Consider the following 72,089-nt stretch of genomic DNA (forward strand, 5'->3'; position numbering starts at 1 on the left):
CTCTTTAGAACTTGGGACCCTGAGAGTGGCTGTGTAGGAAGCCATCCCTATTCCCAGCCCCCAACCCAGCCTGGGACACAAGAGTAAGATCATCTTGTGGCGAGCTCAGCAGATAAGTATTCATATTTTCAATCTATGATGATAATAGAATATCAGGGTTTGAAGGGACCTCAGGGGGTCATCTAGTCCAACCCCCTGCTCAAAGCAGGACCAACCCCCAATTTTTGCCCCAGATCCCTAAGTGGCCCCCTCAAGGATTGAACTGACAACCCTAAGTTTAGCAGGCCAATGCTCAAACCACTGAGCTATCCCTCTCCTAGATGATACTGCTGTGGTAACTTCTGCCCCAGATGCCTGAGGGCCACTGTTATTTTGGGTGGATGTGAGCTAGGAACCTTTCCGAGTCGCCAGATCCCACCTCCCTAACCCAGTGTTGTCCCCCTTCCTTCCACCCTCCAGCAATATGTTTTCAAAATGGCAGCTAGGATGGTTAATCAGCTTCTAAGGCCATGTCTAAACTAGCAAGCTTACAGCAGCACAGCTGTACTGATGTAAGATCGCTCGTGTAGCTGCTCTGTGCCGATGGGAGAGAGCACTCCCATTGACATAATAAAGCCACTCAGTGAGCGGTGGTAGCTATGTCACCGGGAGATGCTCTCCTGCCAGCATAGCGCTGCGCATACTACCACTTATGCAGGCGAAACGTATGTCACCCAGTGTTCTTTTCACATCCCTGAGTGACAGAAGTTTGGCTGACAGAAGTGGTAGTGTAATTCATGCTGCTGCATGGACCACTGACTGTTGAGAAGCCTATGTCATCAAGGGCACATACCCACCTAGTACTTTCCTTTTCCCTCCCCCCTCTGTCCTGCCCAGCAGATGCCGATCCCCATCAATAACAAACCCACCTGTGTGCTTAAAATGGCATCTGCATGGCACAGCCACAACCTCCCCCGCCCTCCTCCTTACACGGTGGATTCAAATAATGAGGCCTGCCATTGTGCCAGATTCAAACTTTTACTGAGACAGTCACTACAGAAGAAAATAAGGTTATTTTAGATTTCACAGTTTCCATGAGGTATATATAAGCATAAGGCATTGCATGCAAGTACAGATACTAAGGTTAATGTTCCCAGATGAGGAATATATACCTGTACAGCATGGCAAACAGGGTTTTGTACAGGAATAGAAGATTACCTTAGGGATTGCATAGCCATGCAGCTTTTTAAGTCTCTCCGCTGAGGTATATCAAATACCATTTGCATCATTATTGCAATCAAATAGACAAAGGTGGCATAATGGCTTTTCACAGGCTTACATATTTCATAGAAAATGACTGGGAGCCCTTAAGGTTTTAAACAATCAGCAGACAACCTGATCTATTTTTCAATGTATTTTCTGCATGTCTGCAGAAGAGATAAAGCAGAATCTAAGGCTAAGAAATTGCTCTGTTTCAGTATAGACATTCAGAAGCCTGGCAGCATGATCATTGCCCCTAGCATAGCTAACGACTTCCTACCCACCCTGCAGCACTTCTGGGGGAGGACCATCTTGGTGACCAATATCACAGAATAGCTTGCTAGTCTGTCCTATGCCTTTTTGAATAAATCCCAAAAACACCAATTTTAAACTTAACAGCTATGTCATGGGTTTTTACCAAAGTATAAAAGCTTTCATGCACCATAAAATGCCACTTCTAAATCAACTTCAGTGCACATTTTCAGGTGCCAGCCTTAAAATGAGAACAAAAGGCATTCCTGACAGCACTGAGTCCTGGCAGTTTACGCTTTGCAAGAGAAAACTCTGCCGGCTGCTCATGCCACTAAGCCAGTTTCTGCATCTCAGCCTCCCACCTAGTGTTAAGATATTCTCCTTTAATCTCGCAAATACTGTGTCAAACACAGCAATGCAACCATAATCCTAGGTAAATATCCTTCTGCAGCTTGTAAACTAGCCATAAGATAGCACCACCTTATTTCAAATTGTCAAACACACACTCCACTGTCATTCTGCAACTGCTAAGGTCATAGTTAAAACAGTTCCTTCCTTCTGACCAAGAACCTTGTAAATGGCTTCATTAGTCAGGAACGCGTAAGCTAAACCTTGTGTCCCAGAACAACCAGGGCATTCTCTACATCATCAATGTCCAAAGCCAGTGCCGAAGATACCCTGTGTCGACAGCTCAAATAAGGTCCCGAAAGCAGCTTTGTATTTGAAGTTACCAGTATTGTGACATGGAGCATTGTTGTGGTTTTGAGCAATTTGAAAATGACACTTTCTGTCCTAGTCTGCCCAGAAGAAGAGGAACCATAGGCTGGAGGGAGAGAAGCATGGCATTTCTGAGGTTTGACACCTCTCCCCAGAAGTCCCAGAATTCCACTGTATCCCAAAATGTGCAGCAAGAAAAATCCCAGAATGCACACAACTCTGCAGCAAAGCAAAAGATGGGGGGCGGGGAGGATACCCACCCAGAATGCCATATGTTTACTGTGGACCAAGTCCCTGTCCAGTGTAAGCAATTATGCAAATTGAAACAGGGCACAGCTGTCCTGTGTGTACTCTGTTATTCCAGCATACATACTGCACACCAGGGAGTGTACATCAAATCACTGTGCAGTAAACTTCCTGAGTACACAAGCCCTGAGGGGTACATTCACCCACTGATGTGTAATGACAGATTCTGATATCTTTACTCATTATGAGTAACACAATATTCCACAACAGCCCCATTGAACTTAAAGTGTCTGCTTGTGGAGTAAGGTGCTTCTCAGTATAAGGAAGTGGAACAGCATCAGGTCCATAGAGACTCATACAGTACAGGCCAATTTGATCCTCCCCCTTTTATGTTTTTTGGAAAAAAGGTGGTTTTGCCTTTAGTTCCTCTAAAACTCATTTGCTAACTGTTTATGTATCGCTCTTTTCTTCCATTTCTTTGTTGGAGGATATTATTTTGCTCTTTTGTCCCAAGATCCAGATTATATATGGTCTCTTAGTTGTGCAGATAGTGGATTTTGAAGCTTCAGAGCCAACATGTTCCCTATTATACAAACAGATTCACTTATAGCCTGCCTAAATGTATGCACATTTCTGTCTGCTAAGCTAGGTTGTACTCTTTTCACAAGTACGTGTTGGATATCTGTTCAGTTGTTCATTACTTTGGTACACTGACAGAGTCTGATGAAAAATCCTGACCCAATAACTCTTCATCCATTTTAGAGGATTCCTTATCTCCTAGAAAGGTCTAGCTTCCTTCTCTGACATGCTAAATGCTGTATAGCTAAAAGGTTTACTCCAATATTTACCTTTCCAACATTTTCCTTCAACTGTGAAAGTTATTGCTGCTGATTTTACCCAGGAATTCAATAAACAACTTCTGTATCTCTAATGCTACATCTGCTTTGCCAGCTAGCTATTTGGAATGGTTTCAATTCAGAATAACTAGTTATGGAAAGACAGTACCAAGCCAGTATTCTGGTTCGGCTATAGTCATAAATCATCATACAACCTGGCATTGATTAATTGTCTTGGCCTAGAACATTTAGGAGCTTTATGAGAATCCTGGCTACACCATGCTTATAATATTAAAAGCAGGTGCACTGGGATACATTTTCCACCCACTGGATGTAAGCAATATGGTTTGTGGGAAAATTTCCAGAGAAATCTATTGAAATTTTAAATTTGTCTTCAATCACTTTTACCAGAGTTTTCTTTCAACTGAATTTCTGTATTAGGTCTTCAAATGTGTGTGAGCAAGGTGGGCCTGTGGCATAAATCAGACTCACCTGTCAGCAGTGATATGAGGAAAAATAGCTGACGTCATAATTTAGTATATGATGTGTCCTTATAATAGGATGGCCAGGTCTTCAAAGTTTCTTGCGAATGACGTGGACTTCCAGTGGTGATTTTGACTAGTATCTGAATTTGGTCCTCCTTGAATTCCAAGGCTGAGTTGCTCTCACAGATGGTAAATATCAACAGAAAATATGCTGTTGATTCTGACAATAGGTTGACAGTTAGTCAGCTTTTTATTTCAAGACTGATGTGTCTTGAACACTGTGGCCCCCTTGTCTGAGATTTCCCTTTGTTTTTTCCCGACTCACCTGCTTCTCTTTTCAAATGGCTGCCTCTCTTTGTCTCTCCCTCTCTCTCTCTCTAACAACAAAACCACTGGAGCACATTATAGTATTTCTCTACATTTTATTTGTGGTTTAAATTGCCTGAATTTGGTGTTAAACATATTTTCCAATACCTTAATCTGCTAACGTATGAATAAATGTGGTGGAAAACTACCTAAACATAAAACTTAGTCATTGAACAGAAAGCATCATTTCATTTACAGACTATAATAAAACATTTAAATTACTCTCAATAAAATGCTTGCTTCTTAATTTTACCTTATACTACTTCTACTAGCGTATAACATTCCTGTCTCTCTTTTTTTCATTTTCTGAATCTTTTTCTTTTTACTTTCCCTCAGATTCCCTGTTCCTGTCCCATCTTCCAATCTTTCCCTCCGTTATCTCTATTTTCCTTCTCTTTTTCTCCCCAGTTTATCCTTGTTCTCTCCTCCACTCTCTCCCCCCTACCCCCGCATGCCGTAGGGCCTTCAGCCCCTGACCACTAGGCAACACTCCCCATGAGCAAAGACCATCACAGGGACATAGTACTGATTTTGTCAGTGACATTATGAGTCAAGTTTATGATAACATACAATGCCAAAATGCTTAAGTGAATGCTGTTAAGTATTAGTTCTGCTCCTGATGTATCTCAAGTAGCAATTGCACAGATTTTTTGAGGGATTGCCTATCCCTCAAAAATGGGTAGCAGTTAAAATGTGTGATGTTTGGGACCATAATTCATGCAGACAAAGAAACAGGCAAGTTTTGCACAGAGCAAAGGCAACATCCCGACTACTGAATTTTATGAAGTCAAAATTGGCCTAACACAAATATTCTATCTTGAAATAAATCAAGCTTTAAAAAAATATATATTTAGATAGTTTTCTGATATAGAGGTGGAATCCTGCAAGGTGCCTGTTTAAGTCAATGGAAGTTGAAGGACCCGAGCTTCTAGTATGGGTGACTATGCAAATGAGATGCTGTGACTATTCTAATTCCTTTACCAAACCTTTGAGCATGCCAAGTGTGAGCTAGATAATTGCAGAAGCCTGAGCAGACTCAGACCTATCTGAATGATGATGCAGTTCAGAAGGTTTGCGCCTTCTTTCCAAACAACCAGATTCAAAATGCTTGCTAAACTTTACGCCTTCTCCTGCCATGAGATTTCTTGTGCCCTTCAGCCCCTAACCTACCCTAGCATATCTCCCCGTACTGTTCTCCCCTTGCCCCAAGATTTCTCCCCATTTTTAACCCCCAAAATTTCTCCACTTCCCATCCCCTCCCCAGTTCAGCCTGTCAGCAAGGCTGTGCCCCTGCCAGGACTGTAACTGCTATTCACACATGTAATGTACTCTGCCCTACCACCTCCCAACCTGTCAAGTTGTTGGAGAAACTCCGTACCTTATGAGTTTACCTGACTCTCAAATGGGTCTACCTGCAGGGGTCTCTCATTGGATTGGATACCCTTCCTTATATTCCATCTTCCTGGGGAAGGACAGCCAATCAGAGCTTCTCCCTGTGCTGCAAGACAGTCTGATCCATTAGCACATGCAGCAACTAGTACTCTCTCCCCTCTCCCTGCTAAAAAGTTGAAGCACTGCTGTAGGAGAAGCAGCTTCTGCCAGCTCTGCAACTCCTCACCTTCTCTGTCTCCAGGGGGGAAAAGATCTTCAAAATCCTGTTCCCTTTCCTACAACCCTGGCTTCTCAAAGATAACTGGAGCAGGGATCCTATGAACTGTTGGGGGTCAGGGGTGGAAAAAGAGAATGAAATTTTAGCTTGTAGGGTGAAGAGGGAGAAACATACTGAAATGCTGAAAAAGAAAGCAGCTAGGGAAGGAAAAAAGTAACAAAATGCTGGGCTCTCTCTATTTATCTCATATGCTCAATCCCCCTTTCACTCTCTCCTTCTTCAGTATCTGTCTTTATATACATTCATGTAAACTTCGTAAATTTATGCAAATATGTCACCTACTGGATTTTGTTTTCTGGAGGTTGGCAGATACACATAATTCCTGGTACAAAAGATGCAATAGTAACCTCAGTGCACAGCTTAAATGACACATCCATTTTCCATTTCCTCATGCAAGATTGCTGTTTTTGCATGGGGTGGAAACTACATAATCACACAAACAATCTCTAGAGTGTTTCTGGCACTGGAGCACAAATGGTGGGTCACAAGGAAAACTTTGAGAGTTCTATGAAGGATTCAAGTAATCTGCTAAAGTATATATTTCTATAGAAATATTGTTTTTAAGTTACATGAGTGAAATTTGAGGTTGGATGGGTTTATGGCTTACATCAGATGTTATGCCAATTCTCAAAAAAAAAAATAATCATGGTATGAATTCATTGCAAATTGCTTGGCAGGCATTTTCTTGTTGACATTAAACTAGTTAAATAATTAGGTGAATTATTTTGTACTGTAGATTAGGGATTGGCAGGCCGATATGCTAAACTAGCCTAGCTAGAGAAGTAGTCATCTGATATTCACAGCATCCCTTAGCAATTACAGCACATTAGCCATCAGACTGAAGGGATCAGATTTTTTATAATGTGTAAGATGACATCTGGCATCCATGCTTGCTCAGTTCTGGGCCTCTCCTAGCTGAACACAGTCAATTACACCAAATTATGCTGTTTGGTTTAGAGAAGAGGGATTAAACTGGGCCTCCAAAATTTATTTACATTAAAACCAGAGCATGAACTCACACTGAAATCATGTTTAAAAAACGCTGTGCTTCTCTTATGTTGCTACTATTTCAATAAAATGTCAAGTGTTATTTAGTAAAACAATTTTACTCTGAACCTATAACGCATATAAATACTGAATGTTGTGAATATATGAATATATTCAGTGGGGTGCAAAGATTCACATTCAGAAGGATTAAGTACTGCAATCAACACTGCTACCTGTTCTACTGCTGTGGTTGTCAAGACTGTAACTAATGAAACCATGTTGAAAAGAATCCTCAAAAACTGATTTAGGTTTTGTCCATAGAATGTTCATAAAGGCTGGCGTCATGAACTAATAAAGCAATTCAGTGGATGTGTGAAATACGGCATTACCTACTAAATGAAAAAATAAGTGTCTGAGCTATTTCTGACAGTGTGTTTGGTATCATTGTCTGAAAAATTTGTTATGAAATGTGAAAGGATTAAAAATGATCATTACTTAGGCTAGGATTAGTAATAAATAAGCAAAAGCTTTTTGCTAAAGCCCTAGGTGAACAATGGCACTAGAAAATGAAACACTGGCAAACTGCCCATCTCCTCTGGGAAAAGACCAAAGAGGCTGCAGTTTCTCTTTGTAAGCAATCAGAACACAGAGAGTGTGAGCTTCTTCCTGCTGCATTAAGAACATCTCAACAGGGCACATGGTATTTTGTGAAGTACACCAATTTAAGCAACTAGATTCACAGAGAAACATACAGATATTGTACAAAGGTTTGCCTGGGTTTTGGATGCTGCATGCATACGCCTGAAATTGCTCTCTTTCTCTCTAGCTTTTTTTTTTTTTTTCCTAAATTTCCTTTACAAAACTGCATCTTACAGGAATGAGAGGAGTGAAATGTGACAGCATAGTTTAAAAGTTTATTTTTCTTACATATGTGTGGCTTTGTTTGATTTTGGTGGTGGTGTTTGGTTTGTTTTTGTAGTTTTGTAAATCACTGGAACCAGAAATATTCTAAGATACACCAAGAAATTTTGTTGCTTGTATCTTGGAACAGATGTTTGGACAATTCTGAATAATCATCCATCTGTGGGAATATGTTTGTTAAAGATTTTTTTTTGAAATTGGAGTATTCAGGACACTGTTCACTAGGAACTTTTAACTTAATATCATATTTTATTCTGGTAAAATACAAGGGAACTTGTGATTTATCATGGGTCACTTTTTGGAAAAAATGTTTCCATAAAAATTATTTATTTGATTTTTTTAGAATATGGCCACTGATTTTTTTTCTGTGTGTGGCATGTGCAAAGATGACCAAGAAAGTATATAAAGCACTCTGATACATCAGTACAAACTGCCTAGTTATACTAGAAAGTGTAAATGTTTTAATAGGGAATTCAGCCTTCTAGTCAAGAACATATAAAGTACATACATGAGCACTACTGTCTTGATCTTGTTCTAGTAGAGCAAAACTATATAAGGTCATGGAAGACACGTAACAGAAGGTTCTCATGCTTCTACTTTAGTATCTAATGCTGATGGTCAAATGTTTCCTTACTTACACTGTTCTGTTATTACTCAAGGCAAGTCATTGCATCCATAGTATGAGTCTTTGTCTTCCCAGGCCAAGAAGCTGAAGACCCATTTCAGCCCTCAAAGGCTGAAGTATTGATGCAAAAGCTAATTGTGCATTATTAACTGCTTTATAGCGTCAGAGCCAGGAAGGGAGATCCTGTTAAAAAGCACAGACAGTGGAATGGGATCAGTGGGATACTGTAATCAGGATGAGAGGAAACTAAAGTGTAAATGAATGGACCTCCAGATGGTGATGAAAAAAAAGATGACCAATGGAGCTGTTATATAAGCAACTGGAGGGAAGCCTAGAGCATTTCAGCCTGAGTCTGGTCAAATGCTTGGTGGTTGGAAAGATGTTTTCAGCCATACAGTGAATTAGAAGACAAAAGTTTGAAAACTTTCAAGATAAGTTTTATGAAAACTTTTTCACATAATATAAACCATAACAACCCCTCTCCCTCCCCTACTCCCCCCCAACATGACACATGGTCATAAATATAAAGGGAAGGCTAATCACCTTTAAAACCCTCCTGGCCAGAGGAAAAAACCCTTTCACCTGTAAAGGATTAAGAAGCTAGGATGACCTCGCTGGCCCCTGACCAAAATGACCAATGAGGAGACAAGATACTTTCAAAGCGGGGGGAGAAACAAAGGGTTCTCTCTGTCTGTGTTGCTTTTGCTGGGACCAGAGCAGGAATGCAGGTCAGAACTCCTGTAAAGGGCTAATAAGCAATCTAGTTAGATATGCGTTAGATTCTGTTTTGTTTAAATAGCTGATAAAATAAGTTGTGCTGAATGGAATGTATATTCCGGTTTTTGTGTCTTTTTGTAACTTAAGGTTTTGCCTAGAGGGATTCTCTATGTTTTGAATCGGATCACCCTGTAAGGTATTTACCATCCTGATTTTACAGAAGTGATTCTTTTACTTTTTCTTCAATTAAAATTCTTCTTTTAAGAACCTGGTTGCTTTTTCCTTGTTCTTAAGATCCAAGGGTTTGGGTCTGTGTTCACCTATGCAAACTGGTGAGGATTTTTATCAAGCCTTCCCCAGGAAAGGGGGTGTAGGGTTTGGGAGGATTTTGGGGGGAAAGATGTTTCCAAGTGGGCTCTTTCCCTGTTATATATTTGTTAGACGCTTGGTGGTGGCAGCAATAAAGTCCAGGGGCAAAAGGTAAAATAGTTTGTACCTTGGGGAAGTTTTAACTTAAGCTGGTAAAATAAGCTTAGGGGGTTTTTCATGCAGGTCCCCACATCTGTACCCTAGAGTTCAGAGTGGGGAAGGAACCTTGACACACATGTTAAAACAAAGTTGATACATTGCAAATGATGACATTTAGAGCACATAAGAATCAGACGTATGTGCTACAACCACTAGGAGTCCTAGAGATTCCAGTGGAGTTCAATTTAATCTCAGATGTCCCTCTGATTTTTGACCAAAAATAAATAAATAAATAAATAAAATCATTTACAAACTAATGCCCCCCCCATGTGTTGGCAGTGGACAGGGCCTTCAAGTGGGTTCAGCATACTCTTGAAGGCCATTTACACCACTTAATTCATTTGTGAAGGCAATTAAAAGAAACAAAATTAAGGCCACTTTAGTCTGAATAAGGGTGTTCACATAGGGGTTTAATACAGTTTAATCCACTCATGCCTTTACTCAATTCAGATAAAGGTCCCTGGATGTCCATATACTCAGGGTTTAGCTGATCGCCATATTTGGGGTCGGGAAGGAATTTTCCTCCAGGGCAGATTGGAAGGCCCTGGAGGTTTTTCGCCTTCCTCTGTAGCATGGGGCACGGGTCACTTGCTGGAGGATTCTCTGCTCCTTGAGGTCTTTAAACTACAATTTGAGGACTTCAATAGCACAGATATAGGTGTGAGGTTTTTTTGTAGGAGTGGTGGGTGAAATTCTGTGGCCTGCGTTGTGCAGGAGGTCAGACTAGATGATCATAATGGTCCCTTCTGACCTAAATATCTATGAATCTATGATGTCCCTGTTGACAAGCCCATTCCACACAAAATCCAATTGAAATGAATGGAGTCCTTCCACTGACTTCAGTGATCTTTGGATTAGGTTCCTAAACACTTCAGCAAGTGGCTTTCATTATATGTCCTTGCCTGGCATCAATGTTTTGGTGTGATAGTCTGGTTTCACTCCTTGTGTTCCCCAGCTGGCAATTCTGCAGCCCTGTGTAAAATGAGTTTGTGGGAGTGGATTGGACCTGCCTGGTGGTGGTGGCAAGTTGACTTGACAGTGAGGCTGGCCCATTTCATAGGTGGTGGCAGAAGTGAGTTGACTTTGCAGTGTCCACACCCAGCAGGTCAGGATGAGCGGGTTATCACAGCACTGAGCCAGGTACTTGCACATCACAGCAGAACCTGATGGAATTCTTCTCTCTCCATTTGAGCAGACCAGCAGATGGCAGCCGCCCCTTCACACCTCCTGACTACCACTGAATATAGTTGGACCTGGGAGTGGGGTTTCAGGTAAGTGGTATTTGGGAAGGACTAAGAGTTCTGGACTTCCACTTAAGTTTTTATTACAAACTTGAGGCTGCTCTGAACTAAGGCAGCCACTAGCAGTCTCCAAGTGACTGTCCATGAGCTGAGAATAGCCAGAGTATAAGAGTGCTCTGGTCACACCTGTGCCTGCTCTAGCACTCCCTACTTTAGGCTGTTGGGTTCAGAGCTAGCTACACTGGTTCTGGATAAACTGAGAACTCCCTCATGCAAACTGTAGTTCTCACATAGGAGATCTAACCAGTTTCTGGGCCCTTTGGACTGCTTGAGTGACACAAAGGGGCCAGAATGTAACTAGGTTATGGATTTGCTGTGAATTAGTCTTCCCCAGAAACAACATTTGTATTACAACTGGTGCTTCTATACACTCGGACACACAACAGCTGTAACTCTTTCTGCAACCCATCAAAATGGTGGAGCTGCATTTACTATCAGACATTTGCAATTTTCTGAAGGAAAATTCTGTGGTCACCTTCAGTTATGCTGGAGAAAATTTGTTGAGTTGTTAAATCCCTTTGGTGATTTGAATTAAAAGGAGAACCCTTGGGAAGATAATTAGGTATTGCTTATTGTCCATGTTTGATTCAAACAGAGTTGTGAATTTGTAATGGAGAAGAGTAATGTCTATTTTTGACATTTTATTCTATATTTTGTGTGATGGGTTGGACCCCTTGGGAAGACAGCTGATGTGCTGAGATACCACTGAGCCTACCTGTTCTGCAAGCATGGGCCCCCTTTTACCTGTCTTGCTGAGCCAGACTCTTAAAACCTCCTCTAACACACACACAGGCAGGGCCACATCCAGCTGCAGATCTGCTCTGGGAAGACTCAGACTTGCTCCAGCACTCTGATGTCCACCTCCCTTGGAGTACAGACCCAAAGATATATTATATTCACCTTTTCCCCCAATGTGGAAGAGGGTATGCACAATTTCTCCTCCCCCCCTCCCCCCGCCACTGTCCCAGTTAGAAATATAAACCAGAAATAAATTTATTAATGATAAGAGGTGTATTTTAAGTAGTTAAGGAGCTAGCAGACAGAACAAGCAATTGGTTACATGTGAATTCTCACCCTAAATGTGGTTCTAATAATCTTCTTCACAGGCCAGATGCCCATCCAGCCTGGGCCCAGTTCTTTCCCCTTATTCAGTCTTAGTTGTTTCCAGCAGTCTTCGTGGGTGGGGTAGCAGGGGAGAACTGACGACCAGGATTACCTCACTCCCCACCCTTAAATAGGATTTGCATAAGGCAGGAGTCCTTTGTTTCCTAATTTTACCCCCCCTACCTTCTCATGGAAAAGTACAGAATTCAAGATGGGTTCCAGTGTCAGGTGACATGCTTACATGCCTCTGTAGGGCCCTTGTAGCCATTCTTCACAGGCTGACCCACACGTTCACAGGAAGACTAAGCTCTTTTACAGTCCATTGTCCTTGTTGATTGGCCATCCGGCGTGTCTGCCTTTCCTAGGGAAGGGATAGTTCAGTGGTTTGAGCATTGGCCTGCTAAACCCAGGGTCGTGAGTTCAATCCTTTAGGGGGCCACTTAGGGATCTGGGGCAAAAATTGGGGATTGGTCCTGCTTTGAGCAGGGGGTTGGACTAGATGATCTCCTGAGGTCCCTTCCAACCATGATATTCTATGATTCTATACCTGAAGCGCTAGCCGTGGGCAGACTAACATAGTTGAACTAGAGATGCATAGTCAATATTCCTAATTTCAGACACAGAAATGATACATGCATACAAATGGGATAATTGCGTTCAGTAAATCATATCCTTTCCAATGATATCTCACATGAGCCATCTTGCATAAAGTATATCTCAGTTATGTCATTCATATCATAAGTATATTTTCCTAACGGATATGGAATGACACGTCACATTTTGAATTTAATTCTTTTGGTGGTGTTAAGTAGGCATTGTGTGTGTGATTTTTTACAATGTCTGCCCCTGTGAACACACTACTTATATCTACTACAGATAGAAGTAAAAGTGCTGAATTACTATTGCACAAACTGTCATTTAAGTGATAGATGGTAAACTGGAATTTTGCCATGCTCAAATGAAGTTAATGCTCAAACGAAGAGAGAGTGTTTAACTATTCAGATGAAATCTCACTCTTGATTAGTTGTTTCAGCTTATCTCCAGCAAAGAAACAGCTAGCATTCAACTGGAGCCGACAACTAGAATTCCATGTAACCATCAACTATATTCACTTAGTGCCATCTCAGTCGATCAAATGATGCTTGAATAGCACTGATCTGTAGCTATCAGCTGCAAACAGTCATAGATGCTGATTTCTTTGGGCAAAAGAGTGTGATAGCTGTGCTATTCTAAGTTGATAGAGTCTACTGCAGAAATTAAAAAAAAATAAAAATGCCTTTCCTTTTATGGCAAGCACATGCACATTTAACATACGAAGACAGTATGTTCTATATTACTGAGGGAGTGGGTAGTGACCCCTCTATATTGGCTAACTACCACACCTCATTATTAAAAAAAAAAAAAAAATTTCTGAAAGAGAGAGAGAGAGAGAGGCTCTAACACTTCTATTGTAGGCCTTTAACATTTAGCTGAAAGAAAGTCCTTGGACTAGAGAAGTGCCTTGTCTTTGTCTGATGAAATTCTGTTCAGATTTAGCTGAGATATTAATTGATAAAAATCTTAATTCTTTTCTTCTTGCTTGTGATAGTTTGGAAAATGTTGGCAGCCTGCCACATTACTGAATACAAACAGTCTAAAGAGCCAGGCCCATACTGCCACCAAAGCAGCACCAGCGCTGAGTGTACTGGGAACTCCTGGGAGTTACCAGAGTACCTGTAGGAGGTGGGGATGGAGGGGATCATCTGACTGCAGTTTCCCATACCCACTCTGGGGGCAACACATGGCGTAGAAACCACCTACCTTCTTGAGGTGGGGAAGAAAGAGAGCCATACAACCCTCTGCATTGCCCCAAACCTGTTCCCAGCAACTGGCCTCAGTGACTCACCCCTCCCCAATGGGTTAATAGCCCCCTCCTTTCCTACTACCAGCTAATAGAGTTATAGCCCTCTACAGCTAATCTAGTTAGTATTTTAGCTCAAGTGGTACAGTTGGTGTTGAAAATTCAAGGTACTAACTGTGATGATGATGCTTGGTGGCAGATGTGGGGGGGGATCAGGGTATATGATAATTGTACACAATAGAATTGGTTTTTACTCCTTTTCCATAAAAAAACCTCCAAGAAATTATATGCAAAAGACTATAGTAAAAAAAAAAGATTTAAGTTGCAAAATCAAGCGTTTAATTCTGCCTATTGTGCATAATGATAGTAATTAATTTCATGGCTATATGGGCTTTTTTCCCCATGGACTCCTGCTTCTTTCAGCACCGAGGATGGATGCACCAGGGGCACAAACCATTAATGTTGTTCAAGCAACCATACATGTCCCTAACATTTACACCTAAACATTAATAATACATTAAAATAATGTAAATTTTATTATAGGTGGGGCTGGAAACTCTACCTATCCAACACTTCCCATTATAAGAATCTATTTTCAGTTACTTATAATTAATGGTTTGGGCTCACATGCTGTGTGTGTCTGCCCCAGGCTAAAATGTCTGTAGCAAATTTCAGCCAAAACAATTCAGCCCTTTCCTAGAAGGGAGCTAGGGGAAAATATATGATTTTGCCCATGTTAAAGAATTCTGCTGACCTTTTCTTTGAATAGCGCTAGCATTCTATGCTTTAAGGGAAGAACTTGAAATTTTGCAGAGGGGTGGCCTTTGTCTCAGGGATGCTTCAAATACATTAGAAGGAAGAGGAAGTCCAAGGACCAATGAGGAGGGGAAGACAACATCAGAAAACACAGCAACGACCAGTTTTCACCAAAAAGAACAGCAATGATCGGACAACTAACATAGTCAACATCAATGTAATTACAGTAAGATATGAGTAACTTAGATAAGTTAGATGTCTTCAGGTGGTAAGGGCCTGATAAAAAATACATTTTAGAATACTTGAGGAATTGGCTAAAGAGCTGTCTTAGCCATTACTGATTATCTTTGAGAACGCATGGAGGACAGGAGAGATACCAGAGGACTGGGAACAGGCAAATATGGTACTTATCTATAAAAAGGAGAATAAGGACAAACCAGGGAATTACATACCAGTCACCTTAATTTTAGTACTTGGAAAGATAATGGAACAAATAATCAAACAATTTGTAAGCACCTAAAAGATAATAAGGTGATAAGTAACTGCCAACATGGATTTGTCAAGAACAAATTTTGTCAAACCAATCTGATATCTTTCTTTAACAGAGAAACAAACTTGATGGATGAGGGGAAGCATTAGATGTGATATATCTTGACTTTAGAAGGGCTTTTGATACTGACTCACAAAATCTTCTCAGAAGCAAACTAGGGAAAATATAGCCTAGATGACCCTACTATAAGGTGGGTGCACAACTGATTGGAAAAGCATACTCAAAGTAGTTATCAATGATTCACAGTGAAGCTGGAAACACATATTGTGTGGGGTCCCTCAGGGATCTGACCTGAGTCCGGTTCAATTCAGCAGCTGCCTAACTTATTTGGATAATAGTATAGAGAGTACACTTATAAAGTTTGTGGACAATGCCACGCTAGGAGGGGTTTCAAGCACTCTGGAGGACAGGATTAGAATTCAAAATGATCTTGACGAAATACTGTAGAGAAATGGTCTGAAATGAATAGGATGAAGTTCAGTAAGGACAAATGCAAAGTACTACATTTAGGAAGGAATAGTCAACAGCACAAACATAAAATGGGAAATGACTGTTGAAAAGGATTTGGGGTTATAGACAAACTGAATATGAGTCAGGAATGTAGTACTGTTGCAAAAAAAAAAGAAAAAAAAAAGGCAATCATCCTGGGATGTATTAGCGCTGGGTTTTGTAAACAAGACATGAGAAGTATTTCTTCCACTCTAGTCAGCACTGATAAGACCTCAGTTGGAGTATTGTGTCTAGTTCTGGGCACCACAATTTGGGGAAAAATGTGGACAAATTGGAGAAAGTCCAATGAGGAGCAACAAAAATGATTAAAGTTCTAGAAAACTTGACCTACGAGGAAAGATTGAATAAAAAATGGGTTTGTTTAGTCTGGAGAAGAGAAGACTGGGGGTGGGGGGAATATGATGATAGTCTAAAAGTTCATAAAAAGTTAGAAAGAAGTGGGTGATAAATTGTTCTCCTTATCCACTGAGGAGAGGACAAGTAATGGGCTTAAATTGCAACGAGAGATTTTGGTTTGACTTTAGAAAAAATTCCTAACTGTCAGGGTGGTTAAGCTCTGGAATAAATTGCCAAGGGAGATTGTGAAATCTCTAACTATCCTTAAAAAACTCCAGTTAAAAACACCTGTCAGTGATGGTCTAGATAATACTTAGTCCTGCCTCAGTGTAGGGACAGAGATAGATGACCTATCACAGTTCCTTCCAATACTACATTTTGATGGTTCTGTGATGCGTCTGTTGCTGCCCCTATGAAAATCCAACCACATTTAGCCAAATTATATGAATTTGAAAATTGTCAGTGCTCCGTAGATACTTCCTTAGGTTTTAATAGATAAAATCTATGAAGATTCTATCCTCACTGAGTATGTGCAAGCCTCTCATAGCTCCTAGTGCTAACCAGACTGTCCACGTGCCATCTCTACAGAGTGACTGAGCATGCTGTAGTCCAGGGCTATAAGGGGCAAGCCAGGCTTTCCTTGTAATGGCGGCTCTGGGGTAGCATGGGGCCAGACACTAGAAGTGAGAGTAGGGAGCCTTTTTCTCCTGTGCTGTTAGTGAACCCCCTGCTGGCACCCAGGCAGACTGGAAGAGTAAGCGGTCTGATTTAAATGCAGGGGGACAAAAGCCAGATTAAGTGGGAGGAAAAGGAGTAGGGATGCCACAAGGTAGGCGAAAGGGAAGACAGATCTTACAGGGAGTTGGGAAATGAGGGGAAAACTGAGAGTGACTTGGCAAAGAGAATGGGAGAAGGAGCCAATGGGGTGTGTGGGCGGGGGGAACTGGGGAAAGGAGCAGGAGAGGGGGCACGGGGGAGATGGAGATTGGATGAGGAATATAAGGAAGGAAACTAGAACTGGGAGCCAGTAGTGGGAAGGGAGGGACAGATCAGATGAGGAGCTGGGAGGAGGGAACTGGGGCTGACTGGGCAAGGAGATTGAAACTGGGATGAGAAGCCTTAGGAGTGGAGACTGGGACTGGATAGACCAGGAGAATGGGACTAGGACAATGAGCTAGTGATGGGGAAGAGACAGGACAGGGACAGGCACAAGGGGTTGGGCAAAAGGGGTCAGACTTTATGGTAGCAGGCAGATGTGATCACTGTAGCACACCACCTTCTGCAACCCAGAATGGAACCCATAATCCTTGAGTCTCACCATTCCCCAACTGTCAGCAAAAACCTGTAAAACTCATTGGCAAAGTATGTATTTCATCCCCCTCTATTAGGGGTTCACATATAGCATAACAATCTACTATTGCTATCAATTACTCAATTAGCTCAAGTGACTGAGATCAGTGCAGTGGATCTAACAGTTCCAAACATGCGGATGAACCACACGAATGTCAATATGATGCCACATGGTAGATTTTTTTTCCCCCAACCTTACTCTTCTAAAAGCCAAAGAAATCACATACATACAAAACTGCATTAAAAAGGCATCACCGTGGTTGAAAAATCAAGCACTCAGAAGTTAGAATGTGTTAGAATTAAGGGGTTGGCTGTGCTACCTTAATTTTGGCTCCTTATGCATATGCATTGTGTTAGCATCTTTAATTACTCCATCACATGCTATTTTTTCCACTGGAACCTTGACACACTGGGTACACAGGATGGACTTCCTCTGGCAATGATTCAGAGTTGTGTACTGAAGGAGACTGTTGACTGTAGGACCAATTTGTCTTCGTGGCAGAAGTTGAAAGGTGTTTAGTGAACAAGATAGGGAATTGCAGAAGGGGAAAAGACAGTCTCATGGTTGAGCCAATTGAAAGTTGCTTTGGAGAATCGGATTCTATCCCTACCGCTACCACAGAGTTCAAATGTGATGCAAGAAAGTCACTTAAACCACTCTTCATAGACAGTCTCTAATTATATAGTCCTCATTTGCTGGGAGCCCACCTTAATACACCGGGATCTGATTTGCAGAAATACTAAACAATTACAGTTGCAACTGAAGTCCATGGCAGCTGTGCTTTGAACGTATAAAGTGGTATAAAAGGCTCAGTATTCTGACAAATCAAGGTTTCAGATTGGGCAACCAAAATTAATGGAAACTTTTTACCTTACTCTCTCTGTTCCTTAGTTCCTCATCTGTAAAATGGGAATAATACTACTCCCCCTCACCTCACAGAGGTGGTGTTAAAGTTATTTTATGTTTCTGAAGAACTTCGATACTGTAAAGATAAGCACATTGAATTACTAATTTTCACACAGATTTTTCTGTCGTTTGATCAGAGTTTGAATAGTGTGCAGTAAATGAGACCTGGGGCCACACAATGAACAATGAAGAGAAAACAAAATATGTAATAGCTGCTCATTAAGTGAGCGCCCTCTATTCTGGGTAGTGAATGAGGTAGGGGTCCTCATTCCAGACAAAAAAATAGCATGTGATCATGTAATTAAACACTGTATCATAATGAGTGCACTCAAGGGGGCCAAATCAAGGTTGTACAGACAACATAAACACTGGCATTTTTGATATTTCAGTGCTAGACTTTGTAACCTTAATGTTCTTTTAACATAGTTTTTTGCATGTGATATATGTTACATGTGCAGAGAGTATGTGAAAGGGTTTATGTTCATGTTAGCTAAAATGTGTTCTCATATGATTCAATAGTTATGTGCTCCTTATACAGCATTAACAATATTACATACAGATGCCAGATTTTCAGCTAGTATAAATGGACCACTGTGGTTATATAATGGTGAGCTGCATTCTTATCCTACAGGGTGTTCAGAGAATATCTTTTCTAGAGGACAATACTCAATATGCAGGGTTGGCACCATTTAAATCTTTCTGCAGTACTTTTCTCTTAGAATCTGATTGACAACAGCAAAACATGGCAGGAGCCATCTACATTTTTCTCATTCAAGCCCAACCAGTTGTATCATTTGGGCTGCACTTGACTAGCAAGGACACAGGTTCAAGGTACTACCAATTGTCTTTGTATGTTTCTAATCATGCAGACACTTATTTTTCTTTTATGTCCTCAAGGTTTATAACTCTTAGAGTGGTTATGTCCTATGTGCCACAGATGGTGGTTCCCTTATAAGTATTGTTTTAACACCTGATCTTGCAAGGTTGCATGACCTTCTGGAGGGTCAGACAAACAAAGTACACTTAGCATGTTTTCTCTTAAATTTTCTTTCTGTGAACACAACCCTAAAACCTTCAGTCATGTGAGTAGATCTATTGATTTCAGTGGGATTAACTGCGAGAGTGAGCGTTATTTGCAAGAATCAGAGTTGCAAGACTAGGCCCTATTTCTGCTAAATACTGAGGGCTGGATTGTGAAGTTACTGTAAGATCTGAGTAAGCAGCTGTCTGTGGATGCACTGCCCCTGGAGCAGACCAGGGTGTTGCAATTCTGTCCCTGACTCTCCCTGCTCCAGAGGGTAAATAAACTGCATTATCTCTTTACCTGGGGTACCTGACTTCCCCCTCTACACTGGCTCATCTGTGTTGGCTGGCACATTGGAGAAGTTCTTCTCCATCCTCCTCTGTGACCCATGATGGAGGTAGCCTGTGCAGGGCAATATGGGAACACCTTGCATGGGCACATATTGTATGTTATAGAAACACAGAAATGCAGGGCTGGAAGGGACCATGAGAGGCTACCTAGTCAAGCCTCCTGCACTGAGAAAGGATCAAATACACTTAGACCATCCCAACAGATGTTTGTTTAATCTGTTCTTAAAAACCTCCAGTCATGACAAATCCACAGCCTCCTTTGCAAGCCGATTCCAGAGCTTAACTAGCCTTATGGTTAGAACATTTTTCCTAATATCTAACCTAAATCTCCCTTGCTGCAGATTAAGCCCACTACTTCTTGTCCTACCTTCAGTGGACAGGGAAAATAACTGATCCTCTTCCTCACAGCCTGTAACATATGCAGCCTGCTGTAGAGCTTCAGTGCAGACATTTACTACACCAGTGGGGTGGGCTCTTCTGTCAGTACAGGTAGGTACTGTGATAGACCCATGCCAGTTGGGTACAACAAAGTAGTCGAAGGTAGCTATACCAGCCACTGGATTAGCAGTTTTCTGTTCCCTGACTGACCAGAGCAGGGGCTGCTCCAGGCTAATGAGAACACCTGACTCCAATTAACCTGCAAAGAGTCAGGTGAGGCCATTAAGGTAATGTGACCACCTGACTCTAATTAAGGCCCTTCTGTGACTATAAAAGGGCTCACTCCAGCCAAGCTGAGTAGTGGAAGTGTTGTTGAAGGGTTGGTTAATGAAGACACTCTCAAGCTATTGGTAGGGGAGCCCTAAGGTAAGGGTGAAGAAGAGAGAAGCAGGAGAGCTGTGAGAAAGTGGCCCAGGGAAATGTAGCAACTCTGCAAGTGAAAAGTTGGCTGACAACAGCTGCTACCATTAGGGTCCCTGGGCAAGAACCTGGGGTAGAGGGTGGGCCTGGGTTCCCCCCAACCTGCCACTACAGAAACACCTCCTGGGAGGGGAAGACGGGCCCCTGTCAGGACAGGAGGCTAAACTGTTCTGGAATAAGCCCCTAGGGACAACAGAGACTGTGGGAATTCTCTCACCACCCTCCTTGCTGGCTTATGATGAAAAGAGCTCAGTAGACTGTAACCCTGGCTCTAGAGAGAGAATTGCTATGTGGAGGGTCACAGTGAGCCACTGAGGCTAGCATAAACCGCCTAGAAGAGCGGGACCCACCGGGACAAGGTCAGAGCTCTGCTTCAGTACCTATACTGGTACCTGAAGGATGATACCTAAATCCTCGTCCTTCTGTCTATCCAGTGCATCTACACCAGGGGTTAGATTGGCTTAACTACGTCACTCAAGTTGTGGATTTTTCATATCCCTGAGTGATGTAGCTGTGTTGACCTAACTTTATAGGTTTCATCCAATGAAGTGAACTGTAGCTCACGAAAGCTTATGCTCAAATAACTTTATAGGGTAGATCATCACTAAATATGCCTGATGCTTTTAACCTTTCCTAATAGGTCACTTATCATTTTTGTTGCATTCCTCTGGACTCTCTGCAGTTTGTTCACATCAGTCTTAAAGTGTGGCCTCCTTAACTGGACATAGTACTCCAGCTGAGGCCTCACCACTGCTGAGTAGAATGGGACAATCACCTCCCCGGTCTTGCTGTGACAGAGTGCAGTGAGTTAACAGGTGAGCCTGCACTCTGATCATATTGACACCCATTAGTTCCCCTGGAGAAAGCTGACTGGAGTAAATTAAAGGCAATTAGCTAATGAGGCCAGTGGGCTGGGGGAGCTAATAAGACAATTAGCCAGTTAGCTCACAGATGTTAGAGGCACAAGTAGGAAGGGTGAGGGGGAGAGGAACAGGGCTAGTATCACAGAGGCTTCAGGGGAGGGAGACTTCTGTTCCCCTCAGTCCTGCGTGGAGAGGAGAAAGCACAGACATATTGTAAATAATACTGTTGCAAAGGATTGTGAAAATGTTGGTGGAGGGGACTCAAATGGCAAAGAGTATACACAACCAGTAGAGTCTGAGCTGGTTTTTCTTGGGTCTAGAAGGAAGGAGCAGAGCCTGCTCTGCTATATGTGGAGGTTTGTCTGGGATCATGATTTCCCCATCTGTGGTGACTGAGGACAGATGGGGAGAGATGCTGTGAGGATTTGGCATTAGGGTAATGGATCCAACTCTACAGTGGTTAGTGGAGCAGCAAAAAGAGATGTGGAAAACCATGCCTTTGTTCCAGGAATCCAGATGGAAAGCCAGTCCTTCCTTGTGTGGCAGGCTGAACAGCAGAAGAGCCTGTAAGAGTTGACGAAGGAGCAAGTGCAGGTGAAGCAGCACCTGATCCAGGGTCTGATGAATCCTGTGATGGGGAACAGCAGAAGGACACAGAGGGCCTAATGGGTGACCCGGATGCGTCTTTATTCTCTTTATAGAGAATAGCAATGGGCACTGGATGAGATAAGGATTGTGGGCCCTCCAGGTGGCACCCTACTTGTCATGGAAAGCCCGGGCCTATAGTGCCCTGAGTGAAAAGTAGGCCTGAGACTATGATGGGGTAAAGGCAGCCATTCTGGACAGGGAAGACCTTTTGGTCAATAAATACCAACGTAAATGTTGGGCTGCCAGATGTATTGAAGGGTTATGGCTCAGGGTGTTTGCACAAAAACTTATTAACTGACTCGCTGGCTGAGGCCAAACACCCAAAGTGTGGAGGAAATAATAGATATGATAATAAAAGAGCAATTTCTCCAGACCGTCCCTGAAAGCACACATTTCATTTTGGCGGCACCAGGCAATGACCCCAGAGGAGGTGGTAAAGTTTGCAGATGCATTTGTGGATGCAGACTTTCCCAAGAATGAAGTCCAGACATTTCAGGGCCTGGACTCAGGGAAGAAGTGGTGTGATTTGTCCACACCAAGGACAATTTGGGCGGGGGGGGGGGGGGAGTGTGGGGAGAGAGGGGGAAGGAAAAGACGAAGGGGATTCTTTCAGGGTGTGGTTGCTAACAATGTAGGCATCCAGGGCATATAACGCAGGACTGCCCAGTTATGGAATGTAGATTCACAGAATTTTGTGGGTGGACTGTGACTACCAGAGATGGGTGGAAAAGGAGCATGCCTATCATCCCTGTAAAAGTTGGGGGAAGAGGCTTTAGAGGTGACTAGTGAATGCTGCTTCAGGCAGATCATCAGTCTGAAGGTATTTGGTGAATCCCAATTGGATGCTGCTAGGTAGGAACTTAAAGCATGAGTGCATCCACAGTGAAAGGAGAGTCTGCCTAATGACAGAGACGACTCCTCCTCCCCCCCCGCCCAGAGATTAAGTGGAAGTGGGTAGGAGTGATGGATGAACTGCCTCATACGGTCATTATAAGAACTGACTAGAGTCCCTTCCCTTATAAGAGAGAAATGGAAGTCGGAAGTCCCCTAAGGCAGGAAGCAGGGCTAACAAGAAATCAGGTAAAGAAGTTTGACATAGAAAGATCAGAAAATCCTAGACCTAAGGAGAGAAGCCAAGAGGAAAATAGGACCTCCCTCAGGAAGGAAAAAGGCAACCCATGATAAGATGGAGGGGGGAAAAAGTAGCCCTAGTTTGCTGTTGAAAGTCAGGCAGTCCCAAGGAACCTCTCTGCTGGAACAGCGGGAGAAGGAATCTTGGGACCGGTTTATGGGGGACCCACAGTTCCTAGTAGAGGGAGGAAAAGGAGGGACAGCAACAGGCCCCACCCAAAACTAATTAAGGAGAGTACAGATGCGGGCTGCCCTTGGTGTGAGGATCTATGGACAGGAACGGAGTTATGGAGGTGACCACTACCTATGAAATGTGACTTCTGCGAGTGGAGAATGAGCAACCACCCTGGAGGCAAAGGTGAGCAGAAGGAGTCCAGTGCCTCCCCCACAGAAAGGAGGGCATGGTAGAAGAGAAACCTGGCTGGTTGGCAATGTGGGGGAGGTGTGTGATGTGATCCTGCACTCTGATCACTGTGACACCCATTACATTCCCCAGGAGAAAGCTAATTGAGGTAACTAAAGGTAATTAGCTAATCAGGGCTACAGGCTGGGTGAGTTAACAAGCCAACTGGCCTCTTAGCTCAAGGCTGATAAAAAGGCACAGGAAGGAAGTGCTAGGGAAAAAGGAACAAGGCTAGCCCAGTAGCAGCCAAACAGCCGACCTCCCTCCCTCCCCCTCCCCCTGCTCCTCTAAGGTCCCGAGGAGCGGGTGAAATGCACTGGGGATATTGTAAATAGCATTGTTGCAAGGGATTGTGAAGGTGTCGGTAGAGGAAACTCAAATAAATGGCTCAGCGTATACACAGACAGTGGAGTCTGAGCCTGTTTTTTGAGCCTGGGGCTGGAAGGCAGAACCAGAGCCTGCCCCACTACACTTGCATATCACATTCCTGTTTAATACACCCTAGAATGATTTTAGCCTTTTTCATAACTGAATCACATGGTTGGCTCATTTAATTTATGATCCACTATAACCCCCAGATCCTCTTTAGCTGTACTACTGCCTAACTAGTTATTCCCCATTTTGTTGTGCATTAGGGTTTTTTCATTCCTAAATGAAGCATTTTGCACTTGTCTTTACTGAATTTCATTTTGTTGATTTCAGACCAGTTTTCAAATTTGTTCAGGTTTTTTTAGAATTTGTATCCCATCCTCCAAACTTCTAGCAATCCCTCCCAGTTTGGTATCCTCCACAGATTGTAGAAATATACTCTCCATGCCACTATCCAATCATTAATGAAAATATTGAATAGTACCGGATCCAAGACAGACCCCTGCGTGACTCCACTAGATGCACCCCCTCGTCTGACAGTGAGCCATTGTTAGCTACTGTACGAGTACAGTCGGTCACCCACTTTTGCATCCGTCTGATCTGACCCTGAAGCTTCCTATGGTTCACACAGCAACAGGCCCGCAGTGGAACATTGGATCAGAACGCTTTCAGTTACAAATGTGGATCTGAATCAGGCAGCTTGAGCCCCATCTCTAGATGAAAGACTTCCCCCTAATGTATTTTAGGCTTCTGTTATCTCCCTCAGTGAATTCGTAATGATGCCACATTTCCAGCAGCACAATCATTTTCATAGCAACAGTGCAGTATCACAAAACACAGGATTATAACTGCATTGTACTGTAAGCTCAGCAGAAGAGAGATAATAGACGCTGAGGAACAAAGCTCAAATATGTCATAAAAGTAAAGAAAATACAGAAAAATACTGATCAAATAAACTTTCTATTTATATAAATGATTTACTAAAGGAGGGCACTGAGAAGCTGTGCTAATAGTTCCTCTGTAAATACAATAGATCATAATGGATTATATAGACAGCTAACAGAACCTATTTCATGAAAGGATTTTGTCTTTTCGTGAAAGGATTTGACATGTGCAGCTTCCTGCAGTGCAATCTTGTACTGTGACATTCATATCACACAATGAAAAAAGGGTTCAGTTTAGCTGTGGAAACTTTGTTTCCAACTTTCTTAGGTGTGTGCTAGATTTTCAGAGTTATACCTGAGTTAGGTGCGTCAAAATAGGATTGAAGCAGATCTGTAAGTTAAATTTGATTTTCAACAGAGACCCCTTAACTATAATTTTCCTATGTGTTTGTACAAGGTGTAGCTCACTGGTCCCTGATCTTGACTGGGACCTTTGTATGTTACCACAATACAAGTTGATGATAATTATTGTTTGTTATTTAGGGCCAGATTCTGATACCATTACTCACATTGAATAATACCTTCTACAATGACTTTCTACAAGTCCCATTGAAGTCAATCAATTGTTTTTAATAAATTGTGTACCTACACCTACAGGTATTGTCATAGTTGCTCAACTCATCACCACCCTGGAGCCAGATGGATTTCCTGTTGCATCCTTTCTTTCTGGTGTTGCAGGATAGCTCAAGGGCAGGGAGTGGGGAGTGAATGCTTGTCAAGGAGATTTTGAGGGGTCGGAGAAACCAAGATCTATGTCTACACTAGCACTTTTGTTGGTCAGGGGTGTGAAGAAACACATACCCCTAACCAACATAAGTTTCACTGACAAAAGTGCCGATATGGACGATCTCCCACTGACATAGCTACCATCATTCACTGGGGGTGGTTTAATTACGCCAACGGGAGAGCTCTCTCCCGTTGCCATAGAGCTGCTACACCGGAGACCTTACAGTGGCACAGCTGTGTCACTGTGAGGTCTGTAGTGTAGACATAGGAGTGAGAGCCTAGGGGCTAAGGGAAGATGGCCTTTTGTAGGGCTTTGCATCTCTTCTCAAGGCATGTCAGTGCCTTGCACCACAGACCTGCTTTAAAGCCCGAGGAAGAGAATGGAAAGTCTTCTGTTGACTTTAGAGGCTTTGGATTGGGCCCCCATGTCCCTTGTTTCTGCAGCACAGATGTAGTAGGTAAGGGCTGAGGCCAGCATGAGTAAGCTCAGCACAGCCTGGTGAGCAGTGCTGCTCCAGTAGCCTGATTGTTCACTGGAGTGGTGGTAAGAGACATGCTCCTGAGGAAACCCACGAATCAGCTGTGCATAACCCAGTGCAAGACGAGGGTCCAAATACGGATCTACTTATCACCCTGTGTTGGACCCAGGTTTCTCTCACCTTTTTATTCAGAAATTAGTGCAACACTCTCTGGCTGCATCAAAATGGTTCTTTTTTTAGTTGTAAGGTGTTACAATTTTTACTGCAGGATTTTAAAAAATTTTGTCTGGTTATTTTTGTATCTCTTTGCTCTTTTTTTTAAAGTGATCTAAAAGTTACACATTATCAAATTATGTGGTATGGACACAGTGCCAGCCTGACCATTCTATGATGCATTCGTCATATACCTAATTCCATGGTTTTAAGAAGTGTCAGAATTATCTGGCCCCGGTTTTTCATAGTGACACTTCAGCACAGCAAAGGGCTGAGAAACCCAGCTGATTCAGTCCTCCAAGTCCTGTGTGGAATCAAACCAGCATAAAGGCTCTGCATAACCCTTGTCCCAACATAAGGGCTTTAGAGCAGAGTTGACCCAGGAAAAAGGGATGTGAACGTAGTGTATTGCATCCTGCTATTCCTAGCTGCTGGAATAGCCCTGGAAGAGCCAGCAAAACAGCCCTGAGTGTGGTTTAACAGACATTGTGGACCAGGTTGGCCTGGGCCTGGGCCTGAAATTACCTTTACCATTTCTCTCCAGCTATGTTTCTGTGAGGAGTATAGTTCAGCCAAAATGGAGAATCAGATTCTCAGCATCTCTAACATTCTCCTATCAGCCACACTGGCTGCTGCAGCTCTAGGGATTAGCAGACCTCAGAATTGAATGCTATTTTATTTCCTTGATCTCTGTACACTGTTTCTTTGACTTCCTTTAGTTGCTGCATTCTAAATGGGGCCCTGACAAACTGAAATTCACTGTAACTGAGTACAAGGGCTCTCCCTAGCCTAGACTGTATAGGGTTGATGCAGCAGCAGCCAATTATCCCTGCCTATTAGAGGGAGCAGAGGAAATATTAGAGGAGCTGCCTGGGGGGCGGGGGACTGGGGTGAGTTTGAGTTCTGTACATAAGTCTATGTGGACGCTGTTGGTTGTAGGTGTGGTCTTTGTTTTTCTACTACTCGTTTTGTTCTTTTGGGGCTGTTTATAAGTCCTCATAAAGGTGGGGCTAAGAAGAAGGGACCACAGCTGATTGAAAGCTGACTGTATTTTGCAGATTAAGAAATCAGTGGAACCGCCCACACTTGTATTTAAGGCAATGTCCTTATTTGAGTTCTTAATGACACCTGAGTTTTTTCAAATGAAAAGTGTATTCAAAATTTAATTCACCCTCTTTACTTTTGACACTTTTCTCTCATGTTAGACATACAATAAACTAGTAAGTTTCCCTTGTCTTGAATCTAGTCATTGCTTCCTCAGTTTCCCTTTTGTCATGGCATACACTGGCAAAATGGTGTAGCATTAGGGTTGCAAACAGCATAAGAGAATGTCAATCATATTTGGGCATCTTACTTGTTTAGACAGCCACTATGTTTATACTGGAATTTTTTTATTCATGGAAACATTTCTGGTAGTACTAAATGTTGTCAATGAAACCTTAGCTGGGGGCCAAATCTAACCTGGCATTATCTCCTTAGGTGGTCCAGGCAATTTATTTAAGGCATGTTCTGCTATATTTGCTTTTAGAGCAGTTTCCTCTATTAATAGGCACTGCATTTTTCCATTTTATCTTGTATTTTGTGTGAGGATGTAGAGTTGTGATCTATTGTCATTAGACATTACTTCAAATTTTCTCATTACTGCAAGACATTAAGTTGCCAGGATATGATTTACTTTAGTAAGTGGTTTTTGTGTCATCGACATTTGAGAGTTTCTGTGAGTTATTTAAATTTCCATTTTCCTGGCAGTCTTTCTCTTTTAAAACAAAGAAAGAACTGGATGCTGGAATTGAATACCATACAGAAAGCATTAGGAATATGAAATTGCCCTGTTAGGCAAACACAACAGTAGCACATAACTCCACATGAGACCAAAGCAACCACCTGGAAAAGGAGGAGAGGGGAGCTCAGGTTTATGGGCACAGACTGAAAATATTTTGTCAACGTAACATTTGACTGCAGAGACAAGGACACAGAAGTGACAAATGAAAAGATGCAAATATAATCCTAGTCTAGAATATAAAATGTTTGTTTTACTCTTTCAGGCATTTGACATCTGATCCTGCTTTCATTGAAGTCAATAGCAAAACTTCCACTGACTGAATGGCAGCTGGACCGTGCCGTTAAACAGTTTGAGAAATATAACTATAGAAGAATGCAAGAAAACATGTTCCCAAGGACATATGGAGTGTGTGTGTGTGTGTATATATATATATGTATATATATAATATAGGCAGATACTGGGTAAATCAAGACAGGTATTGTTATCTGCTGTTCAGTGTGTATTGTGTCCCTTTTAGTGGCTGGTCCAAAGATACTCACTACAGCAATCCTTTAAATTGCTTACTCCATTAGGATGGAGGGTCATACTTTTAGCATAAGGTCACAGATTCAATCCCTAGTGAAGACCAGTGAGAGTGATCATTAATGTTACAATGCATTGAAATACTGTGAAGGACAATGCAATGATTTAGATTACCTGGAGGGGATCAGGTAAATTCAGTTTGTTTAACTGAGGTTATGTGGTGTCATGAAACACAGCCAGACAAAACTGATGGAGTTTGGCATTTTATTTCTGCACTGATCAAATATTTTTTGAGGAAAATGAAAAAAATTAAATATTTCAGATCTATTTTTTCCACTTAAACTCAAATCTGAGCATGTCCTAACTGGGTTCTTCCCTCCTCAAGTTCACTGTGGTTCATTTTGGGTGTAGCGGTAGCAGTCCTTCCCCAGCCAGCCAAGGAGAGATTTCTGAACATCTTCCTGGTCACTTCCTGATCACATGCAGGGCTTAGTTGGCTTCACAAAATAGTAGGGCTGGGCACTTTGGAATTTCTCTCTCCAAGCCCCCTGGGGTTTCCATGCCCTTACCACCATACCATCATGGAGAGAAGCTCGGTGACTTCAACCAACAGATCAGGAAGAAAGGAGTCAGTAGCAGTGGTGGCTCAAGTCAGTGGTGAGGTCTGGGTGCTGCTGGAGGAGTGTATTGTTAGTTGGAGGTTACTGAGTAGGCTAGGGCCTCTTCTATCCACAGCTGGGACGAGACTGGTGGAACTTACATTCCACTCACACGTGACTGGCATGAGCTCTCAATGTCCTACTTCAGGGTCCAGTTCAGGAGAATGCTGGAGGGGTGGACACAGACCACAAACAGGCCAGTGGACATTTAACACTCTATGATTACTGAGATGCTGGTAACATTGGCACTACCCTTATCAAAAATATGTCAAAATGGTGAAGTGCTGCTTTTCGGGTCCACTTTCACAGTAGCTTTCTTTGGGACTTTCTGGTTGTGGGATCTTGGATCATGCTGGGTCCCTGTTACTAGTTAGCAATGAACTTTTTTGTTTAGCTATCTTATTTTAAATACTTACTCTTCTGAAGAATTTAACACCAAACTTAAAAATTCAGTAGTCCTCATTATCTGTGCAAGGGGTAATTTATTTGATGACTAGAGGGTTTTTTGGATGTTTTAAAAAAAAAATTCAATATTAAGTAAGCATTGTCAACAACATACAACATGAGTGTCCTAGAGTGCAATGGCCCCCCAACTCTTCTCTGACAATCTTTTTTAGATTAATTTGTTTTCTGATGCCCCAAATGCATCATGAAATTTAACGGCGTCTTCCACTTCTATTTTACATCCTACTTGCACAGTAGTAATTTATTCTAAGGGAAAACTGTTTTCATAGCTAATCCCCACATTTTATGGCACTGTAAAATATGTATGTAATTTCTAATTTAATTACCAATAGGTACTCCATGTTTCTTTTCACACTGCACAATATGAGATGCTGAGAATGCATCTGGAATAATGAATGTCATTATTATTTTTCAGTGAAAAGACTTGTCCAATTGTTTTCTATTCTGTCTCCTCTATGCATAGCATTTTATCAGATGTTGGGATATTTAAAACAGTGGTCATGCATATATAGAATAACAATTTCAATGTCATTAGTATGGCTTTTCACAACTTATATTCTTTTAAAACATTGTGGCATTTTGATTTCTTGGAAACATTTAGTTGGAATTAGCTTTTTCAGAGTACAGAGTAAAAATCAATTTCTAACTTTCTTTTTTTAGCTGGAGGGAACAAAATCCAAGAAAGTTTAGTGCATATTTTTGAAGTTTTCCCTCAAAGGCTTTCTTCACATTGAAGAGAAATATGTATGAAGAGATATATTACCTACAGGCTTATTATAAAGTCCTGACTGTGCAGTAAAGATGCAGCTGCTAGCAGTTCACCACCTAACTTTCCTTAAATTCTATTGGTGGATCATCTTAAAAGCCAAAGTTTTAGCAGCAGTTGTAAAATTGTTTGCATTGACATGCCACAATCTTTTTTTTTTTAAATATTTAATTGCATAAAGCATATAGTTTTATTTATGCAACTATTGTTCCCCTTATTCCCCCCCCCCCCCCCCCGGCTCTAAAATTGCATGAAATTAGTCTGTGGTCTATTAAGCAAGTTGTGCCTTGCTCTTGTGATGCTATCCACTCATGTGGGCCCCTGTACCTGTGTAGAACCCCATTCACTGCAGCAAGACTGCATGTGGGTAAAAAGATCTGCCCACACAGTCCAAATTGCAGGATTAAAATACATAGGTCCTGATTCAGCAAAGGAATTTAAACAGATGCTTAAGACCAACTATATTCACCATTCCCACTGACTTTAATGAGAGTTGAGAACATCCTTAAATTTAATCATGTACTAAAGTGCTTGTTGAATAAGGATGGACTTAGGAAGATCCTTAAAGTTAAGTGAATTTAAGTCCTTTCCTGAATTGGAGCCTAATTTTTTAAAATGATTTTTAATATCTTATAACATCCTTTTTGTTTGCCTGTAGTTTAAATTGACAAAACCTTTAATTTTTAAAGTTTCAATAAATGTTTCTTAATGTCTCTGCCTGTATTCCTCATTTTATTTATTCTTTGGAAAAATTATTTATGATCAGATGTTGTGAAAACTCATGACAGATTTCCCAACCATTTCTCTTTTTATGTGCTGAACTGACAGAAGGACTGTGCTGCTCACCCAGTTGAAAGTAATTTGGAAACATCTCATTCTTTTACTTGCAATGGGTCTGAGTCTCTGACTGCAGTGGCAGCCTCTGCAAACAATGAGCTGCATGCCCATTTTGTGTGAACTGGGGAAATGAATTGCCTAGGGCTCAAAAACTTGGACATATGTTTGTCTAGAGCAATAAGTTTGGTTCCTGTACTAGACCTTGCTCATTTAGTACTGTCACACAGTAAAGCTAAAATGTGCCTGTAGTTATATGGTGAGTTTTCTCTCTCCTTTATGTGTTATATATACTGTGCAGGCAGATGTAAACAGACTGCAGAGAGCTGCTGTGATATAGCCCCTCATCCTAGACCTAAAGAGAATCATTTGATGATGGGGAAAGAGAATATTCTTATTGTATGTGGCCACTCAGTTTTTCATCTCTCTCTTTTTTTTTTTTTTTTTTTTTTAAGAAATAACAGCCTAATTATCTTTGGATTAAACACATTCACTATAGACCACAATTTACTAGAAAATCTACTCCCAACTTAATTCCTGTGATTAATCCTTTATGGGTTTTCTTTTGTTAGTCAATACAACGGACTAATGATTATTAATACCACCTGGGAGAGGGAGATTATATAACACTAGAGTTGCATGATGGCCGTACATTGGATGTTTGTTGGTCTGCCATGCAGCTGGCAAAAAAAATAATGGCATAATACTACTTGTTAGAGCTATTAACTAATTCTTTAAAATAACAATATGAAAGTATTTAATCCTTGTCCAGTTCTATTGACAGAACCAGGTAGGTATAGCATATGACACACTACTTACATTGGCCCTTATACAAATTCAGCTTCTTCAAATGTTATCATGTTTTCTCTTTTTAATATTAATTTGCTAGACTGTGTATACTGAAGAGGAATCACTTCTTTCTTATTTTGGAAATAAGTGATACCTAGACAAGTCTACAGCAGTGCAGTACATTGGGCAACAAACATATTTATTATAGTGGCACAGCAGCATCATTAAAATTAAGGTTGCATCAAGACATCTAGTTAAAGGATTACTTTAAGTCCTCTAAAATCAACATGCTTAGTTGGAGTTCTTTGAAATCTGGTATGCATCAGGGTGGTACATTTAATGACCCAAATTTGGAGTCATTTGACCCAGGGCTTACGGAGTGTGGAAAAATAAATATTTAAAAAATAAGTTTATGGAAAGGTCTGTTTCTGTTTTTGTTTTTCAGTACTAGAGATCAAAGTATTAATAGAATGAAGGTCAAAATGATTTCAATAGGTTGAGTTTTACCCACAGTAGAGTATGGCGGTAACTGAATCTTTTGGGGATCCAGACTGAGAATGGTATTTTAGAAAATGTGTATATTTTTACACTGCACATGCAAATAGAAACTCTCTAGCCTTTTTTTCCTGTATTGGAGCAATAGAATTATCTAAGGAGAAGTTAATCACAAGCTGCCATCTAAGACAAAAAGAGGTTTGGACTGAGAGGCTGCTACAATCTGAGAGTCATAGATGGCAGTTTTATTTTGGAAGGAAGTATTCCAAGCTTTTTGCGGGGGGGGGGGGGGGGGGGAAAGAACTGTGAATGCTCCCTGGGAGGGGAGGGCTTTTAGGGTGCTGAGGAGTGAGAATCAGGGGGTTGGAGCTGCAGTGAGGAGTGAAGGGAATATAGGGAAGGGCATAGATAGTAGGAGAGGTGAGAGATGTTGGGGGCTCAGGCGAGGGAGGCATGGCATCCCCTTCTCTGCCATTGGTTCACAACCCCACAGCTCTGCCATTGGACCCAAGCCTTTCTGCACCCCACAGCTCTGCCTGTGCACCTCAACACTGCATGAAAGCTATTAATAAGTGTAAGAAGAATGTTAATTGGGAAATTGGAGGGTTCATGGCAAATGCATACTGTGTGGCAGAGAAACATTACAAGCTCTGTGTGTTAGAGATGGGGTATGTCTATTAGACAAGGGTCAGAGGAACTTTCTCTCAAACATAAAATTGTCAATATTTTGGAACAGAAACTGTTTGTGATTTCTGTTGCTGGCTCTGCCGTGCTCTCCACCCTCCAACCATTGTGAAACCCAACCAGGTACACACTGTACTGTAACGTAGTTGTCCTGTGCTCCAGACACCATGTGAGAGTTGGTCTATAGAAGATGGCAAGTAATAGCAATAGAAACACTTGTATACCAGTGAGTAAAGACTTCAGGAAGATGTTCCCTGCATGGTAATGGGGGGGGAGGGTAATGGGGGGGCTGGGTACAGTCATGGGAAAGGACCAGGTTGGACAGGTGAATGCATTAAATGGGTCAGGGGCATGGTTGGGGAAGTGTGTGAAAGCAGGGCTGGTGGGGTGCAGAGGGTGTGTGTATAGAAAGGCTGGTGGCTGGCTAAGTATGCTAATTGTGGGACATAACAAGTACAACTGCCTTAATTACTAACTTCTAGGAACAACGTAGCTTTTCCTGTTAAAAAATACCAAGAAATTCAATGGCAAAACACTATGGTAAGAGTTAAGGTGAGAGGTACGTCATCCTCTTGCAAAATGTTGAGTTGAGGAAAACAAACTTCTAAAAACCCGGAAGTGCAGAGTTAAAGTTGCCCATGTAACCATAACTCTGCTCTTTTCAGAAATGCCCCAATACTCCCCTTTAGCACACCTACCTTTACTCTGCCAATTCCACAGTTGCTGAAACATTCAAGCCCTTCAACTCCTTTTACAACCCATTCATTCTCACCCACAGGATTCTACTGCACACTATTACAGGACAAAGGGGAAAAAAGGTTGCCCATGCCACCTTCCGTAAACCCTCTTGGAGCAATGGGCACATATTTATTTCCTGGTTTTCAGAAGTCTGAGTCTTTCTCAACTCAACATTCTACCAGGGCATGGCACACCATCAAACAACTTTAATTCTATATTAACTTATTTTTTGTCCCTTGAATTTTAATAGTGTGAAGAAATTTTGCCACGATATTGTTATGTGAACTATAGTTTTTCCTATGTGGCCCCAGTTTCACAAGATGTGCACAGTGGGGCTTTGCAAAAGGTGCAGGAGCTTGTGTGTGTAGATCTAAATGCAGGATCAGGGATTATCATTGAAAGTGGAAGGTTATACTATATTATATAGGAAAACTCTGATACAGTAGGACATGGAGGAATGCAGTGCAGATGCCACAGTCTAGGGGAGAATGTGTGAATACACAAATTGAACAAAGCTGCTTGATTTGTATTATGAAGAAAGTATGGAGTCATTTGGGCCAGAGAGAAGAGATGCTATGAGAAAAGAACTAGGCAGTAGAGCTGTTTGGGGATTCCCCAGCAAAGAAACCTAATTTTAGCTGACTCTTTCATTCTGGGATTTTTGTCAACAAAGTGAAGATCTTCAATTTAAAACTGAAAAAAAAATTCGTCTTCTGACAGACGAAAACCCAAATAAATCCAGCTTTTTTTCAGTTTTTCCATTTAATCAAAATGCCATTTGTCATATGAAAAGTCTGAATGGGAAATATTTTCCCAGCTCTAATAGGCAGTCATTAAGCTCTTTCAATTTAGCCATATTAGTGTATCTGGCATTACTTATTATTTCCCTTGTGAGACAAGGAAGGGGTCAGGAAGAAATACCTCTGGTATCTGAGGAGTGAAGGGAATGAACTGCTGAATAAGAAGGGGGAAAACAGTACAAGTGAATCACACTGATCAAGATGTGTGCTAATTGCCAATTGCCTGGTCATACCACAATTATCCTTGTCCTCCCTTCCTCCTCTCTGCCTTATCTTTCTTAAATCCACTTGTTATGTCTCCTCTTTAAAATAGATTGTGATCTTTCTGGGTATGGGTCTTAGGTCTTCCCATGCATTTGTCAGAATCTAGCACAATGGGACCTTGATCTTGATTATAACCTCCGGGCACAATTTGTATTTATAGCTTCTTCATTATTATTAATTTATGATACAAAACTCAAACAGGAGGTGCATGTTATGGAACAATCATCCTCAGAAAACTTTGAACGGTTTCAGAGTAGCAGCCGTGTTAGTGTGTATCCACAAAAAGAACAGGAGTATTTGTGCCTAACAATTTATTAGAGCATAAGCTTCCATGGGCTACAGTCCACTTTGTCGGATGCACAGAATGGAACATATAGTAAGAAGATATATACACACACACACACACAAGTTGGAAGTTGCCATACAAACTGTGAGAGGCTAATTAGTTAAGAGGAGCTATTATCAGCAGGAGAAAAAAAACTTTGGTAGTGATAATCAAGATGGCCCATTTAGACAGTTGACAAGAAGGTGTGACAATACTTAACTTAGGGAAATAGATTCAATATGTGTAATGACCCAGCCACTCCCAGTCTCTATTCAAACCCAAGTTAACGGTATCTAGTTTGCATATTAATTCACGCTCAGCAGTTTCTTGTTGGAGTCTGTTTCTGAAGCTTTTTCTGTTGCAAAATCACCACCCTTAAACCTGGTGGCTGACCTTTGTGACTTTGTCCTCACCCATAACTATTTCACATTTAGGGACAATATCTACCTTCAAGTCAGTGGCACTGCTAGGGGTACCCACATGGCCCCACAGTATGCCAACATTTTTATGGCTGATTTAGAACAACGCGTCCTCAGCTCTTGTCCCCTAACGCCCCTACTCTACTTGCGCTATATTGATGACATCTTCGTCATCTGGACCCATGGAAAAGAAGCCCTTGCGGAATTCCAACATGATTTCAACAATTTCCATTCCACCATCAACCTCAATCCACACAAGCAGTCCATTTCCTGGACACTACTGTGCTAATAAGTGATGGTCACATAAACACCACCTTATACCAGAAACCTACTGACCACTATAACCTATATGCCTCCAGCTTCCATCCATGACACGCCACATGATCCATTGTCTACAGCCAAGCTCTAAGATACAACTGCATTTGCTCCAATCCCTCAGACAAACACCTACAAGATCTCTTTCAAGCATTCTTAAAACTACAATACTCACCTGCTGAAGTGAAAAAACAGATTGACAGAGCCAGAAGAGTACCCAGAAGTCACCTACTACAGGACAGGCCCAACAAAGAAAATAACAGAATGCTACTAGCTGTCACCTTCAGCCCTCAACTAAAACCTCTCCAGCGCATCATCAAAGATTTACAACCAATCCTGAAAAATGATCCCTCACTCTCACAGATCTTGGGAGACAGGCCAGTCCTCGCTTATAGACAGCCCCCTAACCTGAAGCAAATACTCTCCAGCAACTGCACACCACACAACAAAAACACTAACCCAGGAACCTATCCTTGCAACAAAGCCTGATGCCAACTTTGTCCACATATTTATTCAAGGACCTAATCATAGGACCTAATCACATAGCCACGCCATCAGGGGCTCGTTCACTTGCACATCTACCAATGTGATATATGCCATCATGTGCCAGCAATGCCCCTCTGCCATGTACATTGGCCAAACCGGACAGTCTCTATACAAAAGAATAAATGGACACAAATCTGACATCAGGAATCACAACATTCAAAAACCGGTAGGAGAACTCTTCAACCTCTCTGGCGACTCAGTAAAAGATTTAAGGATGGCAATTTTGCAACAGAAAAGTTTCAAAAACAGACTCCACGGAGAAACTGCTGAGCTTGAATTAATATGCAAACTAAATACCATTAACCTGGGTTTGAATAGAGACTGGGAGTGGCTGGGTCATTACACATATTGAATCTATTTCCCTAAGTTAAGTAACGTCACATCTTGTCAACTGTCTAAATGGGCCATCTTGATTATCACTACCAAAGTTTTTTTTTCTCCTGCTGATAATAGCTCATCTTAACTAATTAGCCTCTCAGTTTGTATGGCAACTTCCACCTTCTCTGTATGTATGTATGTGTGTATATATATATATATATATAATCTTCTTACTATATGTTCCATTCTATGCATCCGATGAAGTGGGCTGTAGCCCACAAAAGCTTATGCTCTAATAAATTTGTTAGTCTCTAGGGTGCCACATGTACTCCTTTTCTTTTTGAAAACTTTGAAGTAGATTTTTGCCTTAGAGCCTGAAATTGACAAGAACTCAGTGAAGACTTCCAAAGATTGAGTTGATTGATCTGTTTCCTTTCTTTGGATGACCTGTCACACTTTGAAAAATAAGCAGTATGCCTGCTAATTAAGGCCTCAATTCTGCAAAACACTTAGCACATGTTTAACCTGAGCACTTGCTTAAATCCATTGAAGCCAATATGATTTAAGCATATGTGTAAAGTTAAGCATGTACTTAAGTATTTGCTGAACAGGAATAGACTGCTGATTCAGGGCCTAATTACTGTAAAAGGGGGAGCCACAAGTCATGTGATGTATTATTACAAGTATATCTCAGTGTTATAGATGTTATTTCTTATATACCACAATGAAACACTGCCAATCCCATCCTATGTAGTCTTACTCTGTTCTTGTTTGGACATGACACTAGTATATTGAAAGAATTTGTGAATGAGTGCATAAGAATGGAAAGACAGAGTATTTTAATGTTTTTGTGTAGAGTGCGGGGACAATTTCCACATTTCTGGGATATGATTGGCAGAAAGTGATCTCATGATATTTCAGACTTTAAAAACAATATAATTTTGCATGCTTTAATGTGCTGTCAGAATAATTTTATTACTGTCTTGCTGTGTGCAAAACACTTAAAGTTATTACTTTTAGTTATGACTCTTTAAATAGCCATTTTTTAGCCTTAAAGAATCAGCCCAGCAGATGTTCTGCCGAAAACATGAATAAAAATTAGTTTGGGATCTGATCTAGCAGCATGAACCTTAATATTTAGCATACAGTAGTTAATGTGATTGTGTGCTATTAATGGACGTTAGCAGTTCCTGTCTCTGATAGTATTCATAGATATCTAGTCCTTCAAAGAGTCTATGAATAGATTTGATACTCCTTTCTGATATTTCCTAAACACTTCACGTGAATTCATGTTCTTGTGTTTAGGTGATTCACTAACCAAGAAGCCAGAGAGTTAGAGTCTGACTCAACTATACACCCATGCGTAGGAGTACTAAAAAGACAACCTCCTTGCACACCTGTGTAGACTATTCATTTGCTTACTCCCACACTGGATCAGGTGATTGGGGGCAGGCAGTGAATTGATGGAGTCTTGGTTCCACACATTCTGCTCAGAAGAGCTAAACCAGTGCTTGGGGCTGCAGGGAGTATTTGGCAGCAGAAAATGGACACGCATACACACCCTAAAGCAAGGAGAAAATGTTTTTTGAGTAACCATGCCATCCAGGGCTCCTCCTGGGTTTGTGCAGCTTATGTACTCACGTTCGCTCAAGCGGGGCCTTACATCAGAATCTAGTCTGTAGAAAGAAAACCAGAGGGCAGGTTTCTCCCAAAACATTAATAGAGTTCTTCCCTCTCATTCACAAAAGCGATAACAGAAAGTAGAATAATATTTTTGATACTCCTCCCGTGATTGTCACTGTTTCAGTAAGGTCTCAGCTTTTTCCTTTCCATGAGTAGATGGGGAGCAACTTAACTAGCGTAAAACCAGACCAAGTTATTTTCATTCTGACGCTGCAAATGCATGGAACTCTTTCCTTTAAAAAATCAAAACATAACAGTAAAAAAGCCCTTAAAATGCAAATCCTATTGTACTGACACTTTAAGTATTGACCCAAAATATAGCCCAAGTTTACTAAAAGCTTTGCAAATCTTTCAGCTACCCTTGGCCTCATATCAACAGATTCTGGGCTGACTTATGCTTTGGGTTAGTAATCATGTGAAACTTGGTGGTTTTCATGGTTTTGATTTAAAAAATCCAAACAAACGGAACTGATTATTGATTAGTTGATCTTCCCTTTTTAGAAACTGATTTTTCTCATTTGGATTCTCTTGAACCTGAAATGCCGAGTGAAAGTCACAGGGTACAAATCCATATGAACCAAACTCAAGGAGGAAAAATCTTTTGCATAGAAATGCTGACTTTTTCACAGTTGTCCTTAAAGTCCATTTTCCAATTAAAGTTGATATCCGGAGCCTGAGGCGAACACAAAAGAAAAATTGGAAAGCAGTCATAATCAATGTTTGTTCTCTTTCTCACAGTGGTCCATCATTTTAAAAATTGAATATATGCTGTAATTGACAATTGCCTCTCACATGTCTACAAACTTGAAATTGTTATGAAGATGTTTAGGTCTCCTCATACCTTCATTTTGCTCTTTATTCTTACAGTGTAATGATGCATATAATGTGGCGATGTTCAATACAGATGGATTCATCTTTAAAAGGATGGTATAATATTATGATAGCACAAAGTGGTTTTTTTATGACAACCAAGGTGTGAAATCATCATGTTAAAGATGATTTATAATGTTTCTTTTGTAAGAACTGCTCAGCAGACCCCCTTTCATTAAAGGGGGTAGAGAAAGTAAAGGAAAAAGAGGAGGGATAAAAATATATTTTACCCCTTTACATTGCCTGCTAGTTCACCTCTATCTTTTGTTCAGAAGTGACTAAGGTACATGTATAAATCATATATTTGGAGCTCCATTTCCATAATTCTTTTAGGACATTCTCTTTTGTTCCTGTGCTCAGGAGTGGGTTGTTGGTTGGTTGGTTCTGGTTTTTCTTTGGTAGATGATATTCTCTAGGAATATGGGAGGCTTTCTAATCATGTTTAAATCTTAATCCAGTATCCTTTCATGCCATGGGTGAATAGTAAAGATGGTGATTCATAGATACACCGTCACTAATGTTATGTGTTTCACACACATCTTATTTGTATTATCACTTAGAGATGTCAGCTGAGATTGGGACCCCATTGTGCTACATTATGCAAACGCATAGTATAAGTCAGTCCCTGCCCAAAAGAGTTTACCATCTAAATAGACAAGGGAGCAAGATTGTGCAAGTCCAGTCACTTCTCCGTACCTAGAGCAGAGCAGGTCTCCTGATGCCCTGTTCCCTATCAACTAAACCACACAGCTTTCCATAACGTACTCTGCACATCTCACTGGAAATCTGCACTGGTAGATTTCAGCTGAATAGTGATGAAAAGTATCAAGATGTTGCCTGTGTTGTTTGACCCATTGCACATTTCTCTTGTTCTTGGAAATGCAATCTAATGTTATGATTCGAACATGTAAAATGGCTGATATGAGTAATAGATCATGGAGAATTAAGCTGTTGGTTGGTACAATGCTTTTTAGACAAAGTTTTGAAACAAAATAAATTTACATTTAAGAAGAGAGCCAGAGTAAAATAATTAGGGCATTCCAAAGAGTGCTGAATTTGGAGCACATAACAAGTGGGATTTGGTGGTTGATGTTCCTGAAGTAATTGCTCCCACAGGACCCATATCTCTGAATTCAGATAGAACATCTGCCAAAAATGATCTACCAATCACTAGATTCATGCTTCGAGCTGTTGTAGATATTCAACTCCACCCCTCTCCGCCTTCTGAAAAAGTTTCTGCTATATTCATCATTCTGTGAAAAACTTTCATAATAAATCTCCCAACCAAGCAAAACTTGACTGGCTTAAAGTGCCATCACAAAGCTGAACTCAGGCTGCATTTGTATGCATCCAACATTCCGGTGGTCTGAACCCCTGCAATCTTAAACAAACTTTATGAATCCCACTGTGAATTTAAAAACTTCCACATTTCTCGCAACACCTATGAATCATAGAAGATTAGGGTTGGAAGAGACCTCAGGAGGTCATCTAGTCCAACCCCCTGCTCAAAACTATGAGCCAGTTATGTAAAAATTACAGGAGCAGAGCATCATTTCATGTAAAGTGGTGTAGCTCCACTGACTTCAGTGGAAGGTGTGTTTTACACCAGCTGAGTTTCTGGTCAACAATTCTTCTGAAACTTATAAGAGATTCTATATTTTCAGTCTTCTATTGCAACAGTCTTGGACTTTTCTTAAAGTACTCTCCCTCCCCCCATACGCGCACACACCAATTTCAGAATGTTTAGAAACTTTGGCTGTAAATTGGCCTCTGATCAGTTCTGAAGCCTGCAAGATGCTTGAGTGGGTTACAGAGGTCATGATTACGTCTTTGAAGATGCCTCTGGGCACTATGGATGAGTAAACACTGCCTCAGAAAACAATTATCATATAAAATGCATTTTTAACAAGAGATTAATTATTTTTTGCTTTCTTCATAGACTTTGTATATGTGGATTTTTATTCTATGTTTAGAACATCCTTTATCTCCTTCATGAAAGTTCGGTTTTGTACTCTATCTTGGTCTTTTTGTTTTCTTTTTAACAGAATAGCCAGGGGTGTGTTTCTGTTGACAGTGCTTGAGTGCTGGCCCACCATGACTGGGCAACAGCATCCTGGAATCCCACAGGAAAGTGTGAGCCATCTGTGCCTAGCCTTGTGGTTGGATGATTTTAAGCTAACCCTGGTGGTTGGTTGGTTTCTGCTAAATACAGTTTTCTGTTTATTATGGAATGTGTGCTGGAGAGTCTGACACTGGAATTTGGCACATGCCTTTGGGTTAACTTGGCCAAAGTGATTTATAGCTATTTATTCATAGCTAGCATCCAGTAGCGTAAAATACTGTCCGAGTCAAATCCCATTAGGGAAACACTATGTGGTAACTTTAGGGCTCATCTACACTACAGACATGACTGAGCTGAGATAGTGGAAAGTGATTACACTATGGTTGCCCACGGGGCCCAAACCAGCATAATTAGGAAGCAGGAATTTGATATTTCTTTTTCATTGTCATTCTGGTTTCCTGAGGTTTTCAAAGATGGAGAGAATTTTTAATAAACAGTACAGAATAATCACTTACACGGGAAGCAGACCAAACTCTGGACCAGATTCTGATATTATCACTCATAATGATTAGCACCTTACTTCTCAAGTAGTCCCATTGCAATCAACTCATGGAATAAAGAGCTATTCTACCTGACAAAGCAAATCATTATCTGGCCCTATTTGGATTTCAAACTATGATGGCACCTCTCATACAGTGGGATTGACTGCATTGATTTGTATCTGAAATTCCAGGTGGGGAAGGGGAAGAAGTAGGGAGCGAAAATGTATTATCTACCTGGAAAGCTACAGTATGCAGCTGACTCTTTTTTTTTTTTTTTTTTTTAAAAGAGTGGCCAAGATTGTATCCATATTTTTTCACACTCACTCTCCATTGTCTACATTCTGAAAAGACATTCTGTGTATTCATGGATTTCCTTTCTCTCCCATCATAGAGACCAATTCTAGCCCCTCTTCTGGCAGCTGGAATGCCAGCTTGTCTGCTTACCTGGGGATTCTCCTTTCATAAGGGGACTCCTTGGATTAAGATTTACAGCAAGCTCCACTCCTACAACCTCAGTGTTCGGGATGTTACCGAAACATATGTGAGTTCTGACTGTCCCTGACTACTCTGAACCTAGAGGTAAATCAAGGGCCTAGAGGTAAACCAAGCTTAAGTAACCTTCCCCACCATCTTTGATTCTTCACCAAGTGCCAGTTGGCTTTGCCTAAGAACCTGGCCAGTAATGTTCATCTGGTATGTCAGACTTGGTCATGTCTGAGTATTATTACAATGGTAATAAATGGTTATGGTCCCAAACACTTTGACCCCTCTAATTTGCTCTACTAGTCAACAAGAAGCTTTGTAATTTACCATTTTCAGACATATAGGCTTTTTGCAACAATGAAACTTATGGTTTACACAAACAGAAGAAAGGGTAGAAACATTAGGACAGGATGTAAGCGGTTTAACAACAAAAACAGTGTATGAAACAAGAAGAAAATCTCACCAGTAATCTCCCTCCCCCTCCATTACGCCCTCAAACTTCACTGATCAACTATACAGCTTATATTCAGCCATTGCCACTTGTATGGGGGATGTTTATTTCCATATGATGTGTAAAAATATATAAATATTTAGAAGGAAAATATTTAGAAATGTAGTATCTAAAAGGCTAAAATACATATTCTTATTAAGAAGGTCTTGTATATCCCCAGTATGTGACATGGATATCATTTAAGAAAGATTTTCCCTGTTTAAAAAATAAAAAAAATATGATTTACTGTTTTAGGCCCCATTTGGGAAAGCACTTGAGCATGTGTTGAACTGTAAGCACATGTTTAAGTGCTGTCCTGAGTAGGGATATTTTCCTGCATCGTGGGGCTTTATGTAATGCATATTTCCAAGACTATATTAAATAGAACAACTCCAATGGGGAAAGAATACAAGTGATTCCTAAATAATATGATTTATGGCCATTATTCCCACACTGTTGCTGAAGTGGCTGGGATGATTTAGTTGGGGATTGGTCCTGCTTTGAGCAGAGGGTTGGACTAGATGACCTCCTGAGGTCCCTTCCAACCCTGATATTCTATGAAGTCATTGGTAGTTCACAGAGTGGAACATTTAGAGCAGGGGATTGTGGTGTTGGTCAGTAGGTTGGTTTCTCTCTCTTCCGACCCCCTCAGAATCCCCCCTCCCCCGCCCACATCTGTCTGGCGTGCGCACTCACTCTCTCTCAAAGTGATCCAAGAATAAGAGAGAGCATTAACATGGATGGGGTATATATGTGTGGCATTCAGCTTAAATTGTGGCTGATTCTTTCAAGGTTTATAAAAAAGCAGTTATACATTGTGTGTGTGTCAGAGAGGGGAGAGAATAATTTGAATGGATTCAGAAGGTCACCACATGAATGAAGGTATTATCAAATAATTGCAAATCTCTTTAAGAATATTACGGGAATTTTTCACCTTTCTCAGAAGTGTAACGTATAGCTGTAATCAAGAACTTTGAACAGGACTTGCAGTTAATTATGTGCCTCCGCCTAGATACTAAGGTGGCAGATACTTTAGAAATGCTTGTTGATAGACAGGAAACCAGAGTAGTTGGTAATCTGTAAATATAATAACTTGAATATGTTTTCATACTTTGAATGTGAGATTTAAAAAAAAACAGAAATCTCAAATAGACTAACAACCATCCTATTTTCTAATGATGCTGAATGGCTTTAAGAGACTGTTTTAAATTGAAAGTGCAAAATTATGCAATAGTTTAATGTTAAATTGATCAAAATTATTTTTAAACCACAAAATAAATTAATAATGTGTGTATTTGAAGAGCCTGTTGTTTTGATCTGTAATTAGTACAAAACCATGAGCTATGATTTTGATCTAGTTAGTTGTAATGCTTTCTAGCTGATGACTGGCTGGAAAGCTCTTTCCCCAAGAAGTCCACCAGCGAGGTGTTGCAGTGGTAAATCTCACTTTTGTCAATGAAATCTGTTTAGGAGGAAAGATTTATGTTAAGCTGCTTTGTGCTCGTATTCCCATATGAAACTATAACCAGGTTTCTCTCTGCACCTACTTTTCACATTAGAGTAGCTGTTGCTATCATAACCCCCCTTCCTTTTGCTTGTCTATTGTCTGTTTTCACACTCCTCCTTGCTTTGTAATCACTCACCCACACTCATTTATCACTGACTTACCCAGTCCTGCTTACACTATCTCCCATTTTTGTCATGGTGCACTGGTACATTACAAATACAATTAAACCTTTTATGATACTGAGGCTTTTGGCTAACGCATCCCAGCTTCAAGGTTGAAAGACTTCTGATATTACCACTGATATCAGTTCTCTCCCATTTATCGGCAATGTCTGGACTAATGCAGAAGTGGTGCATTAATTAAAGGAAGCATCCAGTAAGGCTGCTGTTTTTGCCAGTCTGACACTGAATTGGAGCCTGATGCCTGCTCATGTTTTAAGGGCCATTCATCACACATGTCATCCAGAAGCAGCCAGCTGTCTGAGCAAAGCCTCATTTGCATTTCATCAACTACAGTCTCCCTCTTCTTCCCCCTTACCCTTTGTATGGAGCTTTGGTTTTTAAAAGAGCATAGTCTTCAAAAGCAGCTTAGCTAAAATTAATATTCCATTTAGAAGGATGATTTTACTTTAGTTCTAAGATTGTGGCATTAGTACTGGGGGGGAAATATGTCATATAAACATACCCACACATCTGTGCCTATCCAAAATATGTAATATATTATGGAATAAGGCAAAGATTTCGTGATGGATGGACTGATGGATGGATTCGTCCACTGGTTCTCTGCATTAGATTGTTGGAAGTAAAATGTTTCATTTGAAAAGATTCTTTATGGCTGTGCAATTCTAAAATTGAGGAAGCTACAAAAGTTCCTACATTATGGATTTTGATTTCCTCCTTTGCTTAGCCCAACTGCCCATTTCAAGTCATATTGCAATGCTATGAGAAGACCTAAGAATATCATCAAAAGCTTTGGATACAGTGTATTTGCTGAACCAGTGTGTCCCAAACTGCTTGGAAAAAGACAGTTTTCTTAAGTTAAGAATAATTTCCCATTTTTATTCAGTGGCTGTCCTGATGAACTAATTGGTTTTCGGTTGCTCCACCGAGTGCAACAGAATCTCCAAAATGCCTAATTCTACCAAAATGTGAAATATGATAAATGTAGAACTATGTCTGCATATGAATAATATATAAATACATTTTGGATATGTCTGTGTGGATGGTAACTTTGGTTTTCCAAAGTATGCCTGGTTTTGGTGTTGTAAAACAAAACCCAGGGCTGGCTTGGATCCCAGACCCATTTATCTGAGTACTCATAATGCAGTTAAGGGATGAGTCAGGGATGTTTCAGATAAATGCTTCTAGTTTTAACCCATATGGAGAATATATAGCCAAACATTTGGCCAAATTTGCTACTGGTGTAACTAGGTATAACTTTTCTGATGTCAACAGATTGTGTTCCTTATGCCAGTAGTGAATGTGGCCCATTGTATATTTATTATATGCCAAGCTTGGCAAAACCCAGAAATATTTATCTGAATCTAGCACATAGATTGAATCCAAAGCTTGCAAGGTTCAGAAGCCTGAATAGAGAGTGTCTATATAGGTATTCAGTTCAGTGTGTGACTACATACTGATTAACGACCCAGTTCAGCAAAGCACTTAAATACATACTTACCATTAGCCACAAGCCTAAGTCTTGGTCACTTCAACAGGATTTAAGAATGCAGATGAAGTTAAGCTGGACCTTAAGTGTTTTGCTGAACAGGGATATGTTGCGGAATTGTGACCGGAGGGAAAATGTGTCTGTATAAACACGTGTATATTTTTGCTGTATGAATTTTAACTTTTGCATCTTCATGCATATGAATGAATAACTTTTGTACTTAACTTAAATATTTCAAAATTAGTGATTTTTTACTTGGAACCAAATCCTAATCCTTCTGCAGGAGCAAAGGTCTCATGAGCCCACCTGATTTATCCTGAAAATTAATATGTGACAAGTCCACTGCAACTCTGTGGTTGAAATCTGTGAGCTGCTCGGGTATACATATGACTTCCCCTTTGCCATAAACCTGGCTTGTATGGATCTTATCTTCCCTCATTTAATATAGCCCTGTTGCCTGCAGTTGCCTAACCTGTTTGGAGTTACTCCAGGAAGTAAGCAGATAAATGGACAATGAATGATTCCATGTGAATAGAAGATCTGGAGATGGTCATGGAGCATATGGCATGTCCCCTGATTGTCTATGATGCCATGTGCTCCTCATCCTGGCTGATTGTTCTCTTTGTGCTATATATTGTATTGGAACTAGATTGTAAGCTCCTTGCAACAAGAACATTGTTTTTGTACATGATCCCCAGATGATTTTCTTTTCGTCCTGGGCTGTCACCTTCTGAGAACCATCTTCATCTTTGAACGCCCAGGTAAATCCTGTGCATCTGCGTCTTTCCCATCAGGGAAGGTGTGGAGGGAGAGAGGAAGGGTAGTTGTTCATATAGATTCATAGGCAAATTTTTGCCCATGGTCCCCAAGAGAGAGCTTCAACAAGGTTGCTAACCAAAGGTAGAAAGTTAGTGGGTCACAATCCATTTTTCATGTTTCACTTCTGTGTGTATGTGAACATGCAACTATTCTTGTTTACATCACAAAGTGCAGTGAAGCCAGAAGAAAAACTTATTTTCTTTATTTATAATTTTTCCTCTCAATTCCCAGAATAATATTTCATTGGAATCCTAATAGACTAAGGAAGAGTCTGAGATTCAATATTGTATTACATGTGTTGGTGACTTCCTTATTAGCCATTAGCCTTTTTATTTTTTTTCTTTTCTTTGTAGGACCTAATAGCCAATGTTCCTTCAACTTCCTTAAGGACTCTGCAAAGTCATTATTTGACTTATTTTTGTTTACAGTTAGAATTTATGATATACTAGTATTTGTTACTCTAAGCACACTTCTAGTATGGATACTTTATTATTGATGCATAGTTAATTTACCGCTTTGGGAACCATGTAGTCTGTAATTATCTAAGCATATACAATGATAATTTCAATACTTCTTTGTGTAAGTAATACATTTGCAAAATTATGTGGAAACATAGTAAAAATTTCATATTGATTTCATACTGCTATTTTCATAATATTCTGGGCTGTGTCCTGAATGCCTTTGTAACATGTACCTGCTATATATTTTCTGTAAATTCAGAGCCTAGTCTTTTCATTATTTCTTATTTGTCTCACATTCAGCACTTTCATCTGAATGTCTTTATTGTCCAATGCTGTCCTGTCAGGTTTATCAATTAAAATCTTCTCAATCCCTGAAATTGTAAAGTTTCTCACTGAATCTGACACATACAGATACCTTTTGTACATTCTAGTCCTTCTGGATTCTTTTTTCAGTATATTAATATAATTCCTTATGAACATATAGAGATTATTGCCTAGATCAAATAACTCTTTAAAGTCTTCAAAAGTAACTCCCTCTCTTTGTCCAATTTATCCCATGTGCAATAATTAACCCTTCTTTCTCAATCTTGGGAAAAAATCTTATCTCTATCTCCAGCTGGAAAATAGGGATTATTTGTAAATGTAATTAGAGAAGATTGGTACCTAATCAAATTAGAATATGTGGAGACCATCTTCTGTGGACTCAGTGGCCACTGAAACAATACACAAGCTTCTGAATATTTACGAGCATGGGCTCAAATTTATGATGGATACTGAAAGCAGTGATTTTGGCCTTTTAAGAATTGGAGACTCATGGAGCTTAGCAAACGTGTAAAACAAGTGTCAGCATCATGAGGATTTTACAGTCGAACCACAAATACTATATGTAGGATTAGACTTCAAATGAAAAACATTGTGGAGACAGCCTTTTGGGAGGCTTGACAAAAGTAGGCGGTAGGAGGCTGAGGAAAGATTTAAATAAGGAAAGGAGGGGGAACTTGTTATAGCATGTGGGAAGCTGTTTCAAACATAAGACAGCCTAAAAGAATATGAGAAGTTTTGGAGGGAGAGAGGGTGAAGGAGGATATATCCAGAGTCTATTGAGTTGACTGGAAAGATTTCAATCCAAATTAAGTCCCTTACTGGAGCAGTTAGAAAAGAAGTGTGGATACTGGTAGGGAGCTATGAGGTGCATAAAAGGGAATAAAATCAGATATTGACATGGGTTGAGCTGAGCACAACATTTGAGGACAAAGATAATTAATTTAATGTTAAGAACAAAAAAGAGAGAGACCATCAGTGATGGGGTTTGAAGAAGGGGTAAGATTGTTAAACACCTAGAGAGAGACATTATGTCAGCAGGGAATTACATGGGATTTTTGTTAGAACAGAGGAGAGAACAGAGATGTACAGAGGCTGGAAAAGAAGAGGAGATCACAATAGTTACACACAGAGAGATCATCCAAATATGTAGAAGAATATGATCAATATGGCTGGAGAGGAAAGGATGGATCTTATAGGTGTTATAGAGGAAGTAGTACTAGGATGTAATGAGAACCTGAGTTTGTGGGGACAATGAACAAAGTAGGTCACAATAGGATGACCTACCAGTTTTGATGGTAGTTTGTCATGGTTGCTGATGTCACTTGGTGAAGTGATATTGCATCGTGTTGCGAGACAGCATGGTGAAGAGACTGAGGATAAAGGAATAAATGTATATACAGGGAGTCTGTTTCTCTGTGCAAGTCCAGATCTAGCAAAGCAAAGTGTGTATGTGCATTTGTAGCATGGAACCATGTAGGGAACAGCTTCTATGCTACTAAGCACACCACATTATTTTGCCTGATAAGTAGAGCTGGGTGTGAAATGGCTTTCCAGTCCTGCAAATATTTTTGAAAATTGTTCCCATTCTGCATGCAACAAAAAGCCAGACACTCTAAGCAGCAAATAGCCCTGTGATTGAGGCACTTATCTAGGCTGTATGAGCTCCATGTTCAAGGCCCTGCCTTGCCTCATTCAGAGTAGGACTAGTTAATCTCTGTCTCTTAGGCACTCCTGTTCTAAGTGTTCCACTTTGTACAAATGATTAAATATTCATCTCAAACTTTTTTTTTGCGGACCAGTTGAAAATTGCTGAGGGTCTCGACGGATCACTTAATGATCTTTCCAAATGTACCGTTAGCTAACTATTGTAAAGTGCTTTGGATAAAAATGCTATATAAAAAAATAATTTTTAACTTAATAATAATTAACTTTTTTTGTTCTATAAATAAAAGCACACAACTCATATTTGAATATCAGTAGTCTTGCCTTTCTAATGCGATGGATGTGCCCTCTCTCTCCCACTGCGGCAGCCCCCAAGCTGGGGCTGGGAAGAAGGGCAGTCTCTCCCCTGCCACAGCAGCCAGAGAGATGGGGCTGGGAAGGAGGGGGGTCTCTCCCTGGCAGCTGCAGCCCTGGAAAGTTGCCTCTTTCTCTGACCACCACAGCCCTGCACATCCCAAATTCCCCCCAACCCCCTCTTCTCACCCCACTGGCCCCTACCCCCTATTCCCCGACCTCACCTTACATGTGCGTCTTCTCCAGGGTTCAGACACCTAATTAGTGAAGCCACGCCTGTGCGGCTCCACTAATTCAGTGGGTGGCCCTTCATTCTCTTGTGTGCAGCTGCCCAGGCGTGCACCTTAGAGGGAACTATCTGTGGACAACCTGAATGGAGCTCAGTGGTCCGTGGACCACAGTTTGAGAACCTCTGAGATAGCGAGATGGTATGTCTACCACTGCAAAAAAAAAAAAAAAGTGTGCTAACTAACGTTAAAATAGTCATGAAGACAGAGCAGCTCAGCTTTCAAAAGCCTATAGGGGAGCCTATGCTTGGACTCAAGCTGCTATCCTGAGTTAAAAGCCAACTTGCCAACTCTTAACTGCTATTTTGATCCAGGTTAGCGAATCTGAAATAAGAACACACAATTGTTTGCAGTGTAAATCTAGCTAGAGACTGACACTGTAGCCTAATAGGCAGATCAATCATCTGGGATGTAGGTGCTTAAATCTCAGTTTTCAGATCTACTGCAATCCGGAAAATTTCCACCAAACCCTGTAGGTGTCTGAACTCACTTGGCACCTAAATTTCTGCTGTAAAAGTTTCCTTGGAGCCTACGTTTCTTCCTCTGAGTATGTGCACAGCGGCCTCCCTTTAGACATCTGGACACCTACTTCTTGCCTACCCCCCCCCCCCAAAGCAATTCACAAATCCGGGGAAGATAGGCTTTTGCCTGACTGTCTCAGGACCTGATCCACTAGGCATCCTCAGAGGCCACCTACTACATTGTGCTCCATTCAAAATCTATCTGGCGGAGGTGCCCATCTTATAACTTTTAGCTCAGTGATCAAATCATTCACCTGGGATGTGGGAACTCAGGTTCAATTCCCCTCCTTTGCTAGAGAAGGAAAAATTAATTTGAACAGGGGACTCCAGAGGGTGCTTTAACCACCAAGATATGGGATATTTCTGACTTAGGGTTCCCTCAGTCTCTCCTGTTGCAGCTGTTCCACTTTGCATAAATAATTAGGGGGTCCAGTCCACCTATTCTGCCTCCCAGATTGGTGCCCTAACCACTGGATTCTTGTCATTCTCTCTCTTGCTGACTCTCTAGCTCTGGCCCAGTGACCTTATGTAGTTAGCTACAGTGGAACAGCTTCAAAAGGTGAGATTCGGGGAGCCCCCCCATATCAGATTATACCATAAGTCAGTGGGATGTGGGACATCTAGCTTCAATTCCCACTTCTGCCAGAGTGGGGGAAGGGAGACCCATATTCAAGTCCTATCTCTCAGGAGAAGCATGCTAAACAGTAGGCTAAAAGTTATAAGGTGGTACCACTTTCTCCTCCTCCGGTCATTTTGTGATGTTAGGTGCCTTCATAACTCATTCTCACCAAAACTACCTTAGGTACCTCAACCACCTTACTCCAGGAGAGGAGTTTCCAATTGTGGATCGCTGTCAGAAATAGGTGCTTCCCTGAAACCTGGCCTTAGGAGCCCAGCTCTGTGAGAGGGGTGGGGCTTAGCATAGACCCCGCTCAATGGTATCTTCCATTGGCTAGCTTAGGCAGGGAGCCACCTAGAGTGCTGGCTTTTGTGGATTGTATTTTACTTCTCCCCAGGCACTGTTTAGGATGCCGAGGTGCCTAATTCTGAATCTGTGTTGTTCCCTATGATTTTCTAAGTGCCTAAAATTTAGCCATTATGACACTTAGGTGGCTTCCTGCTCAGCTTTCTGGCTTTTGTGAATTCCATTCCCACTCCCCTTTATAGATCTAGGCCTAGCCCCTACTAGCTTCAGTGGGCTTTGGATCAGGCCTTCTGGAGCATGTTGACAGTACACCTCTTTCCATAGATATTCCTTCAATAAAGTAAGATGCAAAATAGTTAGTGAGCTTATTACTTTCCCTAAATGTTTCTCATAGTGTCCCATAAATTGTCCAAAGTTGGTTGAATAAATTGGTATTACCCACCTTGTGTCTCAGGTCACTACCCTCCTGCTCCATTGTCTGTCTATTGTTATCAGTGGCAGTGCTTGTTTTATTTAAACTGGAAGTTCTTTGGGGTATCCTGGATATCAGTGATACCAGCTTTAATGGTTGCATTGTATATTTAGATATTGTGATAATTTGAGAGAGAGAAGAGAATAGTAGAACTCCTGGTGGCAGTCCAAATGAACTCTACATCGTACATAAGGCTTTGAATCTCTGCAGTGTGAATCTGTTGAAAAGAAGATCTGATAGCAAAATAGGAAGCAGAATACTTAGCTGCGCTATCTAATGGGGGAATTTGTTTTGCTATTTTAAACTTAAAAGGGAATATTTTTAAAATAAAGATGAGCATGTGATGGAGCCTTTGCAGTGAGCTCTTGGTTACAAAAGTGCTAATTAGCAGCATCGATTTTTGAGAAGCAGCATTGTCAAGTTAAGTACTGACAAAGCTGGCAGCAAGGAGCTCAAGAGTTCTAGTGCTGACACTAACATTCTGTGCGGCCTTGTGACTCCACTTTACTGCTGTTTTTATTTTCCAATCTGTGAAATAGTGTTATCTCTAAGGAGTAGTGTGAGGATAAATTATTTAATGCCCTATATAAGCAAAATATTTTGGCATCCTGCAGTGTTTTAATTTGCTTGCATTGGTATATCCTGGAGGAATTAGCTCTGCCCTAGGGTTGCCAGGTGTCCGGTTTTCAATGGGAATGTCCAGTCAAAAAGGGAATGTGTCTGGTCAGCCACAGTAACCATTGGGGGTCAGGAAGAGCAGCAGCTGTGGCTGGAGCCATACGGAGGAACTGCTCTCTGCTTACCTGCTGATGCCTGACAGAGAGCAGTGGATGGCTTCCGGACCAGGCTCCAAGAAGTATGTACCGCTACCTGGGGGCAGGGGAAGGGGGGTTCCTGTCCGCCCTCCCTTCTGCCCTGCCAGCCCCCATTGCCCCAGCCCTGGTCCCTTGCTATGGGGACTGACCCCTTCCACCCAATCCCTTGCTCCAGGGACCGGGCCTGCCTTCTCGCACTTTGCCCCCATCCTCTTGTTCTGGGGACCAACCCTTCCCTCTGTCTCTCTGGGCCCTGATTGGGCAGGCAGGCAGGCTCCATGTCAGTGCCTCCCAGACTGGCTGTGCAGGCAGCAGGTGATTTCCGGGGGAGTGAGAAACGGGGGAGTGGACATCGAGTGATGGAGGGAGGGGGAGAGGAGTGAGCAGGGTGCAGGGCCTCGGGGGAAGAGGTGGGGCAGGGGCTGGGGCAAGGGTATTCAGTTTTCAGCAATTAGAAAACTGGCAACCCTACTCTGCACCTAAGAATGATTTCCATCACAGAGATTTGAGTACATAAAATAGATTTTACTGGTGATACACTCAGTTGGGAAAAAAATAATTGCACTACAGCTAAGAAAAAGACATTTCTCCTGGATCTATCAACCTGTGCAGTTTCTGAAAAGAATTTATAAGAATACTTGTAATTAGATGGCTTTCAGTAATACAATAAGAGCTAAGTAATATTTGTCAGACTTTTGCACATTCATATGACAGTTGAAGCCAAGAACATTTGCAGTCTTTGCTATAAAACAGTGACTGGGGCAAGCCTGGGGCCTATGTTGATGCGTCAGCTCTTAAGTCTCAACTGCAATGAGTGCATTCATTATGCCATTCACTGCTAATTTCCCATTCACTGTCAGTTTGAGAAACAGTGCTATTTCTGAGCAAGAAAAAGGGCTTGCTGCTCCTTCTATCCCCTAATGAATGCACTATTATAGAGATAAAAGATGGACAAAACATGTAATACATGTCGCGCCTGGGTTCCTGAAATTTGTTACAAACTATTAGCATTTGGCAGCAGCCAAGTGAAAGGAGATTTCACTATAGCATATAGTAGAACAAAGATACTGTAACTGTTGAAGAAGCATTAGCTTGGCTATACATCACATTGAGATACCTTACTGTGAAGTCTAAATCACTGTCCATTATAATCTGGGCATAGTAACTGTCTTCTTCTTTAAAACACACTTTGTCTCATCCAAGTCGTTATAGAATAATAAAAGAGAAATGCATTAATAGTTCTTTTAGAGCTGTAAATATTTAAATATCAAATAAAAAAAAAGGAATTGCACCAAATTAAAATACAATGCAGATCAAGAGATATACACAATTCTAAACAAGAACTCATATGATCATTATTTTTGTACCCCTTCACCATCGCCACACTCTTGCTCCATTGTCTGTCTATCATTATCACTGGTGGTACTTGTCTTATTTAGCCTGGAAGTCCTCTGGGGTTGGACTGCTCTGTTAAATCTCTGTAAAGCACCGTGTATTTACAAGACTGTATAAATAGCATAAAATAATTATAAAAAGTGAAAATGTGCTGAACAAATAAGAGGCCCCGATCAAAATAGCTAAGATTCCAGAGGCACAAGTGAAAAAAGTGCAGCTCACAAAAATGCAGAACACACACATAAAGGGTAGTGGTCATCAAAGCAGGAATTCATCCTGGAACAATACTCATTAGATTGAAAAAAATCTGCTGACTTTCGAGAACTCCTACAACAAATGACGTGAAATGAACAATTCCTTCTTGGCCCAATGAGCTTTGCAACCAGCATTCTCCATGATGTGCTGTTTGTTCATAGACTCAGCACCCCCACCTCTAACAAATATTTACCAATAGAAATATACATTTTAAAATCTTGTCCTGCTCTTTGTTTGAAATTTAAGCATTTTTCATTTGTCTTCACTCGTCCACAGTCTCTAGTGCCATCAGTGTCTTGTTCCTATAGGATCATCTGCAGGAGATCCTCATTGTTGCTGCCCCCTTCAGTCCTATCAAAGATTTTTCTCTGTTTTTAAAATTTTCTCTTTGTGCATGATCTATGCCTCAAGAGAGACAGATTAAACTAAACTAGAACTTTAAAAAAGGCTTGCTTGTGGCCACCATTTTGAATTCTTTCTGGCTGCATTTGACTATTTGAGCTTCAAAACAGTTTAAACTTTATACTTATCAAAGGCTTGTCTCAAAGATTCTTTAACCAAAGAAGCAGGGGAATTTTTGACCCTTTAATCTAATGGGTAGGAGAGAGGAACAAGCTGAAGGGTCTCAGAGCCCTCCCTGAATAATGGCTTCAAAATAAGCACTCACTCTTGTCAACTGTGAAGCTCCTAAATTCTCCCTCACTGTCACCCAACCTGTCTGGGAAGCAAGGAGATATTCCTACTCTTATGTCAGCCTCCAGTATCCCAAGTACCATTGATTAGGGTTGGCAGAGAAAAGTAAACGACTCCGTCCCTGCATAAGGTGCAGATTCGGGCAACTGTGAAGCCCCAAGGGTAGATGGTGACCTTGGAGGGAGCTTCTGATCCCCCAAGGAAATAGCATTAGAGCCTATCCATAATGTAGAGCTGTTGAGGACTCAGACCCATATCCCCAAAAGTATTTAAGCTCCTAACTTCCATTGAAGTCAATGGGAGCTAGTAGCCTAAACACCTTTCCGGATCTCGGCCTCAGTGCCATGGACATGGGTTGAGCCAGGATTTGTCCACTGACTTCAGTGGTAGTTCCTGCCTGTGCTAGAGCTATAAAGCCTGTAGGATATGACCCTCTGTGAGTAATTCATATTTGCTGAGTAATGCAAAATGGAAGCAGGAGTGTGCTTACTAACCACTGCCAGCACAAGGTAGTGCATATAAGTGATTGCCTGAGTGACGTATACACTAGGCATTGTTTAAATGTGCGCAAATCACTTTTGGAAATAATTCTAATCTAGATCACTCTGCAGGAATAGACCTTTTTAGCAACCTTCCACAAAAAGATAAACACATTTTAAAAGTTTTTTGTGCTTACTAACTTATGGTATAACTAGTATCACCCAAATATCCAGCTATCTGAATGTGCGCAGTGCCCACCTATAAACTTGCAATATATTTAGATGACAAACTGCACCCACAAAATTTGTGAATACAAAATTGTCTGCAGATATGCATCTGCAATCTGAAAACATGAAAAGTAAACTGAATTTTCAAAATCTATTTAAAAAGTGTATTTTGCCATATTTAAATTGCAATAAATTATTCTTTATAAGACATAGCCTTTGGCTAATCAAATGGTATGAACTGTGTGCCTATCCTAAGGTTTTGTGGATACATGATTCAGAGTCTGCTAAGTGCCAGCCCTGGTCAATGGTACAAGAGTAGCCTTAGGAGACCAAATGGATATGACAGCTTGCTGTCCACAACCCCTTTTGCTAGCTATGCCCCTTGAGCTGAAGGAGGGAGAGAGTGACTATGCTGGCCTGATACCACCTGAGGCGCCTCAGTGCTGGAGGAATCAAATCCCCAGGTAGTCAATTAAGACAGCTTTAAGGCTACTTTGTACTTAGGAGTAGCACAAAGCAGTCTTAATAAGCTGGTGCATCTTACCCTTTTACTCTTATGTGACAGTAGAGTGTGGTGATATTATCAGATAATCCCAAAATAGTATTCAATAGTGCAAGCCAATATTTGGATATGAGTCCTGGTGTGTGCTTTTTGATCAGTTTATTAAATCTGTTGGTGTTAAGTTTCATTTTTGTTAGTATCAGTTTCTTGCTTTATTTTGTATTTGAGTATTTGATACCTATTCACAGAAACAAAAATAAATCCTTAAACCCTGAAATTTAAACATATCTTGCTGGACAAAATAGAATCAAACTTTAGCCTTATTTCAAAAGAGTGTTCTCGTAAATAGGGGGAACGTATAACTGGGAACCAAAGGAATAGACTTGTTCTGGAAGTTCTGTATCTTCTTGCTTTTAAAATCATATTCCGCTGGTGAAGGACATCATGTGTCATCAGAAGAGCTATACATCTGTTTGGAAGTGTCCACAAAAATCGTAGGCTCTGCTAGATGGTATTATGCAAACAAATGTTGGATCAATTTCTCCAAGAATGTGTTCTCCTTCCTTGCGGTTCAACAGAACCTACTTGACAGCACAAAGGTTATAATATAAGTACAGCTGGAAAAAAAAACAGTTTTTTTTGTTTGTTGGCAATTAAAAAATTGTTTCAGGTTGAATGAAACATTTTGTTTTGATTTTTGAGCATTTAAACAAGTTTTAATTATTTGGTTTTAAAGGCAATTTAAAAGTAAAAGTAATTTTGAATTGAAAAATCAAAAATGTTTCATTTAGAAAATGTCATAAGAAACTTTTTCAGAATTTCTTTTAACTTTTATTTCAACCAAAACAATTAAGTAAAAGCCACATTGATTCACAAAATGTTTGTGTCTCAGATTCTGTATTTTGCACCAAAATAAATTTTGATTGAAAAATTTCATCCAGCTCTAGTTGCAAGCTTTCACAATTTGTCCAGTAGCGTTGCCAATCCTCCAGGATTGTCCTGGAATCTCCAGGAATTAAAGATTAATCTTTAATGAAAGATTATGTAATGTGATGAAACCTCCAGGAATACATCCAACCAAAACGGGCAACCCTACCCGCTGGTCCTATGGAATGTTGGGTGGTCTTAGTCTCTCTTTCAATACAGTTGTTATTATTCCAGCTACTTGACTGGAGCTTGTATATTCCAAATCACTTGTTTCTAGATTTGGTGCTGACATTTTTGTGGTGCATTCTCTTGCTTTCTCTGTAAATACAGCTTCAATCTTATCAATGCTTTCCTGTAAAGTTTCCTATATCAGATGTCCACTGAGGATTTCATGGTTACAATAAACATATGCTTCATTTCTTTTATATCTCCTAAATATTTATATCTCTCAGCTTCATGGCCAGGACAGGAAGGGAGTCATAGGCTTTGGAAGGTACACTTAGTTAGATACATAGATACGTATGACAGTAAACTTTTACCACCTTACAAACATTTATTATTCTCGTCAATTTGTCTTATTACTTAACATAAATCCAAGCAATTCTTATTAATGTTCCATTAAGCAGTATAAAAGATACAAAGTAGTCAATCATAAACAATGCCCAAATAAATCTGGTGTTACTTTTTGTTCATATTCACCATTTTATCGTAATATCCATCAATACCAGCTATTTAACTACAAGATATATAAATGTATTTTCTCTGAATAATTAGCTTATTTTTATAGCAGTGAGTTCTGGTTATATGACAATTATTACAACCTATACATATCTTTGTTTTACATGAGGTTAACTTTCTTCTGATTGTGGGGAAGAACCATCATAGCTAATAAGGACAAAATACAGATTTATACCAACAGCCCACAATAACCATTTCAAGAAAATCAGAGCCGCTTGGGAGTGGTCTAATGCAGACTTGGTGCTCTACTTCTTGACTAAAGAAATGAGAGGAACCACTAAAATGGTGACACAAATTGATGTTAATAAATTAGTGGATTCATAAAGACTCCCAATTTGAGTGCTAAAAGCACACCATTATATGCAGTATAATGAAGTTTAAAAGGCATACTGATGAGTGGCTGCATTCAAATCCATTTCTGTGCCCCTTTTGTGTGCTTATCTACCCTGGGCCAGCAGACAATCCAGCTTTTCACTAACCTTTGGCACTCCACCATCAGCAATAAAATGTGAGCTCCTTTATATTCCCATAGCTTTCTTAATTAGCAACACCTGTGGTATGCTCCATTTGGAGCTGCATCATCAGCAGAACACACCTGCTTTGGGGCCTGCAGGTAGAAAAAAGGCTCAGTCTCTTAGGGCTCATGGGAGTCCATCTGTGTGCCCTAAAGCAATGCTGGTGCAATGGCTAAATACCTATCATCTTCAAGGACCCTTATTCTAGCCACTAATCCTGATAATTGTTGCCTTGATTAAGTGAAATCATAAATAACATCCTGAATGGATATACAATGGCATTCCTGGTCATAAGAAAATCCTTTGCCTTTGAGATGAACTATTTTTTGGTCAGTTAGAACACAATGGCAACATGAAAAGTTAATGTTTGAGTTATTTGTGTAATCAGAGTTTTTGTATTTATCTTGCACATTTTGAAGCACATCCATAATGAAATTGGAGGCAATTTGTTCTTATAGAAATGAATATATAGTGAATAGACACACACATTCATTTGTCTATATGTGATATCACCGTATTTATATACACCATATTTATGCACATGATATAACCAGATACTAATTACCTATTAAAGGAATGAATTGGTTTGTAATTAGTTTAAAGTAATAACTGTAGCAGTTAGTCATGAATAGCATTTTAAAAGGATATTTTGCAGAGCAATAGACAAAATGTCAGCAGCTGAAAGACAAAGAAATAGAATTCCTGTTGTCCAGTCTGAGTTCTTCTCACTTTTAATTTCCATCTGTGTTGTATTTTCCCCTAAGAAGAATTTAGTTGAGACACTTAAGTATATTTTGTTAGACCTAAGGTTTTTTTAATGCACACTGTTACACTGTAAGTTGCACTTATGCAACAAAGATGGTGCCAAGTTTTCCAATAAGTAAGTACTCATTCTTCCTTAAGCAGAAAGACACTAAAAGAAAAAATCTTTGTGTTAGTAGATTGATGTGTTGAAAGATGTGCAATTAAATTCCATAAATGTATCAGACTGAAAACAGTGTTTCTGAAAGTAGAAATGAAGAAGATTACTAGGGCTGTAAAAACAAAAGTCTTCTGTCTCACTACACAATTTATAATAAAACAGGTAATAATATTTTCTTTTTCTCAAATGTGATGAGACATAGCACAGAATTACTGTGTTTTCAGCTGCCACATATGTTTTCCATATTTTTAACATCATATTTATAAGATCTATCATCGTATTTTACTTTGAACTTTTCCCAAAGAAATACATGTGTACTTACAAAACTTTCCTTTTGGAGATGAGATAAACATTCAGTCATAATGTGGTTGAGTCAGCGGACAGCACTGTCTGAATATCCTGATACTTGGTATTGAATGTTTAATAATATTTTATATATCCCAGCCCATTTCTGAAAGGCCCTTATTTTCTTATTCCAAACTGGGGGGGGGGGGGGGGGGAAGGAGAGTTAATTGGCACGTTACAGGAATCCCACTAATGTACTGCCTGCCAAGCATCTTTTTTAATTAATAGCAAGATATGTACAGTGAGGAGACAGTGCCAGAAGGAACCCTGGGATCCTGATAATCTAAAATCTTCATTTCTAACTAAAGGAACCTGCAACCTGACAACTCTGAGTCCTGGCCATTACTCAACCAAGAGCAAAAACAACAATACTGCGATTAATATGCCACCCACTGCTCTCGAGGATTAATGTTGCAATGGCTTGGTCCACCATACAGGCACAAACTAATTCTGCATAGCAGGAGAACAGACCTCTTTCAGCTAATGTGCTCATCAGGAAGGCAATTTATACTGCCTCAGACTTCACCACTGTCTTGTAGGTTTAAGAGGTGAGCATTTTAATTATTTTGTAGACATGAATAAAAGAAAACAACCTTCATTTTTATTTCTCTTTCTTTCAAAAATGAGAGTGTATGAGAATGACAATATCAGACAGCCAGAAAAAGCCACCACCAATACATGGCACTATTCCATGGTGGGTGATCCCTGTGATCATTCAGTCAATGGTGGTCAAGAAAATACAGATTAAAGGCATTTGGGTGCAAATAGGCACAGAGGTATTTACTTACAACAGATATCCACAAAAAATCCACACAAATAACTAATGTCCAAAACATGTATAGTGAATAGAAGAAAAAAATATTTGGACAGGGGAAAGAACAAAAATATGGTGAAAATACAAGCAGCCCAATCATCAACTGGTATATATTGCTACAGCATCACTGCAATCACTTACACTGACTTATAACACTCAAGATCTGGCCCAAAGTAAATAAGACTTTTAGATTAAATTGGTCATAGGAGTAAACACCATCCCCCTTTGCTAGGATCACAATGAGGTCTGATAATTTGAAGTTTTACAACTCAGCAGTGACCCAGTTAGTTCCCAGTCCTGCAGGTGGAGGTCTACTGAAGGCAGTGATCATGTATGGGTGGAGGAGTACACTCATGAGAAGATCGTTGCAGGACTAGGGCATTGGAGTTTAAGTGAGAATCATATTCCATAAATTTCACTGGGTTCCAGTTAGAACTTGGGTGGAGTTCAAGGTTCTGATTTTAATATAAAAAGCCATATAGGGTTTGGGTCCTGGGTACCTCAAAGACAGGCTTTCTGTGCAGTTGTGATCAGCTAGGATACTGTTACTAATAGTCCAATATTTGAATATGAGGGCCCGGATTTTCAAAAGCACATGTGCCAAAATGTCTGCACACCAGACTTGGATGCATGCACACAAATGCGTATGCATTTCTGATGATTACTGCTTCGGGGAAGCTGGAGGCTTGGGAGTTCTGAGTGGAGAGGCTCGTATCTCTAGAATTTTCTTCTATGGTTAGTGCAATGTGGCATGAATTTGTTGACTTTCAAGGCTATCTATTGCCTCAGGACTTACCTTAGTAAATGTTGGGATGCAGATGTCCATCTGTCCTGGACTTGGGAATTCTTTTGAGGAAGAATGAGGGTAACAGTAACAAGAAAGTGCAGCTATGTAGACTGGTGATGTGCAAAATTTGCAGGTATGAAGTGGGGGGTTTTTTGTGTGTTTTTCATTACATAAATAAACAAGGGACATAAATGACCTTGACAGTCTCTGCTGGCTACCTGCCTAGCCATATGCTTGAGAAATGTGTACAATCTATAAGGAAGAAATATAGTATAAAGCAATTTACCTTTCTAGTGAGTTAAATCTCTATTAATCTTCATCCAGTGTCGAGAAAAAAGTTACAGTATCTGTGTCGTGCAGGAAGTTTGAACCCCAAATGTATTCAGAAAACAAGAACAATTCCTTAATGTTTTAGGCAAAAAACAAGAACCCTTTATCTAAGGCCTGGTCTACACTGGGGTGGGGGCGATTGATCTAAGTTACACAACTTCAGCTACATGAATAACGCAGCTGAAGTCGACGTACTTAGACCTACTCACCGTGGTGGTCTTCACTACGGTGAGTTGACTGCTGCCTCTCCCCTGTCGACTCCGCCTATACCTCTCGTGGCGGTGGAGTACAGGAGTCGACGGGAGAGCGCTCAGGGGTCGATTTATCGCATTTAGACTAGACGCAATAAATCGACCCTCGCTGGATCAATCTCTGCCCACCCATCTGGTGCATAGTGTAGACATACCCTAAGTAGCAAAATGAAAGAATTAGCAGGAGTCTCATTCAGTGTGAGCCTAAATGAAATTTTCATACATCAGCATTGATGTGGAGTGGTCAGCGCATATAAATTCACTGCATTTTCCACATTGCTTGTGATTCTTCTGGTCAGCTGACCCTGGGCAAATTTGGCAGCATCTGCTGCTGAGTTTGCTAGGTGAGCCTGGAGTGGCTGGCTTTTGATGATAGTGCTGCTTTGATCGGCATGATGAGATGATAGGCATCAAGGATTCTTCTCTTCTCTTTATATATAGCAAGGCACACTCCAATACCCAAGAGTGGACCCTATAGGAAGCAAGCTGCCCAACAAATTGGACAAGAGGTATTCCAGGGCAGCAGATTTTGATTCCTTGCTAGGAGGCCCCCATCCATTCAGGGGTTGATGTACACAGGTGCTGGGCTGGGACTCAGAGGAGAGGTCCCCCTAACCTCCTGGCCTTAAAGACTGAGGCTCCTCAACCAAAAGGGACTGAGATCCACACGCTTTAACCACTAGGCTGCCCAGCCCTCCAAGCCACCTGTTACAGTCACTATCATCTAATATGTTGTCATCCCACGACTACTACCTTTCAGAGTTGCAAATCATTTTAAGGTCAGAAGAAAAATACCATCCCTGTCTGTTCACCATTTTGACCCCCTCAAGTCTCCTGAATCTGCAGTGTTCAGAGCACAATACCTAGATACAGGGCCGGCTCCAGGCACCAGAGAACCAAGCAGGTGGTTGAGGCAGCAAATGTAAAGTGGCAGCAGGATGTCGGGCTCTGGGGCAGCAATCCACCCTCGGAGGTGGCGGGAATTCGGGGGCTGCTCCATCACAGCACGTTTCGCGCTCGGCAGCAATTTGGTGGTGGGGATGTGACTCTTCTTCCATCACCGGTGTCAGTTCCATGGCTGCACCATCACTCCACCTCCATGTTCGGCGGCAAGGTTTTTAGTTTGGGTTTTTTTTTTGCCGTTTGGGGCAGCAAAAACACTGGAGCCGGCCCTGCCTAGATAGAAAAGAGTATAGAAGAGTGTTAGGCAAAGAGAGCCAATATCAGTCCATTCTGTGCTGAGGATACCTAACAAGCCTGGATTTGAAAGGACCAACCTCCTTGAAGTATATTTGTACCTCACTTACTTTTTTGATAAAGAAAAAATTTGTTCATGCTAAATTAAAAAAAAATTCACTGAATTTTTGTCTGTGCCTAGATGACTATGTCCTAAAGCAGCATAGTTGGAGGGTGATTAGTTCATGAGTTATTGCAACATATATGCTCATAGGGTATAACATTACCCCATAAGAGTGAGTGCAGGTTAATGTTCATTTGTGTAAATGTAAATCTCATCTCTTCCTGAACTAGCGACTGGCAATTTGAAGCAGGGAGGGAATTTTCTAGGGATAGTTAAAGTAGCACACTCAGGGAAAATTCTTGGCCCTATTGAAATCAGTGGGAGATTTGCTTTTGACTTTAATCAGACTAGGATTTCACCCTCTGCTTTTGGGGAAAAAGACTCTTAGGCTTAATTGGTTTAGTGTAAAATGCTTTCTTGGAATAAAGTAACTTCACTGATGAAACAGGGCCATTCAGTCAGCACCATAATTATCGAAATTGGCTCCATTTTCCAAACTAATATTTCTATGTTCATAATTTCCTTTTCCCTTCATCACCCCATTGTGCATTTTGAGCTACCATGATGATTGGCTTTATTGTCTCCTTGACTTTCACAGTTTTCTTGAATTCTTGATTCTTGACTGGATCATCCATTTACTTTCTACCAGTAATGCTCATACTTTCTTTGCTGTTTCTGGAATGGATCTCTTCATTGTACACTGTTTTCTACCATCTTATCCTGTCAAGAACTCCTAGTCTATGAAACTATCTCCTCATGCAGGAAGATTCAGAGGATTGCTGTTACACAGCTTTAAAAATGGCATATGATATAAAAACAATAGCGTGACCTTCAGAACATTATCTTTCTATCATGCTGCATAGCGTGACAGTATTGTGATGAGTTTCTGCCATATGTGTGGCGATAAGTCTTCTAAAATGGAGAAAGACTTGCACTTTGCTCAACATGAATAATACTTTAAAAAAAAAATCTCTCTGCCTTTTTTTCCATGTCTATGGAGATCGATGGTGGAGATACTCGAGGAATTTTCCTCTCCTAAAGGACTGTTAAATGAAGACACATATTATTAAATGTATATCTTGTTCTGTAGTTAATTGTGAATGTATATTTATTTATTAGAGTGTGCATGGAGGCTGGGGTGATCTGAGATGCTGCTGAGGTATTTTAGAATTCAAAGATTTAATGTAGGCAACTATGAATCCTCTTTTTTCTGCTGTTGAATTTCTCTCAGTTGTATCTGGAATATTAATCTTAACAAGATAATAAATATAGTCTCTTTTCCTATTTGAATTGGGAATTTGCTTACATCTCTATTGTTACCATGTCATTCATAGGGATAGTGAAGGTAGGAAACTATTGTAGTGTCCTAAATGTTTTACTTCTACTTAGTCTGAAAATCTCACTGTGATTTTTTTCAGTTCTTACTTTTTTTCCCAGGGTAATTTAAAACATTTAACCTCCTCTTAGAATGCATTAAGAGTAATTTGGAATTAAAGTTAATGTCAGATGGATTTTAATGTGAAGTCTCTTAGAAAAAAAACAATTGGAATTCATATCTTAAATTAATATTGGTGTAATTAAAATTCCTAGAAGAAGTAGAAAGCTAGAGAGAGGAGAAAAAAGAACCACACTTTCTGTAATTTAGAGCTTTAGGATCTGGTTCTTTATTTACACAAGTTTAACACCTCCTGATTTCCACAGATGTGAGAAGGAAAATAGGACCTTACATTTGAAAATACTTTAGAAGAATCTTGAATCACATTATACCAAATAACTGATCTGATTAAAAACATTTCACACACACACACACACACGTGCTCAAAAGACTGGAGGCAACTTTACCCCTTCCAGTTCCATAATATGTTGCATTTAGAATGACTATTCTCTGATCAAAGAATTTAGCAGCTAACCTTTTGCAAATGTAACTAAAGGAACCCATATGGTTCCATGAGTGAAACAAATATTGATATTGCAACAAAAATAGATACAATCTTGAATATTCTAGTAGGTGATTATACTGTTCAAATGAATGTAGCCCTTGGATCATATAACAGTATATGTAACTGTTACATTCTAGTCTCAGATTTCTCACTCACCAGCTTTTGAACATGATATTTAAGCAATTATTTGTAAAAACAAACACACACACACAAGGACAAAAATAAAGTTTTTATACTTGTATTTGTAAGGGCATTTCCCCAGCTTCCCTATATATTAGGTCCTCTGCCAATGATCAGTGAAAGCACAACACAGAACAGCCAGTCTGTCTGTCAACCTTACTTCCTTAGGGTTTTTTATAAAACCCAATACTACATTTACAGTCTTTCCTTTGAATTAGTAATACTTATGTGATAAATGTGGCCCCAATTGTGCATTCATTGGAACTCTGCATGAGTATAAAAGCAACCAATTGTAGGTTTGGGACGTTTGTAAGTATGTATTTAATGTATGCTTAGGTATATACTATATCTGTGATTACACATGAGAAAAACCATGTTATCAGAACATTATTAAGGTTGCAAAGTCAACCATTCAAAAGTTAAGAGATGCCGGTATTAAGGTTTCCTGTGCAACCTTAATTTGACCCCCATGTGCATATGTATATGCATTATGACACAGCCTTTAATTACATGATCACATACTATTTTTTCTACATGAGATCCCTGCCTCATTCAAGACCCTTGATCACAGGTTTAGTCGCCCTTCCTCCTCCATTTTCAGTCTCCCTCCCATAACCCCTTCCTGGTTCCTTGCCTCATTGTCCACCATCCTTGGCTCCTTATGCCATTCTCTTTGCCTGGACAATCCCAGTTCTCCCGTTGCACTTCAACTACTTATCAGATTTGTCTGCCCCCAGTTCTCAGAAGTCTGGCTTCACCCCTGTAGTCCTAGACTGGAGTATGCTCAGTTGCTTTGTGGAGATGGTGCATACACAGTCTGGCTACAGGTAGCAGTTGTAAAGGGATGGAGCATGTTCTGTCAACACAGAATCTTCTTAGATTTAAGAATCTAAAATCTCTGAAGTCTCTAATCAGCATGAATGAACTGGGATTTTTCAAATGCTTATAACTGGGTCAAATTTAGTCAGATTTTCATGGGGACAGGAAAATGTACATACCTGACACAAAGGCCACCCCCTGGCCAAATTTTAACTTCCTGCTCCAAATTACAGAGCAGTTGAGCTATTAAAAGCTTGCCAGAATTTTTTAACATGGGCAAAACAATGCATTTTTCCCAAAACTCATTCTCAGAAATGGCTGGAACGTGACTGAATTTTTTCTAAAAAAAATCAGCCTGATGCAGATGCCTGGCATGGAGAATATCAGCCCAAACAGTTAAAATCTGGCACAGCTATAAGCAATTGGAAACAATTGAAAAGGGTCTTAGAAAGGGAAATGTGGGCATTTTTAATAACATGTGACACTACCAGCCATGCCTATAATAAATAGATAAAGCTTCATGTTATTATTCTCCCTGACTGTCTACCCAACTTCCCAATGAAAGTAGAAAACCACTTCTATTAGAGCATTTAAGTCAAAACTGCAGAGCTTCAGGATTTGCTTCTACTTTTATTAAAATGGGTCTGGAAGGATGAAATGCCCCTGAACTTTGGTGTATAGCTGTATATAAATGCATTTAATTATAGATATATTTATTTTGCTTACTATAGTGACCACCAAAATTGTAATGGAATAATTTTAAAATACTCTAATATATAAATATGTGTTGGCCCTCTCCTGTTTGTTATGGGCAGGCATGTTGCCAAAAACTTCAGATAAATGTATGAGTTCCTAGCATAATCACCACTATTTACCAAGTAATTGTGCCTTTATTTTAAATGGAACTGAATGTGCTAGGTAATATGTTGTTTGTCATGCTTTTTCTTTACCAGATCTGTTGTTGTGTGTTATTATAAGAGCTGTGATAGTTTTTGGCAGTACAATTGTTGATTTACTGGATTCAAATTGAAAACTGACTTACTGTAAAACAGAAATGTTGTAATTGTCACAGAATGATTTAAGGTTAGTGTAGTGTTCACAAGCAAACTTCAGAGTTAACTAAAGCTCATAGAGATTAACCATGAAGTGACCCTATTCTCTTTCAAATATTAATAGTTACGTACCAGGCACCTCATCAGAAATAAAGCTGTGGCACATCTAATGTGCCCCCTGTTCCTGTGAAAATACAAGTATTCAAGTGGAAAAGATTTTTACCATTCTTCCGTAGTTTGGATCCCGTTCACTATCAGGTTTCACATACGTATGCACACAATGAAAGCAATAGATCCACGTTGTGTTTTACATAACTCTAGGGTATGGTTGTCTCTTTTTTTTCGCCAAAAGAGAATTCCCCTGGCTCCTTTGCCCACCATCCTGTCCCGCTGGTTCATTTGTTCTATTGTATTTCCTGCGGAGTGATACATTACTGTATCTTCCCTGGCTGCAGCTGAAGTAGAGCCATCCATCATCCCAAACACGGAAAATAAGGACCTTATGGACTGGGAGTAAATTATGAAGCTATGGGGGGAGACAGAGTTACAGAGAGTGTTCTTTTTTTTTTTTTTTGCAGAAACAGCTATTTTAGGTTACTATTCATCTCTACATAATATTCCTTTCTTGCTTGGGCTCATCATAAGGTAACTGCAGCAAAAGCATGTTCGTTATTCTCAGACTATAAATGCATTTAATCAATACAAATGCATTTAACAATCTATGGCTGACTTGACTGTTGCTTGGATCTGAATGCAAGTTTCATATGTCGCTTTCCTTTGGACTTTAATGTAATGCAAATGAAGAGTCCACTGATATGAATGTCTGGTGAAGGCATAAACTAATGCTGTGTAGGTGTTGACTCTCACTTGCTGTTATAATCCAATTCTTGATCCTATTCAGATCTAATAAAATCCACACTGTTCTGGTTAAGAGCATAAAGGATTTTTGCCTTTGTATCATGAATACGTTAAAGCCAGAAACATCAACCTCAAACTTAGCTATATGTTGAAACCTGAAATATAACCCTAAATCTAAATCATAAACTTAATCCTAACTCAAATTTCTCAACAATTTACCCTGTCCAACTAACTTCACCAAAAATGAAAGAAAGAAACTAGGCCAAAATTCCCTTTCCACTGTTGTGCATGCGGCATCACTTCTTCATAATACTCCTCACTGATGTCTCAGATTCTCATTTTAAAATCCATAGTGGGGACATGTGGAGAGCAGTCTTTTACTTCCAAGTCCCAACACTAATGTTGATGCCAGCTGCCACTGAGTGCAGCTTAAGAAATCCTTAAGGCTCCTTATTCTTCAAACTTATTGAACGTATGCCTAACCTTACATCAAACCTAACCTGACTTCAGTGAGGACTCTTCGGATGCTTAAAGTTAGGTGCCTGCTTAAGTACCTTGCTGGATAAGGACCTAATTTAGTAACAGTACCTCATAACCCCAGGCCAGCCTTTTATCCTCCGTGCTGTCTCTCCAAATAGTGGAGTTTGAGCCCTTCAAAAAGCACTCAAAGGTTTGGCTCTTATGGCAGACATTTTGCTTCTAACAAAGCCACGGTAGAATGGATATCCCAATTTATGTTTCAAAATTCTCCTTGATTAGTTGGACATGTCTAAGATGAATAAACAAAGGACTAACGAAACTCTGTAGTCTGAGGAAATGTCTTGGTTTTGTTAAAGACTTGTCATGAAAATCATGTGTAATAACACATTTTTACAAGATTTAATGTAATATTTAGTGAAACAAGAAAAGATGTTTGCATAATGTCTTTGATAATTATCAAACAAGAGTTTTAGTGGCACCATTGAATCAAAGGACAATTTTATAGAATAGATTTGATTATCTCTGTAATATACATGAGGGGAGAAGCAAAGGGGCAGGCAGAAAACCTATGAACAAACAAGCTTGGGATGAAATTTGTGTTTGTTATTTAAGTTAACACTAAAGAAAACTCAAGAAAATGGGGTATGGGGGGCTAGGTTGAGTGTGTGTGTGTGTGTGTGTATACTATCTTAGGTGCAGGGTGAGACTGCCAACTGATTATTCTGCTCCTGAAGAGATTGCTTAAATATGATCTGGGTAAAATTGTTGTAAAAACTGAATAAGGACCTCTGGGTTTGGCCTTCAAGGCATATTTCAAATGCCTGTACACATAATGGGGCAAAGATATAACCTAAGTGACATCAGATCATTCGCACCACAGAAGAATTTGACTCAATAAGATGCCTCTTCTGTGACCAGATTGTTTAATTGAAATGTTTTAATGTCTGTATGAATCAGAAATAAAAAACGTTCTGATTTTGGCCCAGATTATGCAGCCCTTTTATGTCATTGAGCACTAACTCGTGTGAGCAGTGCCACTGAAGCCAATGAGACTACTCACATGAGTAAGTGCTCATCGTCATGAGTAAGGCTTGCACAGTCTGGCCCTTAATGAATTCAGTCTCCAAGACTATCAACTCAGAATCTCTTATTCCCCAAACGCAGTAGTCCTCTATTCATCCACAGAAAAGGAAGTACATGGGCAGTGGAAGTTTTTTCTTCAAATCACCCTGCATGTACATCACATCATTGTCCTGGAGGGGTGAGAGGGTAGTTTCATCTACATGGTCCTCCAATATATCAGACTACTACAAAGGCTGCTAATTAGTACCATTTCTGTTGACATGAATGTCGGTCTACAAAACCCATTTCACATACGCTATTGAATAGCCATCAGATCATTATAACTATAAGTCAGTGTCATTCTAGGCTGGATTTGAAACAAATACCTGAAGGTGGAAGACACTGTTACTATTATGAAACTCCCTTGCCATCATAGTTCTTCCTTTCAAAGTCACAGATAAGTATTTCAGTTTCTCTGTCTTGTCCCTTTCTATTTTCCACAATAATTGAGAATTTGTAGATTTAGGCAGCTTGTTGGAGCTTGCCTTATTTTTTTCCTTCTAAATGTATTGGTTTGTAATACTCATTTCTTTGCAGAAACTTGCAAATTTAGATTTGTACTGAAAATTGAATAATTATGTCTATTTTTTGTTCCATTTCTGTTGTTCTTGAACTCATTCTGTTGCTGAACTGATCTGGCATGCTTTCGGAAAAGGAGCACTATTAACAAATCCAATGTACTTCTTTTACAACTTATATACTTTTTATGAAAGCCAATTAAATTATTATTATAGTGAAGAGTGCGATACTGATCCCTACAGGACAATTACTCTCAAAACAGATAACAGTTTCAAACTATGTCATTTTCATTTGAAATATTTATGCTTTGGGAGACTTCATAGTAAGAGATGCTTTGGTTTTATGCCATTGTTATCTTTTTAACCATTCTTCAGGCCCCATTTTCATGCATAACACCCAATAATTGCAGCTTCATCTTCAGGGATTATCCTATGCCACTAGTTTTTCTTCCTCCATGAGTACATGAACCACAGTGTTGCCAACTCTCATAATTTTATTGTGAATTTTCTGATATTTGGTCTTTTTCTGGAAGTCCTGTCACTTGGAGTCATGTTGTTATCTGAAAAAAAACAACAACGTTTTAAAAAGTAATTTTCTAGCCCTCATTCTTATGGTAAAAAAACTTGTAAACATACCTCTTAAAGGTTTCAGAGTAACAGCCCTGTTAGTCTGTATTCGCAAAAAGAAAAGGAGTCCTTGTGGCACCTTAGAGACTAACCAATTTATTTGAGCATAAGCTTTCGTGAGCTACAGCTCACTTCATCGGATGCATACTGTGGAAAATACAGAAGATGTTTGTTTTTAAATACACAAATCATGAAAAAATGGGTGTTTATCACTACAAAAGGTTTTCTCTCCCCCCACCACACTCTCCTGCTGGTAATAGCTTATGTAAAGTGATCACTCTCCTTACAATGTGTATGATAATCAAGGTGGGGCATTTCCAGCACAAATCCAGGTTTTCTCCCCACCCCCACCCCCACCCCCCCCAAACAAACCCACTCTCCTGTTGGTAATAGCTTATCTAAAGTGATCACTCTCCTTACAATGTGTATGATAATCAAGGTGGGCCATTTCCAGCAGAAATCCAGGGTTTAACAATAACGTCTAAGCTCAAAACCTAAAAGGCAAGTAAAAAGAACTCAACACTTGTGATTTTTTAAATCACTGTGTCATAATTTTGGGGGGTCTGATTCATGATTTTTGAATGTTTGGGTTTGATAATACCCCCAGTCTCCTTTCTGGTGCACTGGAGGTGGAGTACTACTCTTTTTTCATATTGATTCTATGTAAAAATACAAAACAAAAATGACTTTTTGATGTTAGCATAGCACATAGAATCCAGTCATAATAAGATCCATATTACAAACCCATATTATTAATGCTGCTTAATGGCATTAATGCTGCTTCTGTAAAATTAATCTAATTTCAGTTAAGTATTTTCCTTTTACTTAATTCTTTACTTCTGCTAATTGTTTTAGTAAGCTTGACTAAGGTGTCTTCATGAGTCCTCTGTAAAGTAGGCAAGTATAAGTAAGTAGACTTATCTCTATTCCACACATGAGAAAATTGATAGAAAGAATGAAAGTAAGTCCCCTTCTGAAAGGCAGCCAGCAAGAGTTGGGAGTAGAATTCAGGAATTCTTTGCTACTAGTTCTGTGCTCATACCAATAGATAGGGTGACCAGATGTCCCGATTTCATAGGGACAGTCCCGATATTT

General features: G+C 40.3%; 2 long non-coding RNA genes across 2 annotated transcripts; both read left to right on the forward strand.

Moving 5' to 3' along the window:
* Nucleotides 1-20,367: 20,367 nt before the first annotated feature.
* Nucleotides 20,368-31,729, forward strand: LOC122462170. Its single transcript, XR_006284571.1, has 3 exons — nt 20,368-20,420; nt 21,157-21,289; nt 28,296-31,729. It is a non-coding gene; the product is annotated as an uncharacterized LOC122462170 (long non-coding RNA).
* Nucleotides 31,730-45,915: 14,186 nt separating this feature from the next.
* Nucleotides 45,916-47,734, forward strand: LOC122462171. Its single transcript, XR_006284572.1, has 2 exons — nt 45,916-47,038; nt 47,450-47,734. It is a non-coding gene; the product is annotated as an uncharacterized LOC122462171 (long non-coding RNA).
* Nucleotides 47,735-72,089: the final 24,355 nt, after the last annotated feature.

Source organism: Chelonia mydas, chromosome 1 (assembly GCF_015237465.2).
Source record: "Chelonia mydas isolate rCheMyd1 chromosome 1, rCheMyd1.pri.v2, whole genome shotgun sequence".
NCBI lineage: Eukaryota > Metazoa > Chordata > Testudines > Cheloniidae > Chelonia > Chelonia mydas.